Source organism: Tachysurus vachellii, chromosome 8 (genome assembly GCF_030014155.1).
Source record: "Tachysurus vachellii isolate PV-2020 chromosome 8, HZAU_Pvac_v1, whole genome shotgun sequence".
Classification (NCBI taxonomy): domain Eukaryota; kingdom Metazoa; phylum Chordata; class Actinopteri; order Siluriformes; family Bagridae; genus Tachysurus; species Tachysurus vachellii.
The window spans coordinates 7859246-7930199 of NC_083467.1; the positions used below are offsets into that span (position 1 = coordinate 7859246).

Sequence of the window (70954 nt, forward strand, 5' to 3'; positions counted from 1 at the left end):
ATTCACCCCGTCTGTGTTGCGAACCCAGACTGTGGTTGCGATTGTGAATCCCTAACGTTTTTGGACCATTGGGGCTTCCGTGGCCTGTGACCTGATCTGACGTCACCTACCAAGGAGGAAAATCAGTTGCTTGGCGGTCTTTTTTGGCGCAAATTTGAAATTAAATAACTAATGTAAAATAAGATATGAAACATAAGCAGACTCAAACTACACTCTTTGAGTGTTTTCGGAAGCCTGCACCTAAAGCTACAGCAGCTTCGGGTGACACTTCAGCTGCAGCAGATGACACGGACGTTACAGAAAACGTGGTTGAGAAGCCATCGCTCTGCCACACAAGCAAGGAGGCAATGCACTCCTCAGATGCCTGAGTACAAATGTATTTGGAAAGCTTTGTAAACTACCAGTTCTTCAGTTCATAATATTCTGCAATGAAAGAGTGTTGGTGATAGAACTGAACAAATGTTTATTGTTCACTCTTAAATGTACATTGAAAATTCACAGCTGATAAAACCTGTGCTCCAGGTCCCATATTCATATAACATTTAAGGCTAAATGGAGCTCTTTTCACCCAAAAATGAAAATTGTGTCATTTCCTCACCCTCAATTTGTTCCAAAAGATGATATTTTGAAAAATGTTGGTAATCAGACAGTTGGCAGCACCCATTGACTTTCACAGTAGGAAAAAATATAGACTATGAAAGTCAGTGGGTGATTACTAATGGGTGATGTCTGATTACCAACATTTTTCAAAATATCATCTTTTGTGTTAAACAGAAGAAAGAAACTCATACAGTTTTGGAACAAATTGAGGGTGAGGAAATAACACAATTTTCATTTTTGGGTGAACTATATCTTTAAGAGCTACATTTAGCCTTAAATGTTATATGAATATGGGACCTGGAGCACAGGTTTTATCAGCTGACTGTCTTTTGTTGCTTATAATAAATTGGAATGTTGATAACACATAAGCAGTCTTTAATAATGCTCTCAATTACATGTAGATGCATATTTTATGCATTAGTGAGTGTGGTGGTGCCTATGGGGTGTCGCTCTAAGACGGGGGAAAAAAATCACAGTATACTCACTACAAAAAACTAGACTACACCACTGGATCTAACCTACCATTAGGTAGACACGCGCTCACGCACAGATGCAGTGAAACAGTATGTAAACATTCTTCACAGAACTGATTTATACACATTTATTCCCATTCTATCAGAAGAAGCTGTATTTGCATAAATAAATGTAAATATACAAATGCATTCCAATACACAATACTTGTAAGAATATCAGCAATGAGACATTGTGATATAGGTGGTTTAAAAATGTTTTTAGCATCATCATTAGGTATGATAATTGATTAATCCACAGTGTGGGGTGTTTGTGGAGCTCTGGTGTCTCACTCACTTATTCACTGCTTACTAATACAACAGTAGATATAGTAGTAGTAGTAGCCTTTATTGTCACTGGTCACAGGTACCAGCGAAATTAGCCATCAACCTGCCTATACATGCAATACATACAATATGACAAGGGGGGGACAGGACAGGAAGACAGGGGATTGAAAAGAAATACAGCATAACATGAGGGAAGGGAGGAGAAAAAAAAAAACACAACCCCCAGATTATGCTCCGGTGGGGAGTACAGTGTGGGAAACGGAAAAAAAACCTCAGCAACATAAGCACATAAACAGTACGCCATAAACACACGACTTGCAACAGGGGAGGGGAGTGGGGGGGTGGAGGTAATCCAGCACAGGCAAACAGCCATCAGGTCCTGCAGCCTTTATCTTCGGTGCTGGTCACAGACCCGCTTGTCAGACTGGCGGTACAAAGCGGCGAAGGCGTGGTATGGGGGGTGGGGGGGTGAGTGCATATCTTTATATGTGTGTGTGTATGTATGTAAGTGTAGGCCTGGAGAGTCGTTGCTCCCGGCATCAAATCTTGGTGCCCCAGTCCGCAAGATTGTCATAGCGATACACAGCAAATTGCCATGGAGACAACCTTGATTAGGTCCCAAAGAGAGTCAACAATCAGCAGGTGTCTGTAGAAGTGGGGAAAGGAACGCAAGGGCGTCTTGCTGCAGTGCTCTTCCAGGGGAATTGTTGTTCCAACAGCGGCATTGGCCGAGGCCAGTGCTGGTTGAGGGGAGCCGAAAGCAGATAAGATTGGGATTGTTTGGTCTTGGGGCGAGTAGGCGCATTCCAATTTACACGACTACTCTCTTAGTCCATTCTGTTCTCCATATCGATCCAGTTTTCTTTCCAAAGCAGTGAGCTTCTCCGTGATGTTAACCAAAACAGTCTCCAAAGCAGTGAGCTTCATCGTGATGTTTTAAATTCTGTTAATTTCATGTAAATGGCTATTTTATCTATTTACCTACAAGCACCCCATAGTGCTTCCCCTAGGAGTGATTATGAATGACCGTCCCAAATAAAGATTGCAAAACAACTTAGGTATAAAATCATAAGGGCAAAATAAAATATTTATTTGAAAATCACATAACAGTTCACCCCGGTCAAACTCTCAATTCACATTTAAGCCTTTAAACACCATGCAATACGTGTTTATATTTCAGTCATTTCCACATACAGTACATGTCTGAAATGTGTCCCCATACTACAGAGATTTTGGATCAGAATTAGGTTGTTTTTATTTAAATCAATCACATTTTCTTTAATATTTATTCTAAGATTGCGTAATTCTAAAAATTTATGTATTGTCAGAACCTGATAATAAACATTATTTTATTCTCTTATGTTCATTTAACCTAAAATGTTCATCCAGTAAGAAAACAATTGCCTTCTATAAGAAAATAAGATAAGATAAGAAGAAAAAGAAACCTTCTTGCCTTCTTCCTAACCATAATAACAGCATGTGTGGCTCACATAAATGTCTGTTCTTCCGCTTAGAATAAAAGCCTGAGATAATGTTAGTTATCAAACGGTAGAAGACTTACAGAACAGAACAAATGGACATGGTATGGTATTGCTGCAATCCTGTATGCTAGGAGCTCACTACAGTCTACTGATTTTTCTGCTCTAACACTCTTATTCAATATCAAGTATACAGGGGAGGGAAAGGTCCAAACTGTGACAAGCTATTCAACTTTCTGATTCACAATCATTGGAACCGAAATGGACAAAGCACAAAAGCTAAGTGTAACTCAAGGGAATGGTCCTTCATCAGTTGTTCCAAAGAGATAAATAAATAATGAAAATATTCTTCAATAAAAGGAAGAAGGTGCTCTGAAATGCACCATATACTCTATAATAAGATAATATGTATTTCATACTAGATTCCTGATTCTTGATTAAGGACATAGCAGCATCCAGAATATTCCATTTGTGCCATTAATACTTGTAAAACCACCTACATATTAAACACTATAAAATGTTTTTCCACTACATTACATGTGTAGCTCAATTTAAATACATTGTTATGGAATGTTAGGGGAAAAACTCAGTCACATGAAATAAACATCATCTAAGATTTAATTTCATTATAGTGATATCCACGTGCTACAATGTTGTTGTTCTTTCAACTGCTCTTTGTTCAGGGGACATCAGAGCAGATAATCTGGTCCACATATTTGATTTGGCATAGGTTTTACTCTGGATGTCATTCCAGAAAAAAAAAAACTCTTTTTATCCAGTTTTGGGATCAGCACTGATAATTAACCCCCTAAAATAAACCCTTTAGTGGCTGGGTCGGTTTCCTACCCGGGGATCTAACTCAGGCCTAGGAAGTGAGCATGCAGGATCCTGCCGCTGGACCAACAGGGGGCCTTATGTACCTGCTGCAATGCAAAACTTGTTTCAGGCGTGCTAACTGATCAATTATTAATATCTGAGACCTCAAATTTGAGCAGTATTTTTGACTGAAAAAAGAAAAAAGAACTTATTTTTGTAGCCTTTTCATCTTTATTAAATTATAAATAAATTCCCATAAAATCAATTAACTGATGTAATGAGCCTGAACCCTTCTGTGACAACTGTGCTCAAGCTACAATATTACAAAAATAAACCGATTTGTTCAATTACGACAGACACCACAATAACATTATGCACATAAGCACATTACAATGTCTTTCCCTTTCATGCTCAAGCAATTAACATAGACTAACAGGTAAGATAAGACAGAGCACCTATTCTAAAATTGAATGATTAGCTGAAAGCCTGAGATTTTAAATTACTATGAATCCATACCATCCAGAAACTCTTGCTCTGTGATTAGCTCTAAGCGCTGTAGCACTCTGTCTGCACTGGATGGTGGGTATTCAGCAGGAGGATGAGGAGAGGGTGTCGAGATGCAGAAAGAGCAGCACAGGGTTTGGAAGAATGGCACAAGCTGCATGATGGATGAGAGTGAGTGGAAAGTAAGAAGTGGGAACTCCATACGCTCGGATTCGGACTCTCCAACCGTTCCATTTAGCTCCTGAAAAATGCAGGTCAAGCTTAAGGGATCAGTGAAAACTTTAAATAAGTTACAGTTCCAAAATTCAGTTCAAAAGCATGCTGAAATGTGAAAGTGTTTGAACATGTGCTTATAAAGAATTTTTTGCCATGTTTACCCCATAGCGATGGTGAAGGCCATCCAGTATCCTCACCACGTGGGGTTTACACTCCTGTTCACCCTCCAGCAGAGTGGTGCTTGGACCATCATAACTGTCTACATCTACTTCAGGCACAAATGCCCAGCGATACCTATATCAAATAAACATAGTTGTAATAACACTATCTCACTCACACACACAATATACAGGAGTAGCTATGTAATTCCTTACATTTGGAACAAAGGCATGTGCTCAGGGGGAAAAGACACAGCAGTGTCTAAAAACTTGCAGGCTGACAAATACATGTCCAGTTCTGCCCGCGGAAAAGACTTCAGGCTGTTCTTCTCCTGACCACCTCGCTTATTCCTGACAGATACACACATGGATTGTGAGATATAGAGAGCCACTGGAAACGATTTAAACATTTCACTAATCTAGTTATAGCTAAAAGAATGATCTTTGTTGAGTGTTATAATTCAATACAATATTTAAACATCTAAATCATCTAAATAATTAAAATATAATTAAACTATAATCAGTTATCTACACTGGCACAATAGCTATAATAAATAAATAAACATTAATATATCAACATAATTTAAAGAATGTTTTGTGTTTAGGTTTTTAACCCCCCTTTTCCACCAAAACATGAGCTCGGGTTGTTTGCACAATTGTGTTATACATGATGAAATTCCATTGTACAGCACTCACTTTGAAACATCTTTGTCCTCTAGCAGAGCCTTTTCAAGCCTTGCAAAAATACGAATCTGCAGAAAGCAAAAAAACTCAATTATGGCCAATAGCTTCAGTTTAGTTGGTTACAACTTACTGAAGTAATCAATAAACACAAACACAATGAACATAAGAACAAACCTGCATGTTAAATATCAACAGTAGGGTGTTATGAACAATTACATTATTTACAGTACAACTGTGAGTCCCTCACCAGTTCAGTGACCATGATGGGCCAGAGGGAGATGAGGTGCTGTGGTGAGATTCTCAACAACAGAACACGAAACATAAGGAACATCTGAGCTGACACTGCTGGGCTCTGTCCCATTCGCAGGTTCTCCGTCAGACGCTCTGGTGAGTGCGTATAGAACACGGGATTGGATTAAACTTGTCAAAAATTGTCTGTATAGTCTGCCACACAAACTAACATCCATATTGTTGTACCTTGTATTAGAGGCAGGTAGAGGTGGTACTGGTCCAGCTCTCCACTGAACATGGCGAACGCCTGGCGCTTTAGTAACATGGGCTTCTGATCAACACTGTTAAACAGCTTCAGAGAGCTGCTCTGCATGCCTGTACAAACATGTAGATTGTCTGTAAAAATACTGTACATTTTGTACTGTCACTTTGTGCACAGAGGCTTAAACATGTTTGGGCCACTCAATTTCTAATGCCAAAGCATACAAAGACAATCTAACCAAACGTGTATGGCAACAGTTTGGGGAAGGCCCACGTATAGGTGTTATGGTCTAACCACATACAGGCTATGTGGGCTAATCACACACTAATACACGAATACACTAATCATGTATTCTGCATCTGTATCTCTCACTCTCACTCTATCTATCTATCCACTGTACATGCTGATACATACATGCACATATTCTGTAAATACAGAAGTACTTATGATTCCAACAATGACTTGAAACTTACTCATCAAGTCCTTGAACATGGTCTTCTCGTGTGTGAGCAAATGGTCTATGATGGATTTCCAACTAAAACAATAATACACAATTAAATGAATACACGCTGAAATACACTAAAATAACTAAAATAGACTAAAATATCATCGCTGTCGGGCGGAAACCTTGTATGTCCAAATTTGGTCAATTTCATATTTTTTCACATATCGATGCTATTGGTCAGTCCCCACATGGGTCTGTTATTTTTACAAGTTATTAACCAATCTAAAGTCTTAAATAGCTTGAGCGCAAATCTCATAACTCCATTGGACACTTCAACTGTCCACCTCTTCCTCACTCCGCGGGAGAGCTTCGCGGCATATTTCTCCTTAATAAGAGTCGCAACGAATCAACACGTCTTCTGAGGTAAATGTCTTCAAAACACTGGGCTCAAAGAAAAATAAATCTTGACCCCCACTAGTTCCGGTGCTCATCTGAGGACAGGAATTTAGCGCAAGACAATCCACTGCAACGCAGACTAAACCCTGTGCACTGCAGATAAGGTACGTGTTTTTTTTCATTTCCTGAAAAATAACGGTTTTGGAGATATGAGGATTCCGCCTGACAGCGACGATATGCTTAATAGTCATAAAATCCACTCCTATGGTTTTAAACCTCAACAAAGTTTGCATGTATATTTGTGGTCAAAGGTTTGCATAACCTGAAAGAAACTGTTAAACATTGCCATTTATTCGGAAAATATGACTGATAATGCCAAATCATTTTTACTTATTTAAGGATAGTAGTCACATGAAGTCATCAAACAAAGTTGTTTGACTCCTTTTTAAAACCTAGTAATAACTGAAATCACCTAAACAACCCTGATCAAAAGTTTACATATCCTTAAAAAAGTTTGGCCACATTATAAACACACAGGTTGACACACAGATGTTTAAATGGCTATAAAAGAGAAGTTTTTGTAATTAGTGTCTGTGTATAAATAGTCAGTAAGTTACTCAGCTCATGAGGTGATGCACTGAGTAGGCTGGTTATTAAAAGATATCTCAACCCTTGAAAATGCCAGTCAGTACTGTTCAAACTTAAATAAAGAGGTGGAAACTAAGAGGTTCTGTTGATACTAAGTCACAGTCAGATTTCACCCACTACTACCAGAAGAATTGTTCGGAATGCAAAGAAAAATACAGGCTGTTCTGGAAAAAATGTTGTTGTTTCAAGGAGCAAAATACAGTAAGGAGGTACTTGAACACAAATGACCTGCATGGTCGAGTTTCCAGAAGAATGTGGTGCCAGGGGATGTGGTGGCCTAGTGGTTAAGGTGTTGGAGTACTGATTAGAAGATCATGAGTCCAAATCACCAAGTTGCCACTGCTGGTGCCCTGAGCAAGGCCCTTATCCCTCAATTGCTCAGTTGTATAAATTGCTAGTCACTCTGGATAAGGGTGTCTGCTAAATGCCAGAAATGTAAATGTAAAGCTGTCACTGTGCCCATGCCACAAAAAATGGCCGCCTTCAGTACGCCAGGCAGAACCTAGACAAGCCTCACAACATATGAAGCAGAGTCATTTGGAGAGATGAGACCAAAATTGAACTTAATAGTCACAACCATAAAAGCTGTTTGGAGAGGAGTCAACGAGGCCTATGGTGAAATGTACACCATCCCTACTGTAAAGCATGGTGGTAGATCTCCAGTGTGTGAGCTCCAGTGTCAAAGGAAAGTTAGTAAATATTGATGGCAAGATGAATGCAGCATGTTATCAGAAAATACTGGCAGATATTCTACAGAATGAAAGCTGCGCATGGGACACCCTTGGATGTTCCAACATGACAATGATCCAAAGCACAAGGCAAGATAGACCCTCCAATGGCTACAGAAGATAAAGGTAAAGCTTCTGTAGTGGCCATCACAGTCTCCTGACCTCAATATCTTTGAGCCACTTTGGATAGATCTCAAACATGCTGTTTGTGCAAGACAACTAAAACATTTGAACAGGGATTATTTCCTCATTTTCTTTTTTATGTTCTTTTTGATTATTGTGCCATTCTGTTATGCCTTACATATTAACTTGTGTCCTATAAGAAATAAAATAAATTTGTTTTGCCTTCTCACTCATGGTTTCTTTAAAAAAAAAAAAAAAAAAAAAAAAAAGGTACACAGCTTGCAAATTCTCCCAAGGCATGCAAATTTTTGAGTACTTATACTGCCTCTATGGTCACCGAAACAAAAGTGTGAAGGAAATTAAGGCTTACTGGCTGACACAGGACATCTCCATAGTGAAGAACAGAGGATCCATAAAGAGCTCCAGCACTTCCTTTTTCCAGGCACGCTTAGTGTAGGCATAACCACTCAGGCTGCTCAACAACTGAGCTCCAGCACTGAAACTGGGCATATTATAGGCACTGAGGGAGATAAAACAGGGAGGGAAGTAGAAAACATAATGAATTTAAATAGAATATATACACAGAAGAAATAGAACACTGAGTATCAGTTGCTACTTACCTGTGATTTTTCAGGTAGGGGAAGACATAATACATGAGGCGGGAGATGAGTGGCACAGCTTTTTCCTTCTCATCACTGCGATACACCATATCCAAAAGAGGGGCTAGAATCTGAAGGAGAGCAAACATGATGATTGTGATTTTCTTGTATATTTTCCTGTGCTATACATGTGGGATGATGTCCTACCTCAGCCAGCAGAGCCAGAGCTTGAACACTGAACACAGATGGAGCTGAGGATGACACCATAGCACTACCTTGGCCAACAGACTCTAAGTGGATGTAAGAGAGAAGTAGAAGAGCTTAACTATATAAATTGCACCCTATTTAAATACCAATAATACTTTATCGAATACAAAAACAATTCTACCAACAGAAAACATTTGGAATGTGGTTTAAGAACTGTGTACTGTGTTCATAGACATAGTATTTATGTATAGTGCTCTAACCATGAGGTTCAGTGCCTTCAGGCTCATCTTCATCCTCCTGCAGGCAGATCTGAGGCTGTGCCTTCACCTCCAGGTTACGGCTCAGCCAGCTGGTCTGTTCCAGAGAAGATCCAGCAACAGCACCTACCGCCTCCAGTATTCGCTGGGTCACTTCCTGTTTATGCGAACAAGCAAAAAGTGATAAAGAATAACCGACTGCAATATTTGTAAGGCCTGTATAATACATAAACACAACTCCAAAAGGAGAGACACAATCAGGGGCAAACCAGTAAAAATGTTTAAGACATTAACAACCAACACTGTGCCAACAAAAAGTGGGTATTCTTGTAAACATGCTATCAGTCTCATACCTGAAGTTCTCTTGAATCTCTTTTGTTGTCCATTGTGGGGAGTCTATTCACAACGTCATTCAAGATGCTGTAAAGGGAAAACAACTCAAAATTTAAACACCTTGAGTGTACGTTGATGTTCGATTATCAGCCTGTGAACTGCTGTCCCCAAAACCTGTTACACATCAACGAGTAAGTGCCTTCTCCAGGCTTCACATCATCTGATATATCAGTCTGTTTTTTTTTTTTTAAGATGTTCAAAAACTTGTGAGATAAAAATAGCTTCAGGAAAAGCTACAGTACTATGTCCCTTTCCACCATATACAAATTGATCTCATGGCTGAATGTTACTACATTTTAACCTAAAATTTAAGGCTGTGTCCCATACAACATAATGCACACTAACCATTTCTTAAAAATAAACATTCATTACATTAATGGTGCTGGCAAAGTACTTATTGATCATCAGTCCGTGATGCCTGAATCCGTTTTCCATTTATAGAATAATGTTAACTCTCTTACTTCCCCCCTTTCCTGACTGAACACCAGCTCCTGTCAGTCATTGTGTATTCAGACTTTTTTCATGACTAAAATTTAACCCTGACATACTGTTCATATTTCACGCCTTCACAGAATTCTCCTTATAAAAAGTGTGTATACCAAATTTTGAGTTACAGATCTATTTAGAATCTATACACATTGTAAATTTGACAAAAAAATGTTACAAAAAATTAATTTTTTTTTTTAAATGAAGCTTTTTTGGAAAAAAGCATCTACTATAACAAAATATCATGTCCTGTTTTATTAAAGGTGTTGATTTACATATCTGAGCTGTTGTAAGTTATATGTGTCCTAGTGATGCGCAAGTCGGGTTTTTTCCAACCCGCGGGTCCCACTTTTATGAAATTATTGGCCCGCTCCAGCCCGCCCCGCAGCAAAGTGACAATTTCTTAACCTGCCCCAACCTGACCCGCGGGACCCGTGGGTTATGAAACGACCCGCGCATCACTAATGTGTACATTCACAATCACCGTCACTGATGGTAAGCTCACCAAAGAAGTAGGAAATGGCCAGGTGGGGCAAGATTAAGCTGCACAGAATCTTTAAGTAGAGAGAGGATAGCCATTACATTTTCTTGAAGATCCTGAGGAGGAAGACTACAGACAAAAAGACAATATGAGCACCCTGAACAGAACATTTAACATTGTAAAATAAAATTCAGCTAACTGTAACATCAGTCTATCAGAAAAATAGATGTGCTTGAATAGACCACATTTTATAAATGAAATTAAAGGGCTAAAATGGACAAGATAAATGACCTGTGTATGTAGGAATAGCAGAACTGCAGCATAGGTACATCAACCAGGGTCGGCTTTTCCTGAAGAAAGACAAAATACAAATGTTAATATTTGATATGCTTGTGTATTGATGTGCCTATTTGTCATTTTGTACCTGGTCTCCTTTGATTTGGTGGGGTTTCTTCACCACCTCTCTAATGAGCTGCAAAATGGTTTCAGAGCGGAGTGTGTTCACTGACTTTACTAAATCTACAATCGTCATTTGGGAATCACTGGCTACTGGCAGAATCTGCACACACACAGATACAAAAATTTTCATGCAATACACTAACATATAGCCATTAGGACTGCAAATCTAGTCAGTAGATCTCATCATAACTAACAAAACAAAACAAACAAACCTTGTTTTTGGAGCGTTTCTTTCGGCTGCGACTACTGTTCCATACAGCAGCTACAGAGGCCATAACTTGTGCCCCATACTGCTGAGTCAATGGCGTCAGGAGCCCCAGAACCTTCTGTTTTAGGATCTACAGTACGCAACACAAGACATGCTTTAAGGGTTAAATTATAAACAGAGTATGGTACAATTTACAGAGTGTATGTACAATATATAATGTACATATAGAAGATTATGCACATGCCTTTGTGCTTTTGAAATATACAGAGGTGGATGAAGATCTGCTGATGTAGGCTGAGTCAGCACCCTTGACTACACCCCAAAGTAAGGCCATAGTGCTGACCATATGAGGAAACTCCTCTAGAATAGCATTACAGGCATTTCGCATGTCTGTTGCATCACAACCTGCAGACTAGAGAGAGAGAGAGAGAGAGAGAGAGAGAGAGAGAGAGAGTGAGAGAGAGAGAATCTTTAATAATGCCATTCCCTACTCAATTTAAAATAAATTTTCTCAATGAAATGGTCAGTTATATCTGTCTTAATCTCTAAGTGTGCACCTTTATGTTCATGCTTTACCTTTTTGTGTTCTAGGAGGCAGTAGTGTGTAATAGCAGTAAATCCCTCCAGCAGAGTGAGAGGATAATCAGGTGCAATGTTCTCCTTCTTCAGGTTGCTGCTACACCCACAAATAACACATTCATTGAAGAGGATGTTTTCCTTTAAAAATGTTTTCCTTTAACAAACGTTAGTCTTTTCTACAGTAAACAGACATATACAAGACTTTTCTTACCCATGAGTAACCTTTAATCCGTCATGCTCATGCTGTTTAACAAGCTCGTTTAGATTTCTGCAGATCTGTGTGATGATTGGAGCCACAATAATAGCAAGTGAGCGGCCAAGGAAAGGTAGAATCTGACACAGCAACGTCACCCAAGCTGGGTGCATGGCAAAGCCATATTGTGGGCACAAAGCTCGGGCTGCTGCTGACACAAACATGCCCTGTGCTGTAATTGGTTGGCTGGCCACATAGCGAACAGCCTTGATGGACTGCTGGAACATTATTGTAGTGTGCCACTCTCGTGCTAAAGCAGAAGAAGGCATGTCCTCCAGGGGCTGCTGCAACAGGTTATCTTGGGAAGATTTCTTAGTGTTTGTTGGTGATACACAATGTTCTAGTACAATTAAAACCTTAACCAGTTTCAGGAGGGCAATCTGAATTGGATGTTCAGCCCAGCTCCCATCTCGCCCACAATGAACCAGCCTCTCCTCAGAGACTTGTCCTAAATCATCATCTAGCTCATCCTTGGTCAGTGGGTGATGGACAGGTACATCTGCACGCTGGCAGACATACATGGAGTTGGAGAGCATAAGGAGGACATAGTGCTGCAACTTGCTGCCCCATAATAGGTTACGTATGGCTTCTAACCGTCCACTGGCACTAGTCTCGTCTGTCTGGGCCTGCTGGGCCACAGTACCTAGTTGTTCCACCAACGCTGTCAGTACCTCCACGCTCTTGACCTGCACTTCTCGGTTTGCCTGGACATGACGTGCATTCACATTAGCATAAGAAGGGAAGTGGGAGCGCAGGAACCGCAAGCAGAGACATATCAGTATCTCCAGAAGGAAAGTAGGAGGAGATAAAGAGTTTGAAGGGGAGGAAAGAGGAGAAGAGGGTGGCTGCTCTGGGGTGCCAGCTTTAGGAGGGGTAAAATTCTGGAAAGGGCCATAGAAACTGCCACCTTCCTGAGCTTGCCGATGTCGCTGTAGTAGGTTCTGGATGAGGTTCAGGTGGGCAGTGGAGCTGCAGTCCAAAGCTGTGCTACTTAGTGCCTCCACAAATGGACCTGCACTGCTCCTCAACAACGTTTCCACCACAGCAAAGGCGTACAGAATCCGTCCACTCTCATAGGCCTGCTGGTAAAGCAGAATATGTCGGAATAGCGAATCCACTGCTTCCTGTCTCTCACGTTGCTGCTTCAACTGACGGGATTTGGCTAGGGCCTCCAGCTGACCATCGTCCTCATCACTTGATAGCGAATCAGAAGCTTGCGTACGCTCTGAGTCCCCCCGCTGCAGGCCATTGACCACAATGCCATCAGCAGGCTGCTGCAGGTAAGAGATGGAGCCTGAACTCAAAGTCTCTGTGGAGTTCTGTGCTCCACTTGTGTCAGCTGACTCAGTGTGCTCGCTTTCCTCTTCATCTTCTCCGGCCTCATCTTCGCCATCTGTCTCCTCACTTTCACTGCGTGACATCACAGGGGAATCTGATGGCATTCCTGGAAGCTCGGGATCACGCTGCAAGTCAAGCCATATAGCTTCACGGTCTACCATAGCAATATGAGTCAACATGCTGTCCTCTGGTTGGTTCATCATAGCACCTCCAGTGCTCTTAATTTTGGTCTTGTCTCTGTAACTTAATGTACTCCAATTACCTGAGGAGAAAACATAAATAAATATGCTAGCAACACTATGCTAGTCATCACTAAAAAATCTGCTACAATCCATATTCTAAGCAAAAGTGAATAGGGTTAATTTGTAATATCCTTGTTAAACAGCATAAACAAAGTTCAGTTCTTAGTAATGCCAGATCCTTCTCATAATACATTTATTCCACAAGAATGTCAATAACAAAATATAGATACAGGTAGTGAAGAATATTTTAGTTCTAAACATTGTTCCAGGTGAAATCAACGAAACATTACTTGCAGTCATCACAAATGATTTCACCAAAATTTCCAGAAAGAATATCTACAAACTTTAAACAAGTACAGACCAACTGAAAGATTGTGCTTGACGTTCTGAATGGCTGTTCGCTTTGTCTTTGGGTCCAGCAGTAAGAGTAATACAGGTTCCAAGATGCGGACAACATCCCCAAGAGACAGAGCTCTCACCAGCCAGCTCTGCGCGACTGCACTGACGCTACCATCTTGACTATTTAGACTGTCCAACACCACAAACAGAGACCTGACACAAAAAGAGAAAAATGTGGGGAAAGTTTTCAAATCGTTTGATGTAATGAACTTGAATTTATTCTGAAGGAACATGTCTGACCTGTCAAAAGAGCGATTCAGAGAAGTGCTGCGATTCATCTGAACCTCTCGCATCAGGTGCCACAAAATAGAGAATCTGTGAAGGGCCTCCAAACGCACAACCTGTGCAAATAAAACATATGGATACATGCCGATATTGTAGTCTGATAATATACACAGAATGTGTAATAAGCATGATCCTCTATGTAAGAAGCACTAGTACTGTTTCTATTTTGAGCCTACCACATTAAATTACGTCTACCGTATAGTCTTTTTTGTAGATGTGCTGAAAAGATGAAGAGCTAAGGATCTTACTCAAGAACAGTTCCAAGTGAAGTCTGTAATTTTGCTATGTCTCTTCCAAAAAGGAAAATGGTAAACAAAAAACTGCCACCTGCCTTTACCCAGCCCAGGAATAAGAATGCAAAAATTCACATAATTCCATTACATGCCATCAGCAGTAGGCTGTTGGTTGTAAGTTAATATGTTTCACAACGGTAAAAAAATACATTATTAGCAAATAAGTCATTTATATAAGCCAGCCCTTCCTATTCAAGTAGTACTGTACCTTATCTCTGCTCAGCAATGCCATGCAGATTATATCCTCACAGATGGCTGTGGATGGAGCCAGACAGTGCAGACGATAGAAAAGCTCCACACAGGAAATATGTTGCTCTTTGCGTTCTGTGTCCAGCTGAGCCCATAGCACCTGAGCTGCTCTCTGAGTGGCAGAGAAAGAGAAAGACAATCCTGAATATAAATGTTATATATAAATATATATACAATTTTAAATATAAATTAAATCTATTTTTATAAATTAAACATTTTATTTATTAAAAAAGGTTATGCAAATATTGAAATGGCAAAGAAATTTGATTTTGCTATATAATAAAGTATTTTTGGCTTGAGATTTTATTTCCTAATATTTACATTTATATGTGTTAAAAACAACTTAAAACATTATACTTTTTTTAATCCAACCAATTCTCAATTGATCAAAGATATTGGAACATGTGACTAACTGGTGATTTTGGTGTGCCCAATTAGATTGATTTTTTTTAACAATTGATTGCACTGTATGTTTATTCTTGGTTTCAGAGCCCTGGGTTTAATCTGCGAAGACTGCATTCGTGATTAAAACATTGCACAAATGTGTAAGTCATAACCAGTGTGACAATTAGTAATGTACTGAAAAAGACTGAAACCACTCCTGTGCAAACATCTAGTCACTGAAAATGTCGGCTAAGGAAAACAATAAGAGTTGACCATAGAAATGTTGTGAGATCTGTGGATCTCTTCCACAGGGCAGAGGTGAAGGGATAACAATACATGTTTAAAAAACACTTTAAATCAGAAGGCAAGGCTGGAAATAAAAAAAAATGATCCACAGATCTTTGGTAATCAAATTTAACTTCTTCCAAGTAATAGAAAAGTCTAAAGTATAGAGAAAGAATGGATTATAATACAAAACATATGAGCACATCTGTGATATTTATAGAACAGACTTACTAATCTTTATTGATGATGTTATGTATTAAACATATTTACATTTAATTGATATTAATTACTCCATTGTTTATTTTGGCACTTACCTGGTAAAAGTCTGTTTGTAGCTCCATTGTTTTAAGCACTGCTGGGTAAATCGGAGGCAGGGTGACCATCTGTAGCTGTCCACTGAGAGGGCTGGCCTCCGATCTTTTATAGCGTTGGTTCTTGTCCTGGATGACTAGTGCTAAAGACTGAGAGTGGTTTATCAACTCCAGAATAGAAGAAATAGCCACATGCTGAACCTACATGAACACAAGGGTAAAAAAAAAATGTCAAAATGCTATCCAGGACTAGCAGTATTATTGCAGTAGTGTACACACTGATGATATACATCATGATTACAAAAACATAAATAAATGTTGAAAAAAATAACTACAACACCCTCACCTGGTAGTCTTTTGAAATACAACATAGAGTCATCAAGGATCTCAGCCACACAGGAAGGCTGCCCCCTTTAGTGTCTTTAATTTAAAAAGGAAAGAGACAAGCATCAGTCGCAGTAGAATCCAGACTCATAATTCTAGTGTGTTGTAAGCGTTTCTAAAAGTACCTGTAGTGTTCTCAAACATCTGGATGTAGAGCTCTTGGCTCTCCTTTTCTGTGTAGTAGACAGGAAAAGTTGTGCTCTCCAGCAGGAGATGGCAGGTAGCAGTAAATGCATGTCGACAGGACTCAGTGATCTCTCCTTTCCCCCTTGGCTGGAATCCTTCTGTCCATTCAATGAGTGCATGTCCAGAGATTTTCCCTTTATCATCATTAAACATCTCCTGAGATTGCTCTCGCAGCTTACCAGGAATAAAAAACTCAGCCAGTCTGTCCCTGATCAGGCCCAGGTCTCGGCTGCCTTCACGCACAGATGAAGAGTGTGTCCTGCCCCGCTGTGAAACACGCTGGGAGGCCTGATTCACCTCCTCCTGTCCCTTCTGCTTTTCTGGATCTACAACCACCAACAAGTGCCTGAGAAAACATAGGGAAATAACTTTATTTATGTTATATAACATTGCCCTCCACCACCCAAAACTGTAGACATTTTACTTACAGATGCAACATCTGTGCAATTCTATAGAAAAGCTTGAGTTTAATATTTAATATATGGTGTTTTACTCTAAGGCTGATCAGCAAGACTGATCAGCAGGTGTTATTTCTAACAGCACAATACTTTAGTCCCAATAATGATGTTAATGTGCCTATTTCAATAAATTTTTACATATCGTCGCTGTCGGGCGGAAATCTCGTATGTCCAAATTTTGTCAATTTCATATTTTTTCACATATCGAAGCTATTGGTCAGTCCCCACGTGGGTCTGTTATTTTTACAAGTTATTAACCAATCTAAAGTCTTGAAAATAGCTTGAGCGCAAATCTCATAACTCCATTGGACACTTCAACTGTCCACCTCTTCTTCACTCCGCGGGAGAGCTTCGCGGCATATTTCTCCTCAAGAAGAGTCGCAACGAATCAACACGTCTTCTGAGGTAAATGTCTTCAAAACACTGGGCTCAAAGAACAAAAAATCTTGACCCCCGCTAGTCCTGATGCTCATCTGAGGACAGGAATTTAGCACAAGACAATCCACTGCAACGTGGACTAAACCCTGTGCATTGCAGATAAGCTACGGCGTTTTTTTAATTTCCTGAAAAATAACGGTTTTGGAGATACGAGGATTCCGCCCGACAGCGACGATATGCAGATGCTTGTACAGAAAATCAGCTTCATATCCAAATTTACAAATGTAATTTTTAAAATATAATTGTAAGTGTTGCAATGTTGAAGCTTTCTGCAAGAAGGTATCTTATCATTATCGAATGGCATCTCCAGTGTCCTTTGTAATATTTACAACATTGTCAAGTTTTCCATCACAACAAAATGTTTGTAGTGCCTCAGTTAAAAAAAAAAAAAAAAAAAGCTGATGTAGGAGGGATAACTTAAAGGTGTCACAAAAGTGTAATTTTTCTACATAATCTCCATTTTGTTCAAAGCACGTATTTAATTACAATTTCACAGAAATATTAAAAAAAGCAATCTTTTTTTTATTATTATTTTTTTTTTTATAAAATGTACATGATAGGGTGTATTTGTGCACCTTGTAATAATTGATGCCAGTATATCCTGTATGCACTTGTACATGTTTTCCATGCCCCCTCCTTTCCTCCACACATCCACTGCCTTGGTGCACACCCCTGGAGCAGAGCTAGATAAGTTGCGACCAGGAGGAAACTGCTGCTCAGAAGGTGAGGCGCTGAGGCCCAGTCCGCTGTCTTCAGAACTCCGAGACGGGATTGTGGTCACTTCGGCTCCCACCTCTTGTGCATCATGTCCATTGATGGTTACTTCATCTTCTTGAATTTTATAGTCACTGGTTTGGTTTTCAGTTTCATTATTCTTGATGTCTGTCACTGCAGCCTGCAATGGCAAAAAAAGAATGTGCACATGGTAAGAAGCAGTGAAAAAACAGATAAGATCAAGCATCAAGTCTACAGATATGAAAGAACACTGACATTTATAAGAAAAAAAAAATCACACCTTTGTTTTCTTTACATCCTTTGTCTGTGATTCCACATCCATGTCCATATAGCTCACGGGCATCTGAATCTTACTCAGAACTTTGAAGCATGCTCTAAGGGCATGTGTAAGCTCCACTAGGCTGAGAGATTTCATGTGAGAACACAAAGACTGTAGCATGCTACCCAGCATCTGGGGCAGCAATTGTGTTTGGATTTCAGCATATAGCTCCTTTGGGAAAATAGATAAGAAAAAAGATTAAATATATAGGAAGAGCAAAACAAACTTTGTCTAATTATCACGCAGCTACATTATGAGGGTAACAGAGTGGGAGAGAATGTGTAGAGCAAAGTAAATAATAATAAAAAAAAAACAAGAACTAATCAAACACAAAAGTGACAAATACCAAAGGGATAACATCAAGTAGGAAGATGATGAGGGTTGAAAGCTCAGTCACTGATGGAGGAGGACTCCAGTCTTTAGCTGAAGACATCCCTGCATGGTCACTTAACCCACTGAAATACAGGTTTACATAATAAAAATCAGCAAATCTAATATATAATGCCAAACTTGTAGTGTGTGAGTATGTGTGTATGTATACCTGAGAGAGGTGTGGAAGCGCTTGGTCATGTAGTCCAAAAGGTATTCACTGCTCATGGCACCCACCAACATATTGACCGTCTTTATGATCTCAGAAACATTTTTGTTCTCTTTGATTTTGCTGCATAATCAAAAAGACAGACAATAATATTCCATTCTTGCACTCTAAGGAAAAAAGGTACAAAGACTGTGCGTTTCCTTGTTGATCATGTGCTACCACTAAGGGTGTGAGTATGGTTCACCTGGAAACATGAACACTGAATCCCTTTAAAAATAATTTAAGATAATTAAATTGGACCTTATGTGGACCTTTAAAAATGTAACATAAGAAACACCACATGTAAGTCTTACTGGTAGCACACCAACAGGAAAAGTATAGGTCAGGTAGCTTTATTTCTTATCAAGTGTGAAGTTGTTTCAAAATAAACACGCATCATTGTTCTCTGTTATTTGGAGATAAGTTACAATTGTAGGAACTTGCATGTGCATACTTTTACTACAATTTAGCTAATCTCTGTCTCAGTCATTCGTACAATCACTCCTATTATCATCATCATCATCATCATCATCCAGACCTTGTGAGCTGGTTGCCAGAGTAACTGGAGTTAAGCGATTCCTCTCCAAGCAACTCCCTACAGTAACTATAGAAGGCCCTGATCACCTCCAGCAACACATCAGACACAACCAGTGGCCCTGAGAAAGAGAGCAAAAGAGAAAGAAAGAGAGAGAGAGGGAGAGAGAGAGAGAGGGAGAGAGAGAATGTGTGAAAGAGAGAGAACAAAGAAAAGTTAGCATAATAAAAGTATGTCAGCCTAAGAAATAGTATTGTGCAAAGGTTTTAGCACCCCATTTTTTTCAAACATTAATTATCCAACAAAACAGTCGGAATCTCCAAAAACACTGTGACAGACACCCCAGGAAAAAAAAATTCAATCAAATATGATAATCAAATACTTACTTTGTTTATCTTATTACTGTTTACTGATTTTCAGTTGTATGTAAAATGTTTACTTTACTTTAAAAGATTTTTCACAGCATTAAAGCAAGATTTATTTTTGTCAGCTCTAATAAATAATAAAATATATATATATATATATATATATTTTAATATTCACAGTATTTATTCACAGTATCCACACTGCTTTCACTGAAAGTCACAATCAACTTGACTGCTGACAGTATAGTCGTGTTATATGACAACTGTCCTAAACATGAATCACAGTCTGACCTTGCTGTAAAAGAAAAAAAGCAAATGATGTACTAAAAGATATCAAACATAATGCAAGTATGAATTTCCGAGAAGCTTATGATCTTTTTCAATTTAATTTTTTCAATATTTCACTTTTAATTGGGATTCTAAACAACACATTATTATCACAAAGCAGCTTTACAGAAATCTAGAAATAAATTGAAATCCCTTGTGAGCAAAAAATGAAAAATATCCCTGAGACAACATAAAGAAGAACCTTTGACAGGAACTAGAATAATAAATGAGCTCATCCTCTTCTGTTGGACTGTTTATAGTGACATCTAACATTCTATTAGTCTAACAATATTAATAGTGTTAAAAAGATGATCAATAAGAATAACACAGTCTTTATGATCACAGAAAAAGTAGCCAGATCTGAAATTTACAGTATTTACAAATAAAGTTTTGGAAGTAATGGCATGTGGCGACTCAAATAAATAAATTGTACAAAGCAACAAAATTTAGTCAGTAATTGTATGTTTTCAAACTACACCTGGTAGGTTTACCTCAAAAGTGGCAGAATGTGTTGTGTGTGTGTGTTTATGTGCATGTCCTTACCAATTTCTGATTTGTCCAGTAAGCTGATCATGATTCGGAATGGTCTGAGATAGTTAAGTACATTATCTGGGTCTTTCTCTATATCTTTCTGCTGCAGGATATTAACGAAGGCCTGTTCAGAGAAAAGATTACACAATGCATACACATTACACATCAAGAAAAATGTGCATGATGGTTATACAAAACATAGGGTAAACTCTAAGTGAATAGAACACTTAACAAAATCCGGAGGATTCTAGCATTTTGTTGTCCAGATATTAAACACATTCTTTTTTATGAGTGTGTGTTGGTGTGTGTGTGTAAGAGAGAGAGACAGTTCAAGGGTACCTTCACCAGTAGCTCTCTGGAATGTGTGTTAAAGTAGTATGCAGTATGTTCTTCAACTGTAGTGTATAGGGTTGTATCTGGAGCCACCATTCCCCCTTTAATATCTAAGCCTAAGAACAAACACAAGCATAAAGATTAATGCAGTATTAAGTTATATGTACATTTCTTAAATATGTGATATGTAGACGGCATAAATACAAAGCATTTGTGTTACCAAGAATCCATGCATAGAGGCGCCGGTTGAGTGACATGTCTCTCCTGAGCAGAGTGAGAGATGCAGCAGAAACCAAGGTGATCATCTCTTCATGGTTAAGAGGGACAGAACACATCTCTGGATCCTACAGAAACATCAAGCACAAGAAAGACTCAATAACATGGGCATTCGCTAATACAATGCAACAAGGAGCGATGAAAGAAGGAGGGATGAGTAGAGATGGAGGAAAAGAAAGACAAACTGACCAGACATGCTGCGAAGGGAAAGAAGTAGAGAAGAATCTCCAGCATGTTCCGCTGGACCAGTACATTAGAGTCCTGTAGAGAGAAACAGATTGCCTTCACCTGAAAAATTGAGAGAGAGAGCACAAAAGAGACACAAAAGAGAAAAAAAAAAATAAAGATTTACTGTCATGATGGTTTTGGATTTAACAATTTATATCTCATGTCATTAAAGAAAAAAATGTTTATTTCTGAACATAAACACTCACAGCTAGTCTGTGGTCATTGCCCAGCATGTATTTCTGCTCACGGCTGGTGGCCATGCGGTCAAAATGCGTAACGATGAAAAGTGAAGCAGGAAGCCGCACCAATGGACACACAAGGGCTGAGCCCCACAGTGCCCCATAAAACACTGACTGGCCCACCAACAGGGACAACTTCAACAGCAGTGTGTCTGTCCTGAGACAGAAAGAGAGCATGAGAGAGAAAGATTGAGTGAGTGAGTGAGTGAGTGAGTGAGTGAGTGAGTGAGTGGGTGAGTGAGTGGGTGAGTGAGTGGGTGAGTGAGTGGGTGAGTGAGTGGGAGTGGGTGAGTGAGTGTGAGTGGGTGAGTGAGTGTGAGTGGGTGAGTGAGTGTGAGTGAGCGACATACAACATCCAGGATTGAAGGTAATAGTTAGTTGTCAGCTGCATTAATTAGCTGTTTTGTATAGAAAATGTATTTCCTTAAGCTTTTTGAATCTCATCATATTACTTAAAATTCAAAATATCAAAAAAGTCAAAATGCAAATAGCACAAAAATAGTACTCTGTCCTACAAGTATGATGAAAGGGACTTAAAAAAACTTTTTAAAATAGCTCTGAAAAACTAGTAACAGCAACTTTTCGGGTTTTTTTGTCATTATGACTGGCTTTTCATTTAAAAAACTATGCTGCTAATTTAGAGAAATCTGTATTGTCTTAAAAAGCATCCCACCAAAAAAAAGTGTACATGTTATTACACTTTAGCCTCTCAAGTGATTCACAATCACTGTAGATGATCATCTGACCCATGACACGTACCTGTCATAAACTTCCAAGCCCTCTTCCAGGCCAGGCAGCAGGCCTATGATGAAGGCCTGTAGGCTTGGCAGTAAAGCTTTCTGCAGGGGAAGGAAGTAGCGCTCGTATAGAGTCAAGACAGCCATTTTCACGGACATCGCTGCATGGCCAAGCAGGGGGAACAGTCCTGAGCTGTATAAACACAGATTATTTTTCATAAGATGGTACAGTACACCCACAAAGAGCTGATAAATACATTTGTTATAATTGTTATAATTACATTTGGCATACAAGACTACGATATATATACAATCTTCTAAACATTTTCACTATTGGATAAAAGGTCTATGCCAAGACTATACTTCTTTTTCTGACAAAGTTTACCATTTAAGAATCTCACATTGTAAGAAGAGTAAAATGTCTTTTACTCTGTCTGTAGCTTTTTGCACCTACCTGTAGATAAACAGATCCCTTGCTAGCCATTTTGTCCCAATGATTTTAAAGATGACCTCATAGGTCTCCAGTGCTTTGAGATGGACGCCACTGGGCAGAGCCGGGTGCAGGCATTGAGCCAATCTCTTTCCGATAATCAGCCTCCTCGGCAACAAAGAGTACTTCAGATTACTCTGGAGGGCCTAAGATAAAAGAAGGGATGGACAGTTTAAGTGAAACAAAAAAACAAATGCAAAATAACAGATTGAAATTTTTTACTTTTCAAGATTAAAACTTTTTTTAGCAACCAACAATAACTGCTACAATGACAAGACAACTATATAAATAACTGTTTAAATACATACAGTTTTGAATGGCATTTTTGTGTTTCTTTACTGGGTAAACCCAATCAATTCAAAGTATATAAGTTATAAGAAACAATGAGAGGCAGAAGCGAAGAAAACAAAATTCAGGAAGAGGAGGCCCAGCTGTAGGTTTCTGCTTATGTTCACTGCATTTTTGTGAAGCCATTTAAGTAAGAAATTGTATGTTATTTCATTACAAGGGCATTATTAAAGAAGTGTGGAGGTGGAATATAGTTTGTAAAATTCACTTCTTTGAATTAGATGACTGTAAGCTAAGTAAACTTCCTTCTGCAAAAAGGACTGTAAACTAACACCACAGAAGTTCAGAAAGTAAAACAAACTCCCATTGTTCATGTAGGGAACTGAAAAGGCACTCAAATGAACAGTCTCATGTTTTCTCTTACTATTTCACGAAGCTTGGTCATTATTTAACTTGAAATAAATATTTATTTATAAATATTTCACAAGGAAGTCAGGGAATGTACTAAATAAGTGAAAAACAAGTGGGTTGGTCTCAATCAGTTCCTTCACTCTTAAGGTCATGAAGTCTGCACTGGTATGTACCCTGGCTCACTGCATAATGGGACACTAAAGACTCTTACTCACTTTGTAAAACATCACCACTGGCATCTTTTCAGATATTTTCCAGACATTTTGTTTTATGCTGGATGCTTTAATTATACTATACAAAATGTTGATTTACTGATTCTGTTACATTTTTATAGATAATGTATTTATTCAAATCATTAAACACTTAAAGGTTGTTATACTCAAACAATCAGAATACAAAACATAATGTAAATAAAAGCCAACATAATCATTCAAACTACAACAAGGATTTGTCTGACATTTCTTTTCCAAGCTGAGAGGATTTTGTAAACATGGCATCATATCTACTAAGGGAACATCATTTCTCAGTGGTATCAGTGGTGCATTGTGGGATTTATTTATTTTTTAACGTGTTCAGTTCTCTGGAATAATTTCGCTTTCTATCCATTCTTCTTCTTCTACTTCTTTCGACTTTTCCCTTCAGGGGTCGCCACCATTACATACAGGAAATTATGTATACAAATATTTTGTACAGAATCAATTACATTTTCTAAGTGATGGGATAGTCCTTTATCCTGAAAATGCTGCCCAGGCCTGCACAGTTGCATATTTCGCATTAGTTATTTAAGCATTGGTGCATTCCAGAGAAGTAATGAATTGGTAACCTGATTCATTATATTCACAGACGTGGACTAAAAGAAACCTGAGGAACCTCACTCCTACATTTAACCTTCAACCAACCTTATTGAGTTTTCCAAGACAAGAAATGAGGTCAGCCCACTCGCTGGAAGACTCAAAATTGCGCAACGCCTTCTCAATGACAGCTGCATAACTTCGGTAACGGTAGTCATTCTGGAGTTCTGCCTCCTCAGGGTCCATCATGCCTCAGTGCCGACCCAGCATGCTCTGTATCCGTCTGGGAAACAAGTCAGAGTTGCATTTGTTAAACAAGAATTTATTAAAAGGAATGACATTAGATAAATAAATTCAAGTCTGCAAGTAAAGGCACTTTAAAAAAGATGCAAATGCACTGAATGAGCAAGTGACAGAAAGAGATAGACAGAGAGGGAAATGTATACTATTTGTATGTTGTACAAAGTGCAACAGAACCAGAATCATTGTATTTACAACATACACTGATTTGTATTAATTAATAATAATAATAATAATAATAATAATAATAATAATAATAATAACAATTTGTAATAGTAGTAGTATTTATTACAATTTAATTTTTTATCTTTAGGGTTGAAGCATATTAAAAATTTGTGTATATGAAAAAAAGATATGTATTATTTAGCAAGTGTGTAAGCACTTAAATTGGAGATGAATCAAAAAAATTGTTTCTGAATCCGAGATGTCACTTCACTGATTTCAAGAGAAATTATAAAGAGGTTATAATCAAAAATAGCAAATTCTCATATCTCATGACCAGTAAGTTTCACTGCTCACGCACCCTCAGTTCATTGTTGTTATAAGACACAGTTTATCAATTAAGATTGCTGTATCACCATCGGTACAGAAACGTACATAATGTTTCGTTACCAAAGTAGAAACTTTCCCCAAAAAGTGGTAAGTCACAAGCCATTCAGTTCTTCTAAAACAGGGAACAGAATTACAGAATTACAGACTGACTGACACGCTGCAAAAAGACAACTTTTAGCTCAGGCCTCGTCATTGAATTGATTTGAAGGCCAGGAAGTAGCGAGAGGTTTAAAGAGTGCTAGCACATTTGTTAAATTTTTAAATCCATTTTTTAAACATAGTAAAACACTAAGAAGGCAACTGATGCAGCTTTTTAATGTGTAAAGTTAAACTGCCTCAAACGTGCCTGTGGTTTCTGACCACTGTAAGCCTGGGTGTTTTTAGGTTTCAGGAAGTTTACATGCAATACAACAGTGTGTGCTCAAATGAAGTTCATTAGCTTGCATCAAAACTTATTATAGTGGTACAAGAATACAAAAATGACATAAGCTATATGAGATAATCTGAAAATAAGAAAAATTCACAACTTTCTATTCCACAGATTGTCCTTTTGTAGTGGAAGAGGCACTGAGTGTTTCTGGGTGTCTAGCAGCCAGTAAGACAAAAGAAGCAATTCTAAGGGGTTCAAAGCTTGATAATTTGATGGTTACTTCTAATATAATAATGCCTCATATAATAACTAAAGTAATCACCCTAGCTGTCGAGCTATCATCTTCTCCCATTCTTACACACATCTGAACTAGCAATAACAAAAGATTAGTGTTTGTTAAGAAATGGGAACTTAGCCATGGGTAAATACCATGAATGATTCCATTTCTCTTTCTTTTTTTCTCTCTCTTTCTTTCTCACACACTCCCACAGTCACACACACACACACACACAGAGTTGTATCATGTGATGTATACATGTCTAAGATTTATAAATGTAGATTAGAATTCATTTGAAGAAGAAACTACTCCTAAAACTGACACGGTCACACAAGATCCAATTAAAACCACACAGACTTTAGACTTTTAGGTAGACTTTAAGAAGACCTTTGACAAAAGATAAAGATACAGAAATCATTCTCATGGATGGATAGAGAAGCTGTCACAAGGTTGTAATGGACTATAAAAAAGAAACATGGCAAGCACATCACACATGATGCTGCGGCAAATTCTGTGTTCATTTTTTTCTTTTTTAAGAAAAAACTTACATTCTGTTTGTAATTTCTGCTGTATGTATGGAGAGTTTACTACACCCTGTAGTTACCTGCTGACCATCTGTGTGTCACCACAAGCAGGGCTATGGGTTTTACACTGTGACAACATAAACACAAACTGAATGACTGACTCACACACAGAAACACAAACAAAAGAGCTGGGCAGCTGAACAGTGGGTCCATTAACTGGATCCAGGAGGCATAGGCTAATGTTGGACACTGTAATATTCTGTTTTATAAACCAAAATCGTTGCATCATTTTCATATTCAGCACTTCAGCACCTTTTCAAGTCACACTAAAAAGACACACACACACCACTTTAGATCAGAAAGATTGTGTTTACAGCGAGGTCATGTGAATGAAAAATAAGTAAAGCACTAACAGTGAACTGAGTTTGTGTTGTCTTCTACTTCTATACAGAATACTATTCCTCAATTGAGCATTTTTGCGACATTAAACAGCTGACAGGTAACAGCTGTCAGGTAACTTTACTGCTGTATCACAGTGTGCAAAGCAACCTGGGATGTCTTACAAAAAATGGCCAGGCTTAGAATAGAGGGCTCTACTTAATGGATTTCTGTAACAGATCTCTCCAGCAGGACTGAGTATTCCATCGCCTTCAATACAAACTAGTCAATGAAAGCAAATCTATAAATGAGGAGTCTAAAATATGGATGACGAACAATTGACAAAGAGAGACAGGAAAATGGGAAGGTATACGAATGAGAAGAAGGCTTTTATTATCTTGGATTGGGTTTATGTGTGCTATCTGCTTGGCTGTGTTGACTTTAGTTTTGTTGACTTTAGTATTTCTAATATGTGTCTTTTGTTATAATGCTTTACCAACTCGCCTTTAACTCGATAGGTACCTGTTTTTATTTCAAGTATTTTCAAGCATTTTTTTATTTTTCAAGCATATTCTATGAGAGTATTTGAATTTGTAATGTAATTGATGTTACTCGTCTTGTAAATCATGTTGTCTAGCAAAAGAATAGATATTTGATAGAAACCATTAAGCATTTCTCTAATGCTCCTCTTGATAAGGACGTAAAGATATAAAGCAAAAAGATAAGCCAGAAACAAATGAATTAGACAAGGTCAGTCTGCAGGCTTTAGTCATGTATCAAATGACATATGCGCATGGACACACACACATACAGTGTAAAAAGTGAAAGTTTGTGAACCCTTTAGAAATTCCTATATTTCAGCATAAATATGACACAAAACATCATCAGATTTTCACTTCATCTTTCAGATTTTCATGTACCAATCGTCTTAAAGTTCCTCCATTTGTACCTAATCTATATGAGTATGAGTCCATACTCTTAAAAGAGGATTTTGTAATCTTTTCCAGCCTGATGAGCAACATAGAGGAACCTAGAGGTTAACATACTTTTGCCTTTCACAGACATATAATATTGGAATATTTTCCTGAATAAAAAATGACCAAGTATAAAATGTTTGTCTGATCAGATTATTGGGTTCACCTTGTCTGCATTTGGGACTGATGATGTTTTGGGTCATATTTATGCAGAAATATAGAAATTTCTGAAGGATTCACAAACTTTCAAGCAACACTGTATTTTATAAGGTATATCAGCTGACAGGTCCACAATTTTTCTTTTTACTAGTTAAAGTACATGTAATAAGTTCATATTGACTAAAAGTATTTCTTTACGTGTCAATATTTAGATTTCATAGCATTGCTGTTTTACAGAATACACAGCAAAGCAATTTCACTATCTAGGCGATTTCTGGATAGTAAAAATGGCTCGCTATTTTTTTAAGCATTGGTTGAGAATCAAATCAGAATACACTCTAGCAAAAAGGCAGCAAAATACAGACAAATGTGTGCCTTTAATACAACCGCACATCCTAGTATTTTTTATTCCTTACTTAGTAATTGAATGATATTTACTGAGCTTGTCCACATAGGGCCAATATACTTCTGATACACATCAGATACTATTTGTACACTTCAGAAACTATTTGTCTAGTAATTTGTGATTTTTTATTTATGAGTTATGAGTTGTATCAGGTGCACTCCTGTTTGGTTAGAATGGAAATTTGCAGTCACACTGACCTTTTGAAGATAATACTGGACATCATGACTGGAATAAGGAGTACATACTGCGATAACAAATAACAAACAATACATTATATCACCCAGTAGTCACCAGCATTATGAAACTACCTTTTAATTGGAAAATGATACAAGCTCTTACAGCTACACATCCTACACTCCTTGTTCTATCCTTTCACAAAACCTTACAAGAAGGACAACACAATTAACAATAAACACACACAATCTGGACAGCAAGAAATCCCCAAAATAATTAAAAGTACAGTCATGACATCTTTTTCATCTCAAGGCAATCATTTATTATGGTGTATGAACACAGAAAAGAAACTTACAATTAGACCACAAGCAAAGTGAATTGTTGTGTTGTATTGGCTTCTGTTACTATTAATCTGGAGCCAGCTGAAACGAGCTAGGACACGTTATCTCCATCACTATTTGAATGAATCCATCAGTATTTTAATTAATACTAATACTGATGATCTGATATTAACTGGGACTGCGACAAGTAGTCTGTGCTTATACCTCAGATGGATTTAATAATGTATATAGGGTATTTAGAGGATCTATACGCATATGATCATGATGATGAAGATGATGATGATGATGAAGATGATGATGACTAGCCGCTATTGACATTCAGTTAATAAATGGATCAGATTTTTGACACTAACCGGATCATTTATTGTTTTAATCCCTGCCTATAAAGTGTGCCAACATGCAGATAATAACACAAATATTATTCGCTCATGTGTGATCTCAAAGCAGAATGACTCACCTACTGCAGGAAAACAGGACCTGAGCCCGAACACCGTTTATAAGACGTTTCTAGATACAAAATATACGCGGTTAAACGAGGGTATAAATATATTAAGACAGGACGCATCGAAACGCGGACAGAAGATGATTTCCACGCAGAAACACTTCACAATACATTGAAATCCGCACTCAGCTGATTTTACACTTCCTCGTGGGCGGGGGAGGGAAGACCAAAGTGAAAAGAACAGGGGTGTTTTAACGGACTCGTTTTATATACAGCGTTATTTTATATTCTACAAACTTTCGATGTTAATTATAAATCTACATAGTACACTTTCAAATAAAAATTATACGTATTTATGACAGTGAACAGAATAAACACACAGACTCCTTTTATCTGTGATGCCCTCTGCCTGCTCTTTGGTACGTTCCAGGATGTTATGTTTACAAAGCTCACACCTAGCTGTCATATAACAGTAGCTGTAACTAAAGCCTGTGCCTAAAGCAAATAATAATAAATAATAAATTACCGTGTGTCCACCTGCAAATCCGTCTGCCTCGTGAAGGTCGTTTTAAAGGAAGATTTCTGCTTCCAATAAATAATAATAACAAATAACCATAATAAATAAATAAAAAGAAAAAAGAAGAAAAGATGTAGTTTATATACATGTTGGATATATAAGTTTTGGATATATATATATATATATATATATATATATATATATATATATATATATATATATATATATATATATATATATATATATATATCAAAGTAGCCCCATACAAGTTCATTATAAATATTATAATATTATAGTAGCACATCGTGCAACCGTGTTTAATGAAGCTAATTGTTTGCTAAAGCAATCACTAGTTACTGTGAGTTCTATTCATTATACTGGTGTATAACCACCAAAATATACACTATTTCCCACATTTATAGGCTTCTATGCCAATTTCATAACACATAACACACTATGGGCTAAGTCAAGTTATGTGTAAATGTTTGGTAAAAGTCAGAACTAAAAATAAATTCTGCCAGATATACAAATGTTTAATAGCACACGTGTGAATGTATTACCCATGTAATTGTACCCATGTTTACATTTACAAATGTAAAGCACATTCTTAACATGGTTTGTTTGTATATAGTGATGCTCTCAAAGCTTCATAAGGTAGATTGCAGAAAACACTTATTGAGAGCTGAAAACACAAAATGACTACTTGACAATGTAGGAAAGGACACAAGGACAGACGTAGAAGACCTCTCTCTCTCTCCCTCGCCCCATCACTCTCTCTCTCTCTCTCTCTCTCTCTCTCTATTCCGGTTGCTCAAAAGACAGAACTTGTGAAAGATTTGTGACAGAGTAACATGATATATCGCTAATAAAAAGGAACAGTTACCCTTAGGGTCCTCAGCTGTGTCTGACTTGAATTAGAACTACAGGCATGAGTCCCATGCATTCCCTTAAAACCACATGTGTCTAAAGTCAAAACGAAAGAGTAGCTTCTTTAGCTTGGAGGAACTCATTTCTGCATCTGAAATGAGTTTGCCAATTTTGTATGGTATAAAGTATCGCTTTAATATGTACAATATATACATTTTAAAAACATTTTTGTTTGTTTTATGTAGTACACAATATGACCAACGGGAGGCGATGAATCGCGGCATCCTGGTTGCTAAGCTACAGAGACTCACATGCCAACAAAAAGCCTACAGGCTTTATTAAGTAGGTGATCTTATATTTTCGGTTTAAAAATAATCTATTTCTTAATTTATTGTACAACTAAAAGAAAATGCTACAAACTGAAGTTTTGAGTGAGGGAAAAGATGAGACTGGACCGTCTGTTGAGGCCGAAAATCCTGATACCAGAATTGAGGCTCGTCGAAATCGTATTGCTGCTCGAGTCCAGGCCAAGAGACGGTAAGATTATTTCTCACTGTCTGTCAGGGAGATTTATACAACTGAGTGGGTTTAAAAGCAGGTTGTAAAGGGGAAAAAATAACAATAGACACACAATCCCACAGTTATGAACTTAATAAATTTAAGATTCATTATTTAAATGTATGACGTAATATTCTGATTATTAATTGGAGCTTTTCATTTTTGTACTATGATAATAAATAAGTTAACAATATTTTACAAAACTTTTTTATTTTTATTTTTTGTAAGGGGGGGGTGTTTATTTAATAGGATAATGAATATAAGAACTAGGGCCATAATCAGAATCAAACCTGAAATGTATTAAAATAAATGCATTTTATGGCCTTAGTGATTAGCAGTAGGCATTTCCTTCAGGTATTCTCGTTTCCTCTCCCTAGTCCAAAAACACGCATCCTTGGCATGACTAAATTACATAGTCTGTGATTTGTGCACTGTGATGAGTTGGCACCCCTTCCTCCTATGATGGACAGATGGCCTCTATGTGGCCACTAGTATGTGGACACCTGACCATGATCTCTATATATGTGGGCCTTCCCTTTGCACAAAGATTCAGTCACATGATAGTCTACAATGTTTTTGAATGCTGTAGCATAAAGATTTTCTTTCACTAGTTCAAATCTGTACCAGCATGACAATGCCTCTGTGGTTAGTTTGGAAGAACTTAAGTGGTATGCACTTCAACCCTACTGTGGGATGAACTAGAAAGTTGACTACACCCCAGGCCAACACATCAAAATCTAGTGGAGCATAATGTAACAGCAATGGAGAGGGCCAACTCCATATTAGTGCCCAGGGTTTTGGAATAAGATGTTCCAACCTGCACATATCAGTGTCATGGTCAGGTGTCCACATATTTCTGGTCATTAAATGTAAAAAACAATGCGAATCATTTAGTACATCACTAGCTAATTAATGCATTTCACTTTATTTGTTGATGTACGTCAATTGCAAATTTCTAATCTCTGTTACTTTTATTTGTAACCATCAGTACATTAGTGATTACACACTTTATCATGCTTAGAGTAGACTACATTACACTGCTGAACCTTGGTGTCCTCATAGCTATTTTTATTTTATAGTCATGATAATATCCCAATAATAAATGCAACTTAATAATGTTGCATTTGTGTTTACAGCACTGTAACAAAATAAAAACAGAAAACCATTGCTCTAACTAATATTATCTTACTGTTCTTATTTTGATTATTGCCATCTGTATATTTTTCTTTAATGAATAACTGAAGACAAGAGGTTGGAGATGACATCCAGAAGAAGGCAGAAATTAAAGAGGAAGCTCGACCAAGTCAAAGACAGATGGAAGAAAGTGAAAGAGTAAGGAGTTTGATATAGCTATGTTTACTGCATCCAATGTACTGATTTATATTTGTAAACTGTCCTTGTTGCAGCACATGGCTAAATTAAAAGCAGATGGCACAGAGCGAGTGACCAACATTCTGGTGGTGGCTGATTCCAAGGAATTAAAGAGGAGAGAAGAACTAAGGGAGGCAAACAGACTAAGGTGCAAATACACACACAGAGTGATCCATGTTTCTACATATTTCAGTTCAAAGGGTTTTTCATTCCCACCACTCAGGGCACTTAATTAAAGCTAGATTATATTTATGTGACTTAAATTGCAACTTAGAAATTAAGTGTCTGAGTATATACAACTTCATGAATATATGAACCTTCTGTAGCATTAAACAAACAAGAAAAAAAGATAATTTAGATAATCAAGAACAGAAGTGTCATTTTGATGTCAATGTTTTATTCAATATATTAAGTAAAGAATAATTTATGATTGGGCATGCTGTCATTGCTGGAAAAAGAAGCAGTGGTGTGATGTGACCTGACACAAAGGAAGTTATTGTGAGGTTGTTCCTCTAGCATACAGACCCAATAAATACCCTCACGAAGTTCACACACCAATACAGTTCCAAACCAGTGTGAGCCAACAAATAGTCTAAGCAGAATTCTAGGTCAAACAGAACAATAAATCCAGAGACACAAAGAGAACTAAAAGAGACCTCTGACAAAGAAATGGCTGACAAAAAGCCGGCTCTATGATCCCATTCTTTGTAGCGAAAAAGGAAGAGCCGACTCCCATCGAGGAAGAGCCGAATATTCAGCCTCTCCCACTCAGCTCTGATGAGACTTCGTGCAGAAAGGGGCGGAACTTTATTTTGATGGGCACACCATGCAGCCAGTCACATGCGCGGACAGACTCGGATCCTAATATTATAAGAATAAGTATGTATGAGTGTAGTGGTAAAGGCCAGAGTCGGGGAGCCGGATTTAAATGCAAGCGCGCTGGAAAAAAGTGAAGAAAAACCGAAAAAGAAGCTTCTCCTGCATTTCAGTGATATTCAGAATTTGTTTGCTGTGGTTCTCTGTTCAGTTATTCATTGAAAGGTTTGATTAAAATGTTAAATAATAGTAAATGTGTATTTTTTGTAACGAATAAAAACATGGCTTTTAGAAAGTAAAAACATTTAGAAAGTACTAAATAAAATGTACTTACCACCACACAAACCATTCATAACTGTTCAATTAGGCTAAAATAGAAGGCGCCGAGTGATAATAAATGAAGAACCATTTGGGAGCCTTGAGAGCCGGTATTTCTTTGTGAGGAGACGGAGACGGACCTCCCATCACCACTGCAGTGGGTGGGTTTAAATATCAGAGAATGTTATCCCTTTTCTCTGATAACATTAAGTGAGGTGTCTCACTATGGAATGGAACAGAAAGCTTCGTTATCGACTGTGTGGGAATTAAAACACTTTTTTCGGTGGTTAATTTTAACCATGATGCAAACCTCAGGTATTTTCTGTAGGGTGGATATAATTTTATGTAAATAGACATGAACCAATCAGCTGGACGCAACAATTTCAGGAGTGTGAAATGAGTGAGCATTCTGAACTTAGGTATTTGTTCAATGCCCTTAGGTGTGATATTGGCCGGAGTGTTAGTGTCCAGTCTTCAGGACCAGTAAATCATTTTTTCGGAACCAGTCTTATTGCCCTCCCAAAAGGGAGGAATGTTCCTCCTGGAGGACATGTTTTAAATGTAACCGCACCCAAGACTAAATTATTCCATTGAATTGCTGGGGCAGGAGGCAAACTGCAGTCTGTACCTGAACTGTATTGTTCTCAATATTCAACGGGACTGTGTGCGTTCTCGCCAGTGGCTTATTTGCAGCATGCTGGCACCACCTTGTGACTGAGTTGGGCAGGAGCTCATGGTCTGCACGGTGCATGCGTGAACACAGCGCTTGGACAGAGTTTAAATCTCTCACCACATTTAAGGTGGTGTAATCAGAGCCGATCGGCCCTATACGCTCACTACGCAAGTTGCGTAGGGCCCCGCAAATTACGCAAGGCCCCGCCTCCCCTGCCTCATTTTACAGTGCGTGTTAATGTTTACTCTGTAGATGACAATATGAAGCGGAGCTATCTGGCCATGAAAAGAAAAAAAATACAAAATGAGAGTGAAATGCGAGAACAGCAATCAGGTAAACTTGTGTTCTCTTCAAGTTTGATGTCAGCAAGAGCAAATAACTGTAAAGTTAAGTGATGTGATTCTGTCTCTAGTCTCTATCTGACTAGTTAAATTAGCTGTGCAGTGCTGCCAGTGCACGAAATGACACGCGCGCTTTCCAGCAGCAACATCTGTGTGGGGACCAGTACAAAAAGTAGCGTCATAGCACTCCTAAATGACAATGTTTATAGTCACTCAATCAAGGTTACAACAACGTTAATGCAATATGGAAACCAATGGATTTACATTGGAATGGGCATAATGCCAGGTCAATATGAATGCACATCCCTCAGTAAATAATAACCATCAGGGATCAAGTATTGCTCTCATGCATACTATAATACGCAATGATACGGTATGGCAAGCCATTTTAGCTTTTATACATTCATATGATATGTATTTTTGATATCAAGAATTCAGTTTTCAATACTTAAAATGTAAATATTAAGAGTGTGATTTCTAGTAGTTACCATATTTTTGACATCAGGAATTACATTTAAATTCAATTGCTAATATTCAACTCAAAATTCTATTTAAAATATTCCATTCAATAAAGATTTGTTTATACGTCATTTAATTGTGTATTGTTTTACTCTTTGACCGAGAGATGGAGTAAACTTTTTTTAAAAGGAGGGAGGTTTGTAGTGGGAGCAGTGGGGTGTCAAGTGTGAATGTGTGGCATATGGTTTACATGGCTCACGGGTCAGGTAGGAGGGCCCCTTAGCAGAATTTTGCTTAGGGCCCCAGGGAGGTCAGGATCGGCTCTGGATGTAATTATATGTTCTGTCAGACATGCAACATTTCATGGGTAATTTGTTTTGCAACATGTTTTTGGGTTACAGTGAAAACCTTATTGAATTTTGAGATTGTAAAGTGCTTGTGACTTGTGATTGCATATGCATCGCTGCAGCATCTCTCGTTACCTTATTTTTGAATTTATTGGTTAACAACCTATCATGCTTTTAACCTGTTTTAGTTATGTTTAATATTTTGGAATGATATTAACTTACGATATTTTAATATTTTGAATGAAATAAACTCATTTTGTCATGTTATCAAATAACCAGAAAGTCTTCTGTCCTGTTGTACAAACCTTGCTGGCTGTTATAAATATTGCAGAAAATTAAAATTAATGTTTCCTTACAGACCACTTCATCATATTAATTTTTTTAAAATAAACATCAACCCATTTTTTTCTATTTATTATTCATTTTAGGCTATGCATGCAGCATTTCTGAACGAGCTATTTAGTATAGAAATATGTGCATTAATAAAAACTTTCAATCTTTTGAAGAGTTTTTATTAATCAGATCTGACTACTCAGTAATGTTATGTTGTGGTGAGGTTTTTGTATTCTGATATTGAAAGCATTTGTATACTGTTCAATTCCAGTTTCTTTTGAACACAGCTGCTAAAGTCCAAAGCCTTCACAATATTAATTGTCCAAAACATTTCAAATACATACACAGGTAAAAATACACATGGTGTTGAATTAAAAACACCACAAAAAAGAAACTTACAGCACCTATTTCTGTAAACCCTTTGCTAATTCACCTCTGCATACTGCTTCTTGACTTTCATAGATTTTGGCATCAGCTAATTTTTTATTGGGAAGACATCTGTTGTTGTTTAAATAGGTGCTTTTGGATGCTTTTTGGTGCTTTTGGTAGCTATAGTATATGTAGGCTAGGTTGTAGTATATTGGGCACACATTTGTTCAGCCTTTGCCTCATCTCTTTCCTATTTCCTCATTCTTCTCAAATATGCAATATTCTTGGACAGATTGGAAAAGCTGGAAAATGAGGCCAAGTCCAGCACAGAGAAGTTCAGTAAGATCATGAACAAATGGACTGAGGCCAAGACAAAGGTGATCCACCAGGAGCTGAGAGACGATCTAAGAAAGCAGCAACAGCTCTGTTGTCAAATCGTTGAAGACAAGAACAAACTCATCAAGGAATTACAGCAGGTCTGCATACACAGACACACACATACAAATACACACATTAATACATACACACACTCAACAGAACTTTTGTTTGCAGGAGCTGAAAGGAAGAGATGATCGTTTTGTGAAAGACCGTAAAAGGGATGCAGAAGAAGTAGATCTCCTGATTGAAAGGATGCAGGAACAGATATCAAGTCTGAAGAAAGACTATAGGAAAGAGCTGGATTTAATAGAGGTGTAGTACCTATGCTTTGTTTTTATATTGTTTAGGTATATTTATTATATTCATTCTTGTATGCTGCTATTTAGAATGGATTATAATCCGTTGCAAAATTGCATTGTCAGGATTATAGATGCTTGTTATACACTCCAGAAGGTACAAAAATTATTCAGACCCCTTTAGTTTTTTTATTATTTATTTATTTATTTTTTTTATTGTAAATGAAAAACTGAAATACATATGTATTACAAACCTGGATTTTGACTACGTCTACCATCCAGAAATTATTTACTATTAATATTATTAATAGTAATTATTAGAAATAATGAATTATTAGTAGTATATTAATACTATTAGTATTAATAATTTTCTAGAAGATTCTATGACAACATCCATGCAACATCAAGCAATTGCATTTTTGTGCTCGTTATGTTTCCTGTTTGGGTTACAGAGCTCCTTCGGTGATGAGTGGAAGGGTTTACTTACAGACAGCAAGAACAAATGGGAGCATCAGAGAAATGAACGAAGCAACAAAGAGGTAGAATGCACTTATTTTACGTGCTCAATTTTTTTTTACATTCACCAAATTTGTACATCATTGCTCTGTTATGTTTGTATGTTGTACTACTACTCTGTTCTGGTGTGTATGTTGTACATCTCTATCTTATGTTTGCATGTGTGTGTTGTACATCACTGCAAATCATTGCCCTGTGTTTGTTTGTGAGCAGCTGGAGTTCTTGCTGCAGAGAATGAAGATGTTGGAGGAGCACGAGTCCGTGCTGCATCGTCTGAGAATGGAGAGCGCAGAGGAGTACAACAAGCTCAGAATTAAACTAGAGACTGATGTTCAGGTACACTGCATTACACTGATCACAAATCATCCTCATTCTCACAGTATTTTGTAGTCATTTTATTCTTTCTATATTGTATGTAGCTGTATTGTTAACTGTTTCTTAGGCAGAAATGTTTTACATGTTTTAGCACATCACCTGACTTCAACAGATGATGCAATCATATTTATAATACGATGCAAACTGTGTAAAATCTAATTTAACAATAATTTATTATGTGTTATACTTTTTTTAAGTAAATGGGACTCCAAAGATTAGACTGGCCACATTCATAGTTGTTATAAAATCCTGTTATGAAATCCTTGATATAGTGCCACTGAAATTTGTGAACCCTTTAGAAATTTCTATATTTCTGTATAAAAGCAGAAAAAGTGAACCAATCAAACAGATCAGACAAACTTATTATACTTGGTAATTTTTTATTCAGGAAAATTCTCCAATATTATGTATCTGTAAGATTCAAAAGTATGTGAACCTCTAGGTTTAGTACTTAATTTAAAGGACAAATCAGAGTCCATCTGATTTCAGTCAATGAGATGACAATCAGTTCTTCATGAGTGTCCTATTTTATTTAAAGAACAGAGATATATCAAAGTCTGATGTTCAAGGCGTGTGTTTGTGGAAGGGGAACATTGCAAAAACAATGAAGATTTTTGAGGACTTCAGAAAAAGAATTATTGTTGCTCATCAGTCCTCTCTTAAGAGTTTTGACTCAAAGTCATATAAATTCTGTACAAATGGAGGAAAATTAAGACTATTGGTACATTCCCAGAAGTGGTCAACCAACAAAGATCACTACAAAAGCAAGACGTATAATAGTCTGTTGGTTCAGAAAGGAACCCAGGGTAATTTCTAAGCAACTAAAGGCCTCTTTTACTTTGGCTTATGTTAATGTTCATGAGTCTCCCATCAAGTAAACACTGAACAACCTTGTTGTGCAAGGCAGAGTTGCTACTAGGAAAAAAGCCACTACTCTCCAAAAAGAACATTGCTGCCCATGAAGTTTGCTAAAGATCATGTGGTCAAGCCAGGACTGATCAAAAGTTATCTGAAACTTTACTTATTTATTGCTGCACAAGGGCTCACTGAAATCAAAGGTTCACATACTGCACAGATATGTAATGTCGGAACATTTTTCTCATTAATTAAATCAAATAAGTATATTGTTGGCTCATTTGTTTGATTGTGTTCACTTTGTTTATTTTTAGGATTTGTTTGAAAATCTGATAAAGTTTTGGGTTATATTTATGCAGAAATATAGGACTTCCTTTTTTTTTAAAGGGTTCACAAGCGACACCGTTTATAGATTTGTGACCACAACCCAATATAATTTTGTATTAATTGTATTAATGTGGCAGGTTTTAAACCAGTGAAACTACAGCAATTGTTCTGTCCAAAAAATACTATCATCGTTATGTGTTGTTTATTAAACATTGGGTTTTAGAATATTATTTTAGTTGCCATTTTACAAAAGCTCTGCTTCCAAATAGAAATAAAACACAAAAACAGGAAATGTATAACTCTTTACAGTGATACAAAACGTTATAACATCGAGCAGGATCATGACATGGGTATATTTCTTTGTGTGTGTTTTATAAATAGCGCCTAGAGCGTGACCTGCAGGAAAGGAAGGCTACCTACCAGCTTAATCAGGAGAAGCTCGAGTACAACGTACAAATGCTGAAGAAATATGAGGAAGAGTATGCTGTTAGTAAGGCTCAGCAGATAAGGAAGATCACCAGGTACAATAGAAATCTCTTATCCTGAACCATTTCCTAAAGTCTAACTGAAATAAACTCCTACATATACAGTATGCAGCAAGCTGGAAAGTACTGCTATATATTTACATTTGGGTCACTTTGTTACAGATTGCAGGATATGCGCAACAATCTGAAGAAAAAATGCGCTGTTCAGGAAAAACAATCCCGTGAGGAGATACAGTCAGTGACTAATAAGTATAACCGCCTCATGCAGCAATACAAAGATCTTCACAAGAGGAAAAGGTGGACATTAACACCCATTCACACCCAATACAGAACACACAGAATAACCACTAACTACTATTTTATCTCTAGTTCTCCAAAGGCTTATTATTGATAATATTCATCACTTTGTTCTTGTTCACGTGAAGGCATTTTGCGGCAGTTTACGGCAAGCGTTACGAGGAGGTTTGGCTGATGAAAGAAGACGAGGCCAAAGGATTTGTGAGCAGAGCTGTGGACTTGGATAGAGTTATTCATGAACAGATACTGGGCCTGTCCTGGAGTCCTCCAACACTGCCCTTCATGGACCATTCCATCCCCAAGCAGCCTCAGCGTTCAGCTCAACAAGTTGTCGCACAAGTTTTGGGAGAGGAGGACGAGACACAAGAGAAGACAGAGCGAGAAACAGAGCAAGAGAAAAGTAGATTGGAGGAGTCTTGCAGTCTGATGACTTGGGTGGATCGTAAAACAGTAAAGATTGTGCTGGAGCTTCTGTGTGATGAGATGGTTGGTACTGTCTATGTTTGTCTGTGGATCAGTAGTGTTTTCTGTAGTTAGTCAGTAATTGCCTAATGAATGTGACATTTACAAATTTACCCTTGACATCTACATACAGGTTTCATACCAGTTTAATTTTTTAAGACTACAAATCTTTTTTGTAGTGTTCAGTTTGACACATATGAAGGAACACTCCACTGCCTTAAAGTTTCAACTTAACCACAACTTCAAGAAGATGTGCTCAGTGTAAAAAATGAAAGAAATGAAAAAATCAACTGCAGTAATATTGCGCAACATATCCCATTTGATTCAAATGAAATGGAAAAATAAAATCCACTGAGATGATTTATTATTTATTGTAAGCAGACAGCAAACCCTGTCTGTGTGTAGTTTAACATCTTCTACACATGATTGCATAGGTTACCTTTCCTTACAAGTAGGCGAATTCACTACTCTAAATTTCCCCCAAGGTGTAAATGAGTATGTGTTTATGGTGCCCTGACTGGCATCCCTGACTGGAATCCCACACAGGATATATTCCCACTTCACGCAAAGTGTTTCCTGGGTAGACGTCTGATACACTGTGACCTGGTTACAGAAGATAAATGAACTGTGGACTAATTATTTGTCCTTTAGAATTAAGTCAACCATATAAAAATAATTTGTAGCATATTTTTAGGGAACTGGACCAGGATTTAATTTCTTAAATAAAATTTCTTAATTATATTTAGAATTCTACCATTAGGGTGAATCATTAGATAATAGCATAAGAAGTAGCTGAGGTTGAGGAAATTATAGTCCATGCTGAAAGAACTAGCATTTCTACCTTTGTTTATTTTCCAGTGGTTCATTATCCAAAGTTGAGTTAAAATACGAATATAGAAACTGGAAATTGTATTGTTTCCGGGGTGTGTGGTAGCTAAGTGTTTAAGGTGTTGGGCTACCAATCAGAAGGTTGGGGCGGTTCTAGAGGCGGGGCCACAGGGGCCCTGGCCCCTGCTGAAATCTGATTGGCCCTTGATTGGCCCCCGTTCCATCAATCGTTGACGAGAAGAGCAACCAGAGAATTTTTAACAACGATCACAGATGCAATTCAGCCCCCAAACAATTGGCGGCACTCGAGCGTTTGAAATGTATTTGCATCGTGCCGAAATGTATTTGCATCGTACTGTATAAATTATTTTGTGTGCTTGAATGTACCCTGTACTTGGCCCCTCAATGTAACATGTGGCCCCTTAATGGCCCCGTTAAAGAAAAATCCTAGAACTGCCACAGCAGAAGGTTGTGAATTCGATCCCAAGTCCACCAAGCTGCCATTGTTGGGCCCCTGTGCAAGGCCCTTAACCCTCAGTTACTTAGTTGTATAAAAAAAGAGATAATGTAAGTCGATCTGGAAAAATGTGTCTGCCAAATGCTGGAAGGTAAATGTATTGTTATTATATTATTGCCCCAAAAATGTGTATACGGTGATTATACTGTGGTGAAACCACGACCTGCATGTGAGGTGAACGTTTATAACAGCCAAATGTGCTACTATGTGTAAAATGTGAACATTTGTTTAATAATGTTTTTAAAATTCTGATGTTTTAGGGCTTTTTAATAGAGAGTAATTTACACGAGCTAGTCTCAACCATGGAGAAGAGTGAACAGACTGCTTTGAAGCTGGATTCCATCTTTTCTGTGAGTAGATTTTGTTCTGTAACTTCCAAATCTATCAAATGCTTCTATTATAATCAGAAACTGCATGCCTGATGGTCCCCTTAAAACTGTTTGAAAACCTATTATTGTATATTAATATCTTGTGTGACTGCTTGCAGGCCATGGGGATTAAGAACGAAGAGGATATAAACAAAATGACCAAGTTCATCTTGAGATATAAACTTCCCCACACAGAGAAGGTAGAGTTAGGATGAACTTTGTGGTTCATTTAGTTTTAACATGGAGTTTATTGTTTATTTCTCATGTCACCCAATACATTTTCAGCTAATTATATCTAATGCTGATTGTTGGGCTTTTTCCTAGGAGAACATGTCAGTGAATGACCAGGCAGAGAATGAGTGCAGACTTATCCATCCAAATGACCTATTGAGAGCTCTCCGAGCCTTCACTGCCCAGTACTGTAAAGCCAGGTGTGTGTGGGTGTGTGTGGGTGTGTGTGTGTGTGGGTGTGTGTGTGTGTGAGAGCGAGAGGGAGAGGATGACATGGTGACAGCTGATAGTGTTCCCACTGCTTGGTTTCCTACTTGATCCTGAGGCTAGGTTACACTCTGTACAGAGTTTCAAATGGTCACTATGTGTGGATTTCCACTGGGTTCTCCAGTTTACTCCCACCTCCCAAAACCGTGTTTATGTCTAATATGTGTGTGGATGGTGTGTATTCCAGACACAAGATGACATTCAACTATATAATGCAGATTCAAAACTACAAGTGTTATAGTCTTAAGGTCATAGAATGAGACAGATATAATGTAATGATGTGTTAGGATGGAGTCGTAGCTGAGAGTCTGAACTCTATGTTGCCACTATAACTGGTAAAGGAATAAAGTCAACAGAACTCTTTTCTATACCTTTATGTGGGTCATGAATGTATGGGAAAGAACAGTAGAGGCTAAGCTGAGACAAGAGGTGATGATCTGTGATGTTTTTTGGTTTTATGCCATGGAAGAGCACTGCAGGTGCTTTGTTTGCTTTGGGAGTGTTACTGGAGAAGTATAGAGGAGTTGCGGGTGTGGTAGAGAAGTGAAGAAGAGCACAGGCAGGGTGGAGTGGGTACAGAAGAGATTTGTGATAGAGGTGTCTGCAAGAGTGAAAGGGAAAATCTACAAGACAGGAGACAGCTGGAGGTTGCAGAGATGAAGATGCTGCAATTTGCATTGGGAGTGACAGGATTGGAAATGAGTATATTAGAGGGACAGTGCAGTTATGACGGATTGGTGAGAGAGTTGAGATTGAGATGGTTTGGCCACATACAGAGAAGGGACATGGGGTATGTTGGAAGAAGAATGCTGAGGATGGATTGTCCGGGCACGAGAAGAGGAAGGCCAAGGAGGAAGTTTATGGATGTGGTGAGGGAAGACATGCAGGTGTGGTAGGTGTGACAGAGGAAGATGCAGAAGACACGTCGTGATAGAGAAATATGATTATATATATATATCATGAGAACACATACTAACAATGGAATTCTTGTCTGTGCTAATCACACATTAGCTACAGTGGACAATGAGAAGTTGAAAAAAACTTGATTGTTTCTTTAATTACTTTTATAATAGAGAAATACCCCGAGACAAGGGAAGTGCTCTAATGTTGGAGAGGATGAATGACGGTGATGCCAATGCATACTGGGAGCACATAGCTAACATCATCCCTGAGTCCAAACTCAAAGTCTGGAGGGCGTTGGAAGCAGGTCTCAAGAAGTACCAGTGAGTATGAGCATGTGTGTTAACAAGGAGGCTTTCTTTATATAACCACACATAATAAATAATATTTTATACATATGTGCATTCTTACTCCTTCTCATCAGTTCCACAGTGAAATTCCACCTTTTTTTAATAACTAAGCATACAATGTTATTTCTTTCTCAGTACTGAGCTGACTAAAAGATCCAAGCTTCTGACTGAAACCCAGCAACTCAAACAACAAAACTCAGAGCTCCGGATGCTCCTGCAAAAATACCAAAACTCAAAGGTGTGTGTGTATGCATGTGTAAGCCTTTTCATGGTTTGTTCTCCTCCAGTATCAAATTATCTTGCATTGTGTCTTCTGATAGGTCAATGCTGAGCTGATGATTCCACCCATACAGATGAGGCAATGATGTCAGAGCAGATGTAATCAAATGATATTTTACATTACAAAATCAATTTAATATGTACTGTATTCTATTTCCAGATAAATATTTAGTTTAGCCTTATTTGTTTTTATTGTTTTGTCATCAAAACCGAGAATGGGTTGAAATCTGTGCAATTAGTGGATTTGTGAAATTTCCTCACTACTAAATATTCCACGGTCAACTGTTAGTGGTATTATAACAAAGTGGAAGCAATGTGAAACAACAGGAACTCGGCCATGAAGTGGTAGGCCATGTAAAATCAGTGGGGTCAGTGCATGCTAAGGTGCACAGTGTTCAGAAATTGCCAACTTTCTGAGAGTCAATAGCTACAGACCTCCAAACTTCACAAGGCCTTTAGATAAGCTCAAGAACAGTGTGTAGAGAGCTTCATGGAATGGGTTTCCATGGCCAAGAGGCTGCATCTAAGCCTTACATCACCAGGTGCAATGCAAAACTTCGGATGTAAAGCACTGGATGCCACAGGACTCTAGATCATTGGAGACGTGTTTTCTGGAGTGACAAATCACATCTCTATCTGGCAATCGGATGAGTGAGTCTGGGTTTGGCGGTTGCCAGGAGAACAGAACTTTCCTGACTGCAATGGGCCACGTGTAAAGTTTGGTGGAGGAGGGATTATAGTGTGGGGTTATTTTTCAAGAGTTGGGCTTGGCCCCTTAGTTCCAATAAAAAGGTACTATTGAGTTGATGATATGTCCTGTCCTGTGTTTAGTTAATATACTTTCAGAGAAAATTCTGTGTTGATCCACATTTGGTTGAACTGTACGTTTGTCAAAAAGGCCTGATGTCATTTTCTGTGTTCTCAGTGACAACAGTTGCATTGTTGGTGTACAGATTATTTGTTCTGGCTTTTAGGGCCAAATGTGCCTTACACTCCTTTTCTTTGCCAGAAACGGCCCTTTTTGACATTTGGGTGAAGGTGTTGAGGTTCAGTGAGACTCAAAAAAGTGTTTAAATTATTTCACATTATGACACCATTATTTTGCATTATGGAAACAATGGACACTGTGCTATCCCTTAAGGCAACAGAGCTTGAGCTATAGTTAATTAAACAGTGTTTCTTGTGGTTGAACTTATTGTTTAACACCAACTAAGTAGGTTGTTAATTCAAGGTGTCAAATATTAAAAACAGTTGTGATATTTAGAAGAAAAAAGGGTTTTATGCTTAAAGTGACAGTGTAGGTAACATGACAATGCCAACATTGTGGATGTAGCAAGTCTGAATTTGTATTCGTACGGCACACATATACTGGTCATGATAAACAAGTGAGCAGTAGGAACTGAATTGAATTTACTAGGTACTCTCACAGTATGTGATTTCAGATGGATGCCAAGTGAAATGACAATTACATAAAAATTACTGAAAGAGTTTTCGGTGTGACATGTATAATGAAAACATAAATAAACATCAGCTCGTGTACGTTAGATTTTTCCACACATAAAAGCTAACGGTCAACAAATGAGCTTCAATTTATCTCGAGATGTTTTGTTGCTGCCTCTTGCAGAAACAAAACATCTTCAATTTATCTCGAGATGTTTTGTTGCTGCCTCTTGCAGAAACACTCAAACACAGAAGTAGCTGGATGATTTCATCTTCACAATCAGTTCTTCCCATTGTACCCCAATTATGTACCTCAGTGTTATTTTTTTCTCCTTTAATTGTTCCTACTTTAATAAACTATTTGCTCACTTATTCCTTTCATTGTTCCTGCTCATACTGTATAAGACTGTTCATCTTGTTATCTATTCCATTTGTTAGTGTTATACTAAAACTCTCTGCCCAGTTGTATAATTGAATTGTGTTGTTTTCAGTTTCCCAAAAGATTATAGCATAGCAATTTTGTTAACCATTGCATATTTTAATAAGGTCTTATCTGACTTCATATCACATTATTTTATTATGCAAATTAATACATATTATACAAGTGGATATCATATAGTGTTTGGTCACTGTTCCTTTCAAAGACATGTTAGCATTTGGTACTAAACACTCATTACAATTATCAGATGACAAAAGTTATGATTGTGCACTGTAAATCTGTTAAGTATAAAGATACACTGAATAAGCACAGCATAATATAACATGAGTGACAAACATTTGTCAGGTGTTGCGTGTAAAACTGATACTGAGTACAGTAATATCTTGTGCATTCGCGTTTCACAAATTGTCAGAATTTTCATTGAATCTAACTAATTTGCATTTGCGATTTTTTTTCACAGATCTGTTTACAGTCCCATTTGTTACTTGGTTTTGTTACTTGGTTTACTTGGCCAATGAATTAGTATTCTGGGTAACATTAGTATACAAATAGCCATTAGTGGCAAATAGCCATTAGGTGATACTGTACTCTTATTTTTACGGCAACCATTTTTAAGGGTAATCTATTAAGCTAACTTTTAAATGAAATTAAAGTGCTTTGGGAGCCTGATTTGGTTCATATTTAGGGGGTTAAACTCTAGAAATAAGCATTTTTATTGACTCGTACCCTTCACGATTCCTCCTGAACCGCGACGGGTTCTGGAACCTAACCTTGCGAATGTTCGAGGTATTACTGTACTTCAAACACTTTAAATCTAACAGATCTGTTTCTGGTCATCAGCTGACTAGCAAATTGCTTCCAGACCTAAAATGGGTGATTCTGTTGGGACCTTCTACATAGTGAAAAATTGATTTTTTTGAATTTTTTTTTAATTGAAAAGTTGATTTTACTAAAAAAAAAAAATAGTGCAACATTTTTGCATCCTTATTTTTATGTATTACCACGTTTAACATTTTTGGTCATTTTTAATAAAGAACATAAACTGACATTACTGAAAAAAAAAAAAACAGAATACTTTGTGATTTAACCCCCATCTGTAGTTATACATATATGTTCCCTATATGGTCCAAAATGTTCTTCGCCCAAGCAATGCATTATTAAACTACCTTCTATGTGGAAAACCATCTCAGACACAATCTTACAGGAAGGTAAACACAATTAGCAATAAACACAGTACAGTATTTATTCGACAAATGTTTGTTAGTTGAAATACTAATCTGCTACTAACTGATGTGCGGTGAGGTATATATATTACTTTTTTTTTTTTTTTTTTACATTTTTATATATTTATTACATTTTTTTACGTATTTCTCACGCAGAAAAACTTTTTGACTATTTATCATATATTTAATATGCCGCAGCGCGCAAAATGTATCAGTCCGCACTGCTGTCTCTATGGAACCGGGCAGGAATCGAGTGTCTCCCCTGGACTTCTTAGTCGAGCTTGACACTTATCAGCCAATTAAAAAAGAGGCTACACAATAGCCAATAAGAAAATAGCACTATCTGGGTAAGATTTAACGCAACAACCAATGAAAAAAATTCATTCATTAGGGTATTTTCGATGGTCGGTTTGAACAAAACCTCAACACGAAGCAGCTTGTCTTTGGACATTGTCCTTACCAAACACAACAACGAGCCATTTTAAAAAAAAATTATTTATTTATTTGTTTGTTTATTTATTTATTTATTTATTTATGGGGGGGGCTTCAAAACTTGAGAGCCCTACACACACAAATAAAAGTCCGTGTATTTTGTTGCACATTCTGATTCTGATTCTAGAATCCTGCTGCATCTTGCGTAGCTAACTGAAATTTACCTAGAAAATTTAGCTAGAAAATACAACGTTGTGGCTGGACAATTTACCTAGCAAATCTTTAAGCATGGATAAAGTTGAGGATGAACAATCAGTTGAGGCTGGAGAAACTGCTGAGGCCAGAATAGAGGCTCGTCGAAAGCGTATTGCTGCAAGAGTCCAGACCAAGAGGTAAGTTCACATCTCTCACATCCCTGTTTGTCAAGGAGAAAGCTGCTTGTGATTTTCAAATGTTTTCCAACAGCGACCCCCTTCGGCTGTAAAGGGAAAAAAAATCCCAGAGTCCCACAGTTTTTTTTTATAAACTATCCCAGTATTAGATAAATTATTTCAAAATTTGCAGTAATATTCTGCTTATTAATTAGAGCTTTTCATTTCAACTTTCCAAATGAATTATTTCCAAGTTAATATTTTACAAGGCAAGTTTTTTCTTAGTTATTTCTTTTTGGATTTAATTAATTTGTTTTATAACATAATAATTATAAGAACCAGGGCCATAATAAAGATCAAACCTGAGCTGTATTATAAGTACATTTACTTTATGGTCGTCGTGATTAGCAGTGGGTTTGACTGGGGGTTAGTAGGCTTGTTATGTTACACTCCCGAAACCTGGGGTCCTCATAGCTATGTTTTGGTCATGATAAGGTCTCAGTAACTTGATAAAGTTGTGTTGGTATTCACAGCACTGTAAAAAAAAAACAAAATCTGTAATGTAACTGCTTCGGGGACCCCATTTGCTCAGTTTGCTTTTAGATTTTAGCTAGCATTCATATTTTGACTAATATCTGTTGTATATTTTTCTTTAATGAATGAATGAAGACATGTGGTTGGAGACGACATCCACGAGGAAGCTCGGCCAAGTCAGAGACAGGTGGAAGAAAGTGAAAGAGTAAGAGGAGTTTTATATGGCTATGTTAATTACAGACCTGTTTTCCTAGCTGTATTCTTTGTACTGGATTCATACTGGTCACCTGTCCTTGTTGCAGAACATGACTAAATTAAAAGCAGATGGCACAGAGCTAGTTACCAACATTTTGATGGCAGCCGATGAAAGGGAAATAACGAGGAGAGAAAAACTAAGGAAGGCAAACAGACTAAGGTGAAAATACACACACACACACACACACACACACACACACACACACACAGGTAAACAGCATAGAGTGATATTAGCAACACAACATGGAAAACACAATGACTCGATTTCTATATAGATAGCTAATAGTCAGAAAACCTGCACAGTGATGCAGATTGTTTCCTCATACTTTTATTATCTCAGATTTGATTCTGAGCTTGAGTTATGTTGTTTCTTGTCTTTTAACATATTTTTTTACTTTGGACACAAATTGGGAAAGCTTTTGCATTTTTTTCTTAATTCCCGATTTTTCCCAAATATGCAATGTTCTTGGACAGATTGGAAAAGCTGGAAAATGATGCCAAGTCCAGCACAGAGAAGTTCAGTAAGATCATGAACAAGTGGACTAAGGCCAAGACAAATGTGATACCTGAGAAGCTGAGAGATGAAATAAGAAAGCAGCAACAGCTCTGTTGGCAAATCGTTGAAGACAAGAACAAACTCATCAAGGAATTACAGCAGGTGTGCATACACAGACACACACATACAAATACACACACTAATACATACACACACTCAACAGAAGTTTACTTTTTTTTGCAGGAGCTGAAAGGAAGAGATGATCGTTTTGTGAAAGACCGTAAAAGGGATGCAGAAGAAGTAGATCTCCTAATTGAAAGGATGCAGGAACAGATATCAAGTCTGAAGAAAGACTATAGGAAAGAGCTGGACATAATTGAGGTACAGTGCAGATGCTTTGCTTTTACATTGTTTAGATATATTTATTATATACAGTCTTATATGTGCTGCTATTTACGATGGTTTATATTCGAATTTATGGTGTCCTAGAATGAAATTCTATTTACTCATTGGACATCGGGGTACAAACAATAGCCCATAGCGACAAAGCATAAACAGGATTTTAAAAAAAAAACCATACATTTATTGTAAAAAGTGAAAAACGGAAGTCTCTCATTATATATGTATTCCCATTCTTGTTGTACACGTAGTTCTTATGTGAAAGCACCATTGTCAGTAATTACAGCTTTGAGTTTTTGAAATGTGCACAAGATTCTACCATTCAGAAGTTATTTGCTATTAATATTAATAATTTTCTAGGAGATTTTGTCGCAATATCCATGCAACATCAAGCAAATGCGTTTTTGTGCTCATTTTGTTTTCTGTTTTGGGTTACAGAGCTCCTTTAGTGATGAGTGGAAGGGTTTACTTACAGACAGCATGAAGACATTGGAGCTGCAGAGAAAGGAACGAAGCAACAAAGAGGTAGAATTTTACATATTTTACATTTTTAGTTCTTTTACATTCACTAAATTTGTACATCATTGCCCTGTGTTTGTTATGCAATAAATCATTGCATTGTGTTTATATTTTGTACTACTACACTGTTCTGGGGTTGTGTGTGTCTGTGTGTGTGTGTGTCTGTGTGTCTGTGTGTCTGTGTGTGCGTGTTGTACATCACTGCAAATCATTGCCCTGTGTTTGTTTGTGAGCAGCTGGAGTTCTTGAAGCAGAGAATGAAGATGTTGGAGGAACACGAGACCCTGCTGGATCGTCTGAGAATGGAAAGTGCAGAGGAGTACAACAAGCTCAGAATCAAACTAGAGACTGATGTACAGGTACATTATATTTCACTGCCATTAGTGATCAAAAATAATCTCATGAATGTGAATTATTTGCCTCCTGCCACTAACAGATTAAACTGTACTGTTTAGTCATTTTATTCATACTATATTGTATTGTATGTAGCTGTAAGTGGAATTTATGAATTGTTCTTCTGCTTCAAAGGGAGATTTTCTTATATTGAACATCCTATACAGAGTAGTTTTAAATATTGTCAGCTGCAACTATGAGTTGATATCAAGCATTTTACAACAGTTTCAAACGATGCATCTTTGCTCCATGCATATGAGTACCTTTCCATGCAATTTGAAAAAGTTTTCACATAAAAACAAGAATATGTGAGCCTCTTTACAGTAAGATAAACAGTATAATATCAAGCAGGATTCTCAGTCATCAGTGTCCTTCTGTGTGTGTTTGTTTTCAAAAATAGTGTCTAGAGCAAGACCTGCAGGAAACGAAGGCTTCCTACCAGGTTAATCAGGAAAAGCAGAAGTACAACGCAGAAATGCTCAAGAGACATGAGGAAGAGTATGCCATTAGTAACGCTGAGCAGATGAGGAAGATCACCAGGTACAATTAAAATCTCTTATTTCCTAAAGTCTAACCAACAAAAATACAAAAAAGCTCCTACAAATACGTATGCAGCCAATTGGAAGGCACCGCTGTATATTTACAATTGGGTCACTTTGTTACAGACTGCAGGACATACGCAACAACCTGAAGAAAGCATGTGCTGTTCAGGAAAAGCAGTCCCGTGAAGTGATCCAGTCAGTTACTAATAAGTGTAACCGCCTCGTGCAGCAGTACAAAGATACTGACAAGAAGAAAAGGTGGACACTAACACCAAAACACATAACACACAGAATAACCAGTAACTCCAGATGTATTTCTAGCCTTATTTTTAATTATACTGATCATTTTGTTCTTGTAAATGTAAAGGCATTTTGAGGCAGTTAATGCCAAGCGTTACAAGGACATTTGGCTAATGAATGAGGATGAGGCCAAAGAGTTAGTCTGCAAGGCTGTGGACTTGGATAAAGTTATTCAGGAACAGGTGCTGGGCCTGACCTGGAGTCCCCCAACACTGCCCTTCTTGGACCATTCCAGCCACAAACAGTCCCAGCGTTCAGCTCAGCACGTTCTGGGAGAGAAGGATGAGTATCGGTATGAGACAGAGCGAGAAACTGAGTCTGACAGTAGGGAGATCAACATGACCTGGATGGATCATAAAACAGTAAAGAGGGTGCTGGATTTTCTGTGTGATGAGATGGTTGGTACTGCTTTTTTGGCCTGTGAAAACTTCACTGCATTAAAAATGGGCATTTCTGCATAGCCACAACTTTAGAGAGCTACACTCAATCTCCAGTATGAAAAAATTGCTACGGAGATCATTTGTCATGTATTGTAAACAGACAGTAAACCCTGTCTGTGTGTAGTTTTACATGTTCTGTTGTGTTTTATTGTTTAGTTTCCTTAACAATAGGTAAATTGACTACTCTAAATTGTCTTGTAGACACAGATAGTGTTATAGTATTATGTATTATATATAATCTGATTATTATTATTATTATTGTTATTGTTATTATTATTGTTATTATTATTATTGTTATTATTATTGTTATTGTTAGTTATTATTATTATTATTATTATTATTATTATTGTATTACACCACACACATACATATGGTTATTAAACTGTGGTTATATCACAACCTTTGTGTAAGGCATCTACGTTTCTAATAGCCACTATATGTAAAAATGTGTAATTTTTTAAATGATGTTTCAACATTCTGATGTTTATGTTGTAGGGCTTTATAATACAGAGTAATTTTGATGAGCTACTCTCAAAAATGGAGAAGAGCGAACTGAATGTTTTGAAGCTAGAGACCATCTTGTCTGTAAGTAAATTTGTTATCTATTATAACAAATGCATTATAATCAGAAACTGCATGCCTAATGGTCTTTTGTATGTTTATCTTGTGTGATTGCTTACAGGCCTTGGGGATTGAGAACGAAGAGGATATAAACAAAATGACCAAGTTCATTTTGAGATATAAACTGCACCAAACTGAGAAGGTAGAGTTAGGATGATCTTTGTGGTTCATTTGGTTTTAACATGTAGTTCTCTTTATTTATCATGCCACCCATTAGATTTCCATCTAATTATATCTAATGTTGACTGTTTGGCTTTGTCCTAGGAGGACAACCAGGCAGAGGATGAGTCCAGTCTTATCCACCCAAATGACCTACTGAGAGCTCTCCAAGCCTTTACTTCCCAGTACTCTAAGGCCAGGTGTGTATGTGTGTGTGTAGAATGGAAGTCTAAACACAGTTACACTCTGCATGGAGTGTTTAACAAAACTGTTAATATGGATTCCCCATCCCCTTGCCCTTGCCCCCACCCCCACAGTGTGTCTGTGGGTTTCTTTTTTATTTTGTATTTTATTCACTTTATTTCTTTTTATTATGTTAATCAAAGGGGAAAATGTTGAAATACTTAGCTTGGAATGATAAGTTGAAAAAAACTTGATTATTCCTTTAATTACTTTTATAATAGAGAAATACCTCGAGTCAAGGGAAGTGCTCTAATGCTGGAGAGGATGACTGACTCTGAGGTCAAAGCATATTGGGAGAACATAGCTAACATCATCCCTGAGTCCAAACTCAAAGTCTGGAGGGCGTTGAAGGCAGGCCTCAAGAAGTACCAGTGAGTATGAGAAATAAGTGTTAGCAGTAAGGCTTTCTTTGCATAGCCACAAAAATAATTTATGACTGCATATGTTGTCTTACTCCTGCAAATCAGTTCCACAGTGAAATTCCACCAAATAAAGAATCACTGCTCAATCATCACTTTTCAATCATCACAGTTTTTTTGCTTACTTAATAAACATGTGTATAATGTTATTTTTTTCTCAGTACTGAGCTGACTAAAAGATCTGAGCTTCTGACCGAAACCCAGCAGATCAAACAACAAAACTCAGAGCTCAGCATGCTCCTGCATGAATACCAGAACTCCAGTGAGTATGTGTGTGTGTGTGTTTGTGTGTGTGTGTGTGTGTGTGTGTGTGCATGCATGTGTAAGATAGATTTCATGATTTGTTCTCTTCAAATATTAAATCATCTCACATTGTGTCTTTTTATAGGTGAATGCAAATCTGATGGTTCCACCCATGCAAATAAATAAATAAATAAATTAATTAATTTTATGAGCTCATCTGAATCTTTCCTTGCTGTAGTTCTTAAATATAGTGTTCCTGGTGTGCAGGTCTTTTAGTGTCATGGCTCTCAAAACATTATTTCCCCCAGAATCTGTATAATGTCCTCCTCTGTATCCTACAAATCTAAACTAAAAACGCATCCTCTTCCATTGTTATTGCTGCATGTCTGACTTCTTTCTCTTCTAATTTTTTTATTTCTATCATCCAGCCACTTGGTTGTTACCACCTCTTGAAATCCTGTGTGAGTTTGTATGTTCTCCCTCTGCTCTGTGGGGAGTGTTGTATAAAGTACTAGAAAGCAATACCTGAGTAAAAGTACAAGTATCGTGCTAGAAAAAGACTTTGGTAAAAGTCTTAAAGTATCTGATATATACTGTATTTAAGTATCTAAAGTAATTTTCTGATATTTAATGTACTTAAGTATTTGAAGTAAAAGTAAAAAGTAAAATTTCAGTGATTTTCGGTAGGCATACAGTAAGAGCAGGGGCGGTTCTAGGATTTCTTCTTTATGGGGTTTAGCCCTCAGTGAGAATTTAAAACAAGATAAGTTTTATATTATATATTATATGACTACATAGTAAGCCAAAAGTTATGGTATTATTAAATGGCAAAAGTGGACACCAAAATTTTATGCATGATGTAATCAGAGCCGATCGGCCCTATACGCTCACTGTGCAAGCTGCGTAGGGCCCCGCAAATCACGCAAGGCCCCGCCTCCCCCTGCCTCATTTTATAGTGCGTGTTAATTTTACTGTGTAGATGACAATATGAAGCATGAACATTCACGTGAATAAACGCAAAAGGGCAACGGTGTTTATAAACGGCAGCTCGATAACCGCGCCGCGCGTTTCCAGCAGCAACATCTGTGTTGGGACCAGTACAAAAAGTAGCGTCATAGCACTCCTAAATGACAGTGTTTATAGTCTCTCAATCAAGGTTACAACAATGTTAATGCAATATGGAAACCAATGGATTTACATTGGAGTGGGCATAATGCCAGGTCAATATGAATGCACATCCCTCAGTAAATAATAACCATCAGGGATCAAGTATTGCTGTCATGCATAATATAAAACACAGTGATACGGTATGGCAAGCCATTTTAGCTTTTATACATTCACATGATATGGATTTTTGATATCAAGAATTCAGTTTTCAATACTTAAAATGTAAATATTAAGAGTGTGATTTCTAGTAGTAACCAAATTTTTGATATCAGGAATTACATTTAAATTCAATTGCTAATATTCAACTTAAAATTATTTAAAATATTCCTTAAAATTCCTTAAAATTATTTTAAAAAACTATTTAAAATATTCCATTCAATAAAGATTTGTTTATACGTCATTTAATTCTGTATTGTTTTACTCTTTGACAGAGAGATGACAGAGAAACTTTTTTAAAAGGAGGGAGGTTTGTAGTGGGAGCAGTGGGGTGTCAAGTGTGAATGTGTGGCAAATGGTTTAGCACATAGCACATGGCTCACAGGTCAGGTAGGAGGGCCCCTTAGCAGAATTTTGCTTAGGGCCCCAGGGAGGTCAGGATCGGCTCTGGATGTAATGATGCCAGTCTTGAATCAAATCAGTTCATGTATGTGTGCATTCTCTACAAACTCTGTGTCCAATGAATGCAGTCATTAATAAAAATATTCACAAGACAAAGACCAAATCAATAAATGTTATTTTTATTTAGCATTGAATGGATTGTTTGCATTAATATTTTGTTTGTGCTATCAACTCTGGTAATAAGAATAGTGAAATTTCACTGCTTTTGGCTGCCGTCTTTACGGCTTTCCGCCGATTAACGTTATAGATCATAGGTCACTAACAGGCGGACCGCGGTCCGGGTCCGGACCCAGAAGCTATTTTCCTCGGCGCAGCTTTTGCAATATTTACGGTAGTGGTAGTGGAAACGCACAGACCAATTGTATGCGAGTTAAGCTATCCCACGTGATACCACTCAGCCAATCAAGTCTGTGCATTCCTGAAGTAAACACTGCGACTCAACAGTGCAAGATAGAGGAGAGAGAATTAGAGTAAAGTTACACATGAAAGAAAGATAGCGATACATGTAGAAAACAAAGGGAGAGAAACAGACGAGTGAGACGGAGAAAGGGAGAGAAACAGACGAGTGAGACGGAGAAAGGGAGAGAAACAGACGAGTGAGACGGAGAAAGGGAGAGAAACAGACGCGTGAGACGGAGAAAGGGAGAGAAACAGACGCGTGAGACGGAGAAAGGGAGAGAAACAGACGAGTGAGACGGTGAAAGGGAGAGAAACAGACGAGTGAGACGGAGAAAGGGAGAGAAACAGACGAGTGAGACGGAGAAAGGGAGAGAAACAGACGAGTGAGACGGAGAAAGGGAGAGAAACAGACGAGTGAGACGGTGAAAGGGAGAGAAACAGACGAGTGAGACGGAGAAAGGGAGAGAAACAGACGAGTGAGACGGAGAAAGGGAGAGAAACAGACGAGTGAGACGGAGAAAGGGAGAGAAACAGACGAGTGAGACGGAGACTGAACTCTGTTCACACTTCCCACTTCACACTAAACCAGTGTGTCTCATATGTTCAGAAACCGGGGCACTTATTAAAAGTGGCAATGTGAAACACCACTATGAGACAAAACATAAAGGTTTTAAACAAACATATCCACTCAAATCTGAAGACAGCGTCCCTGAGACAGCTTTCCCAGGTCTGAGGGAAGTAGCCCTATACATCCTGACCATGTTTGGCTCTACATACAACTGTGAGGCAGCTTTCTCTACAATGTACATAATCAAATCTAAATACTGTTCCAGACTCACTAATGAGCACCTCCACATGTGTATGAGAACGGCCCAAAATACATTCAAGCCCAGGTTTAACATCCTGCCAAGCTAGAGCTCAGTTCTCTCACTGAGATATAAAAGGGAAAGTTAAGCACTTTATTTAAACATGCACAATTTTCACATTTTATTTATTTTCTCTTGTATTGAAATGTAGCCTTACTTTTATTTATTTAATGAGAGAACGTTATACATATCTACAATCATACATATGTTCAGTTCTATGTTACGTGACAATAAATATTGTCAAAAAGTATTTAAATTGTACTGAATTTATTTGATTTGACAGTCAGGTATTGATTGCTTGCAGATGTTGATACAATTACTAGGCTACTTAATATATATCACACTAACTAGTTAGACATTATGATCTTCCGGACCTTCGCTTCAAGAAATGTTCTCTTACTGGACCTCTTTAAATTTTAGTTGAATACCTCTGTTATAGATAAATGTCTCCGGGTCTGACTGCGCGTGCACGCTGCGCGTGCCTGTGCTTCTCCGTAGAGCGTGCGGAGCGTAATGCAATCTAGGAGCAGTGATTCACCAAACCTCCCTTATTGCAGTCACACACATTTCTTCTGATTTTATTTTGTAGTAACGAGTAACGAAGACGCTTAGTGGAAATATAGCGGAGAAAAAAAGTATACATTTTATCTAGGAAATGTAGTGGAGTAAAAGTGAAAGTTGACATAAATTTAAACAGCGAAGTAAAGTACAGATACCTGAAATTTCTACTTAAGTACAGTAACAAAGTATTTGTACTGTTACATTACAACACTGTCTGTGGGTCTCCTCTGGGTAGTTTCCTCACTCAGTCCAAACGGGTGTCTCAGGCTGATGGGCATCTCTGAACTGAGTATGCTCAGTGTTTCCCCTACTTCATTCTGCAAGTCCCCTGGGATAGACTACAGGTTCCCTTTGTAGGGTCAGTGGTACAGAAAATGGATGGATGGGTATCTTTTTCCATGTCATGTGTGTTCAGACCTCCCCACTATTAAAATTCATTTAAAGCTATTAATCCATCACATCATGTTTATGACTATAATAAATTTGTTGGAAACTGACACGATATATATTATACTTTCTAATAATAAAAAAAAGTACTGATTTCCACATGCATAAGCAGCAGCCAGAGACTTTTTCTTCCATGTTACTTAATTTGTTAATCTTTAATAAGCACTTTACTCCCTCCCCCTTTTCTGATAACCACAATCAGTCCTTCAAGTTACCCAGCCATCCTGTCCTGAAATGCAGCTTTAACAGAACAGAAGAAAAACCCTTGACACCAGACTAAATGTTACAGATTATTTAATACCAATACAAGAGGACACAATAGTTCAATCACATGTAAAATGGGGCAGAAGCTCCACCCCCTCAATCTACATCTGACTGGTTCTGGTCAGTCCACAGGACTTAAGTCTCCCTGATCAGCTTGGTGAGCTTCTGGATCTTTGACTTGGTGGACATGTCCACGTATTTATCACCGATACTGACGACCATACCGCCGAGAATGGAAGGATCACACTGAAAACAGAAAAATTCTTATTAAACATGCAAAACGGAGACAGTGAAAATTCCACAGATATAACATCAAGAAGCACTGTGCACTATTCAACTAAACCTGACTGAAACCTGACTCAAATTCACCTGCCAATATCACTTCCATCAAATGCTTTTTTCCCTTTTGTCACTTGTCACAGATTTGTAGTATACGTACATATTCCTAAAAATGACATTCCAAATAGTTGTAGTTTGACATCCCAAAGCCAAATAGCATAGAAATATACTTAAGTAGTTATTTTGTACATTACTAACAAACTGATAGCCAAGGGCTCCTAAAAAGCATCAAGACAGCAGTAATTTATTTCTCCAAAAAAATTCTCTGCCTTTTCATATTTATTACTATAAAAACAGTGACTGATGTGAGAAATCTAAGAGCCTGACTGCTTATTTACCTTCACATTCATTCACCTGACTGAGTTCTTCAAACTGTTTTTGTAGTAAAACAATTTCTCTTTTCACAACATTTTTTATGGAAAAGTACACAACACCCACCTTGGTCTCAAGCTTGATAGTCTCTCCCTTTGCCAAGAATCCATTGAGCGCTACTTTCAACTCAGCAAGGTTAGCCTCACCCAGGGGCTGAATTCACAAAACAGGGGGATTAAGATAACAATCACACACAGATCCTTGCTCTTTGAGCATATTGTCAAACCAAATGCTTGCTGGAACAAAAGAAAATCAGGAAATCTAACCTGAGCAGTGGTGACTGTGCAGGTGACCTCTCCCCTGTGAGCGCTCATCATTTTGCCAAAAGCAGTAATGACATCAGAGGTCAGGGATAGACGGCCATTATCAGCCAGCACATCTATGGTGGGGAAAAAAAAAAATAAAAAATCACATGAATTATTCTACATGAAGCGAGGATGCTCACAGTTGCCAAGAAAACATTCACTGTAATGTTTACTGTTGCAAAGCTTTCCATTTCTGACAGCAAATTCAGACACATGCCCAAATGAATTTCTGTTTCATGGTCTTTTCAAGGTCATAGTTAATAATAGTCCTGACACAAGGAACATACTGGAGATGTTACACAGAGAAAACACACAGCATCGACTTTCCAATGGTCACAGAGTGTAGGAGTGAAAATCTCAGTTGATTAACAAAACTTTGTTGTTGATCAATAACATGGCAATGCATGCTTATAATTAAATCTGACAGTCAGTATAAATGTTTGCGTAGTATATTTACTAAACCATTGAATAAATAGACAGAAATCAACACTCCATATGACACCAGCATCTATTTTAAATAGTCAAGCAGCTGGACTTGTAAAAACTTGTACTTTTAAAACTTGGAAAGATACTATCTACGGCAAAATATATTTAAGAGACTATATCTGCTACTTTTCTCATAGTGTCATGTAGACTTGAAGTTTTACCACCATCCAGCATAAGTCTGGGTGTGCAGATAGACAGATACTCACTGATGAAGTTGATTGTGATTGGAGAGAGCTTAGCCTTGTTCAAGGCATCATTGACAGTCTTCTGTTTAAGGCTGCGTTTGACATGTGGATTCAACACAACACTAGATAGTTTAGGATCTTTAATCAGAGTCTGGAAAGAGAAATAAAAAAAACGTATGAGAACATGGTACATGGAAAGACAGAGGTCCTTCTGCAGAAGAAGAAAGTGACACTCACAGACACACGGCCCAACTCCTGCTCCACCTTGTCCAGATTCTTCTGCTTGCTGGCTGCAGAATACAGAGCAGTGGCATAACGTCCCTCCACTCCATACACCTGAATGGGGGGCTGGGGACACAGAGTTCCAGTTAGATTCTTCACAAAATACTACATTCCCTGTAGAGGATGTAGCATACTAAATATATCCAACACGAAGTAAATGACAGCTTGCATGTTTTTGACACACTAAGCATTTAAATGCCAGGTTGATAAAACATGAGGCTTGACAGAATTAATGATCTTACTGCTTATAACTAGACACACAAAATAAAAACTTTCATCAATTAGTAAAATAAATCCACAGAGAACTTGAACTTTGGCTCTGATATATTTATAGGTGGACAGTTGATTCTACCACAATTGCGGTTATTGAATCTGACTGGTATCATGAAGCTTTCTTGTTAGGTTATATCTCATTTATGCACTTTTTACAAGTCAGTAGGTTTTCAGCCACAATAAATGCCAGGGTTTGTTTTCTGATAAATATCAAGAAAGAGCAAAAGACAGTGTGGGGAGGGAAACAACTATTTATAGCTACTATAACATAAGGGATAAGTGTACATAACTTGTTTTGGAGATGTACTTCAACATTAGTGGAACTATAAATAGTTAAAGAGTAATATGTGGTGTAATATGAAAAAACTTAAGGATTGTAAATGAATCACACCACAACTTGTGGGTTATTTTCCTGTATTATTCCTTATTTCAGCAAGCGGTCATTTACTTTATGTCGTGTTTTACTCATCAACGGAATCACTATTAGTTAATGCATGTTTATTATGTGGATAACATCTAAACAGACATTAATGAAAGGTTTGTGGCATGTACGTTTAAGTCAACACGGTTAATTAAGAGAGACTTTAGTAACGTGCACCACTGAAAACTCTTCTGTTCGTGTGATTTTACTGCTCTCCTTTAACAGACAGGTGTTTTCATTTTCATATAAACTGTACAGTAGAAACACAAACCGAACAGAAACAGCTTTGTGCTGTATTTTACCTTAATCAGCTTTGCTGCAGGTCGGACAACCGACGTGCTCAACTGACGCACCTGGAGAGAGAGAGAACAGTTTTTTTATTATCAGAGTAACACTAATGCCTTTATTATTAACCCTTCTAACAATAAACATAATATTATAATAAAAAAAACACAATGTACGAGTTAATGAACTACCTCGATTCATAACCTTCAACGTTCACCACAGCGCCTTATGGCTAACTGTCTCAACATAGCTAATAGCTAATAGCTAATAATGTGTGTAAATAATAAAGAAAACTAATGCTTCGAGACAATCATTCAGTTCAGTTCAGTTCAGTTCAGTTCAGTTCAGTTCAGTTCAGTTCAGTTCAGTTCAGTTCTTTAATAATAAAAAAAATACTAGTATGTCGGTATATAATTCTATAATTTACAGGAAATATCTGGCTAGCAAAAGTGCTAACGCTAAGCTATACATTGACTAGCCGGCCTGTGTGTGGTCTTAAGTTAAATTTACATTCGATTAATAAGTGACTATTTAGATGTTTTTTTTATACTGAAACAAAATGTCACATTAGTGTCGTAGTATTGCCAATATATACAAAGATTTCAGAATGTCATACCTGCAGCCCCAGTCCAAGCGCTGCCATTTTCTCCTGCGACTGTGTAGGTCAAAGCAGCTGCGCATGCGCGAAAGTAGCTCACAAAATACGAAAGCCTTGAGGCTGCAGCAATGCATTATGGGTAGAGTAGTTAATTATGAATTGTTTATCTACTACTTCAGAGTCATTGCATAAATTCGCTTTATAAAACAGGGCCCGAAGTAACACTGAGAACACTGAGACAGAATGCAGTGTTTATACTTCAGATTTCCGCTTTCAAAAAGGTCCTGCAAGAATTTAAGACGTTGTGAATTGTGCAGGTGTTTAGAAAATCCCACTGGTGTGCCTGCAAAATTTTGACAATAGTGTAACTTATTCTTTCATGTGTAAAACTGAAGGATGACACGTGAACACATAGTGCTACACAACAGGAAACCCTAGATTTGCTGGGGCTACATCAAGGATCGGCTTTGAGTCCTTCTTGTTTGCTATGATGATGGACAGGTTAACAGATGAAGTCAGACAGGAATCTCCATGGACAATGAAGTTTTCGGATGACATTGTGATCTGTAGTGAGAGCAGAGAGCAGGTGGAGGAACTCCTGGAAAGGTGGAGGTCTGCTCTGGAAAGTAAGACAAAATACATGTGTTTGAACTAGAGCGAGGGAAGTAGAACAGTGAGGTTACAGGTGCGATGAGGAATGTGGAAAAGAGGTGAAGAGGAGAGTTCAGGCGGGTTGGAGTGGGTGGATAAAACAGGAGTCAGGAGTGTTGTGTGTAACAGAAGATTGTCAGCAAGAATCAAAGGAAAGGTGTAGAAGACAGTAGTGAGAACAGCTCTGCTGTATGGGTTAGAGACTGTAGCAGTGAGGAAAACACATGAGGCAGAGATGGAGGCAGCGGAGATGAGGATGTTATGGTTCTCTGTAGGAGTGACGAGGATGGACAGGATTAGGGATTAGCACATCGGAGGGACAGTTCAGTTTGGCTGTTTTGGGGACAAGGTCAGAGAGGTTAGATTGGGATGGTTTGGACATGTACAGAGGAGGGAGATGGTTATATTGGTAGAAGGATGTTGGAGATGGAGCTGCCAGGTAAGAGGTCAAGAGGAAGGACAAAGAGGAGATATATGGATGTCTTGAAAGTAAATTTTGGTGAGAGTAGAGAATGCTGATGATAGAGTGGAAAAGAAGCACACTAGTGAAATCTTGTGGTCAAATGATTGCTGTTTACATGCTGTTGTGCACACTGTTTTTGCTCTTTGCACATGCTGTCTCACATTTCAGTTGGTTATTGTTTTGTACTTTACAATACAAGTACTTTACAATATCTCAAGCAACTGATGCTATAATACTAATGTGTTCATTCCAGTATTTCTGCACAGGTAATATTGTTTGAACATACAGTATTTACACAGGTTGGTGATGTTTTTGTGTATTGTCTTTTCTGTAATGTCTTGTATTTTTTGTCTTTCTGTCTTGTCCTGCACTGTTTGTACCAGGTCACACAGATGCACTTTGTGTGTCTAGGACTACTTACTTAAGTCTTTAGCTCTGTCTTTGTTTTATGTAAACAAATGGTCCTGGAAAAACGTTGTCTCATTTCACTATGTACTGCAACAGCTATATATAGTTGAAATGACAATAAAAGCTTCTTGACTTGACTTGATCAGCTGTCTTTGTGTCCCAGCCATATTTTGCTTGTTTCACGTAATAAATCAACCAGGTTGTATTCTGAAAACCATAAGGGCAATAAAGGTTATCTCATGTGTCATTGCTGATGAGCTGAACATGTACAGCTTTATTAACACAAGGTTTTAATCCTAAACAACATCCTTTAATCCTTGGGAGCTAAAAATGAATATATTTTTAATGAACATGGCTTGTTTATCAAAGCAGGGGATTTCTGTCTCTTTTTTTATTTGCTATTTCCCTTCCTTATATATATTGAGAATATTCTCTCATACGGGACCGAGGTGGCAGATTTCATGGCTGGTTCCATGCTAATAATTCAGAAGCACGGTTCTCAGTTCACTAGTGATGTAAATGACAAGTGAAACCTTCGCAAATTCATTCATTCATTCATCTTCTACCGCTTATCCGAACTACCTCGGGTCACGGGGAGCCTGTGCCTATCTCAGGAGTCATTGGGCATCAAGGCAGGATACACCCTGGACGGAGTGCCAACCCGTCGCAGGGCACACACACACTCTCATTCAATCACGCAATCACACACTAGGGACAATTTTCCAGAGATGCCAATCAACCTACCATGCATGCCTTTGGACCGGGGGAGGAAACCGGAGTACCCGGAGGAAACCCCCGAGGCACGGGGAGAACATGCAAACTCCACACCGAGTGCTATGGCGTATGCTGATCTGGTGAGAGCACTGAGCACGCATTACAAGCCGGCACCGATTGTAATCGCGGAACGGTTTCGGTTTCAGAGGCGTAACCAGAAAGAGAGTGAAACTGTCTCTGATTATGTGGTGGCTTTGAGGCAGTTAGCTGCTACCTGTGTTTTCGGACAGTACCTGGATGATGCGCTGAGAGATCGTTTTGTGAGTGGATTACGCTCGGATGCCGTGCAACGCAGGTTGTTGTCTGAGAAGGATCTGACCTTCTCGAAGGCTTGTGAGATTGCAGTGTCAATGGAACTGGCGTCAAAGAAATCGATGGAATTTTCTGGACACAGCGAGCCTCAGCAGGTAAATGCCCTGTCAAGTGCAAGCTTTTCTGAGAAGGGGAGGAAAGGTCAGTTTAGACGACAAAATGATGATAAAATGCAAAGCAAGGGACAGAAAGGAGTAAAAAATTACTTGGGACCACAACAGACATGCTACCGATGTGGGGGAAAACACTCAGCACGTGACTGCAGATTTAAAAATGAAAAGTGTCATACCTGCTCCAAAATTGGACACATAGCCCGTGCATGTAGAAAGGGAAAGGCCATTTCGCAAACTCAGTATGTGGAAGCTGAAGTAAATACATCCAGAGTGGATGAAGAGGCTGAACTTTTTGGATTGTATGCAGTATACGCCACCTCAAGGTATAAAAAGGGGTACACAGTGGATGTTGCACTGGATGATAAGAGAACAACAATGCTACTGGATACAGGGTCAGCTGTGTCAGTGGTATCTGAGGATTTCTACCAGACGAATCTCAACCATTTCAGTTTAAAACCAGCCCCCGAGTTAAGGCTAAAATCATATTCAGGCCAAAGTATTGCTGTTCGAGGATACATTACGATTCCAGTGCGGTATGAAACACAGCAAGTTACCCTTCCTCTGGTCATTGTAAAAGGAAGTAGACCAGCTCTGATTGGTAGGAACTGGCTAAAGGAACTACACCTGAACTGGGAACAGATTTTCACTGTACACAGGGTGTTTACACAGGCAGATGGGACTCTAGGCGTGAACGAGGTGTTACAGCGCCACCAGGCAGTGTTCTCTGAGAACCAGGGTTGCATAGAGGGCTTTAAAGCCAAAATCCGTATAAAACCAGGCACCACACCAATCTTTTGCAAAGCTCGCCCGGTTCCTTACGCATTAAAGGAAGCAGTAGAAAGGGAGCTGGACAGGTTGGAGAAAATGAAAGTGATTTCAAAGACTGAGAAAAGTGAGTGGGCCTCTCCGATTGTCACTGTACCAAAGGCAGATAAAACAATTAGGGTTTGTGGCGACTACAAGGTCAGTATTAATCGGTGTATGGAAGAGCAGACATACCCACTACCTAACGCCGAAGATTTGTTTGCTACTTTAGCAGGAGGAACATTGTTCAGCAAGCTTGACCTCTCTCATGCCTACCAGCAGTTGATGTTAGACGAAGAGTCAGAGAAATATCTGACCGTTAACACCCATAAGGGCTTGTACAGATTTCATCGCCTCAGCTATGGGGTTTCCAGCGCACCTGCGATTTTTCAGTCTGTTATGGACCAGATTTTACTAGGACTGGATCATGTGACATGTTTTTTGGATGATATTCTCATCACTGCGTCATCTGAGGAAATGCATTTAAAAAGACTGGATGAAGTGCTCACACGTCTGGAAAAACACGGTGTCCGGGTGAAACTGTCTAAATGTAAGTTTTTTCAGAGCAGTGTGGAGTATCTGGGACATCGCATCGACCAGGATGGTCTGCACCCCACTAATGAAAAGGTAGCAGCCATAAACAAAGCGCCGGAGCCAAAAAATGTCACTGAGCTGAAGTCTTTCTTAGGTCTTCTTAACTATTACAGCCGTTTCCTGCCAAACTCCTCCACCATCCTCCGCCCTCTACACAGCCTGCTGAGAAAAGAGGCAAAGTGGGTTTGGACCTTTGAGTGTGCTAAGGCATTTGAAGATGCAAAGCAGCTATTACAGAAAAATAATGTGTTGGTGCATTACGACACACGTTTGCCACTCCGGATTGCGTGTGATGCGTCACCCTATGGAGTAGGGGCGGTGATTTCTCATGTCATGAAGAATGGAGAGGAACGGCCTGTGGCTTTTGCATCAAGGACATTAACGGAGGCTGAAGGGAAATATGCCCAAATTGAAAAGGAGGCCCTTGCCATCATTTTTGGAGTAAAGAAATTCCACAAATATCTATATGGGAGGAAATTCACACTCATTACAGATCACAAACCACTGTTAACTATACTGGGACCAAAGTCAGCGGTTCCAACTTTAGCGGCATTAAGGATGCAACGCTGGGCTCTCATCCTTATGGCATACAGTTATGATATTGAGTACAGAAGATCAGCTGATCATGCTAACGCTGATGCTTTGTCTCGCCTACCCAGTGCCTCATTAGACAACACAGGAGAAGAGGGAGGTATTTTCTACTTCTCACACGTGGAGGAACTACCAGTGAGTGCAAAAGACATTGAGAGTGCTACTTTAAAAGATCCTACACTGAACAAAGTGTGGAGCTACACAATGAATGGATGGCCAAGTTATGTTCAGGAGGAAGCACTACGGCCTTATTTCATACGTAGGCAGGAGTTGTCAGTGGAACAAGGTTGCGTTCTTTGGGGCCAGCGAGTCATCATACCCCCAGGCTATCGGCAGCGCTTACTGGACGACCTTCATCAGGTGCACCCAGGTATCTGCCGCATGAAAGCTCTCGCTCGCAGTTCCATGTGGTGGCCTGGCTGTGATGGGGATATTGAGGAGCTCGTGAAAGGTTGCTCTATATGTCAAGCTGTTCAGAAAATGCCAGCAGTCGCACCACTGCACCACTGGAGATGGCCGGAAAGAGTGTGGCAGAGAATTCATATTGATTTTGCTGAAAAGGACAAGCAGTATTTTTTGGTGGTCATTGATAGTCATTCAAAGTGGTTAGAAGTGTTTCCTGTGTCCTCTACCACCTCTCACAAAACCATTGAAGTGCTGCGAAGCCTATTCTCTGCGTATGGACTGCCCAGAGGAGCTGGTATCTGATAATGGTCCCAGCTGGTGTCGAAGGACGTTTACACAGTTCCTGGAGAGAAAACGGTATCAAACACACTGCTGTTCCTGCATATCATCCTGCATCGAATGGAGCTGCAGAGAGGTCGGTGCAGATTTTGAAAACGTGCACTTACAAGGATGTGTTGGAGGCGGAGAAAAAGGCTCTTTTGCCACTCAGTCATAGACTGGCAAATTTCCTGCTCATGTACCGCAGTACACCCCACACCGTGACGGGACGTACACCGGCTGAGTTATTTCTGAAACGCCAGATACGAACCCGCTTCAGTTTGCTTAGGCCCACGCTTGCCAGACGGATGGAAGAGAAACAAGCCACTCAGAAACGTCATCATGACTGTGGTGGCTCATCTCTTCGTTTCTTTCAGGAAGGGGAAGCGGTCCGCGTCCGGGATTTCAGGGGAGGAGGGGACAAATGGAATCAGGCAAAAGTACTAAAAAGACTGGGAGCTGTCACATATTTGGTACAAGAGGGTCAGAGGCAATGCACAGTGCATGTCGACCACATGTTGCCCGGGCGAGGAAATGTGGGTACACTTCCACAAAGCTTGCCCTCACCAGTGGTGGAAAATGAGCCGCAGGTAACTATGGACTGTGCTTGTCCAGCTGTTTTGCCCAGTGCACCGGTGACGCTAATATCACCTACTGTTCTCTCTAAACCAACCGAACGGGTGGTCGAAGCGCCATCCCCCACAGCAAACAAAAAGTCACCTGAGAAACGGAGGTACCCAGAGCGGGTCCGCATACCACCTAAAAAACTGAATCTATGACCGGCAGGAATTTGTTGGTAAATGTGAATCTGCACAGTGGATGTAAGCTGCCAAGAGACATTTTTTTTGTTGAAAATAGGAAGTTTTGCCGTAAATTTAGATTTAATTAAGGCAGTGGATTTATTTTGACTGTGAGATTTATATGCAAAGTTATTGTTGCTTGTTCTTTCTGAACTTAAAATTGCTCTTGTTTAAAACTAAAAGGGGAGGAATGTAATAGATTTGTGTATTGACAGGTTAAGGCTGCCACCTTCTGGGTCACTATGGTAAAGGCAGTTGTTATGTTACGTTGTTGGCAAATGATAATTGAGCCTTTGCGGCACCTGTAATAACAGAGTCTGTCCCCGGAAGTAAGAAGTAAAGACGTGTTAAGTTGTTCTGCTCAGTCTGTTTATTGTCTTCCACCTGATATACTACACCACACACACAAGGTGGAGGCGGGAATCGAACCCCGACCCTTCGCAAATTGATCCGCGCAAATTTTGAACCAGATTATGAAGCAGTCACGTGATTCTCCACACGTGAGTGGAGGCGGTGCTTCGGGACGACACAGATCACGTTGAAAACGGATCAAGCTCCGTTACAGAGCTTCGTTTTTATATTTCAAGCATCGCAGGTGTTGGACGTTACATCACTAGGTGTGAGCGGTAAGTTCTGGGTGAAATGTGATGCTGTATGGGTGACAATGCAAGATGCTGCTCGTTGTTGTGACAGGACTGAGGTGTTGTGTCAGGACTGTTGTTGTGACAGGACTGAGATGTCGAGCTCTCTTTTTTATGTTTTTACAGTAAAAGACAAGTTTTCTTTCTGCATAGAAGCATTGTCAGGGTATTGTACTGTACTGTAATTCATGTGATTTTTTGAGGTTAATATATACGTTAATCGAGGATGAGAATTTTGAGTGAGTGAGTGAGAGAGAGAGAGAGAGAGAGAGAGAGAGAGAGAACGCAGGTCTCAGTTCTGGAAAATTCCACGCACTTGCTTCTTGGTGATGCTCGCGTTTGTCTGTGGACGCGGAATAGCAGTGTGATTAAAAACCCTTCTACCCACCCGATTTCCGATTGATATCACTGCCTTGGTGTTTACGTTTTTAAAGAAACAATATGTTACGAATGTAAATTTTACCAGCACAAAGCTGTAGCCTATATTTAAGATCTTTCTTGCTCGCTTTGAAAGTTCAGTAGCTGCCCAGCTGTAAATAATCAGAGTCATGAGGATTATAAACGTGCACAAGATATTATAACACAATATGTCTTGACCTTGATGCCATCTTCTGTCATGAGTCTAGGCAGCTGATCTGTTGTCAAGGGTTACTAGAGCACATCCAGTAAAGAGCATGAACATGACATTAATATCAAGATCATTTTCAAGTAAGAGGAAGAGAAGAGTTTTTATTTTTTTGGCCAGACAGTAACCTTGTAAGGGGATTAGATCAGCCTGGTCTGTTCAGCCTTACATATCTGATCTCAGCATCTGTTTTTGGCTTTGAGTGAACCCTGTGATAGTGAAATAGTTTGGAAAGAGAATCTGACAGGAAATAACACAGCAGCTTATCGGTATTGATGCAACATGTGTCTGCTTGGTAGATCTGACTAGAATTAGAAAATGGAGAGTATCTGATATTTGCAGAGACATGACTTGACTCGAGTCGGACTTAAGTCGCACATTTGAGACTTGAGACTTGCTTGGCAAATATTAAAAAAAGACTCGACTTGACTTTGACTTGACATTCATGACTTGAGACTTGACTCGGACTTGAGTTAAATGACTCGAAATAACTTGTTTTTTGTTTGTTTCTTTAAATCTGTTTTTAAACGCACGCAAGAGCGTAATCTAACAACGTGACGCAGCAGGCAAGCAGAGGGAGCGCGCGCACTAACTAATAAACCTTAACAGTCGTGACGAAACATGGAAGGCGCTACACCAAAAATAATTTCCGGTACCGAGATTTTTTGCAAGATGAGAAGAGAAGAACAGCAGTATGCGACCACATCGCTCACAATTGAATGACAAAGTTCTGTCTAATTCTATCTAATTTTTTTGCAAGCGCAATGTAGTGTAAATGGTTGGTCACTGTTTATGTGGAAATGTCAGCTTTTTTCCAATAGCACTTATAATTGGTCTTCAGTGTTAGGCTTTGAGTGAACAACGTATGGATTTTTTTTTATGGGGATGCACAATATATAAAAAACATAAATATAAAAATAAAAAAATTTCAGAGTTGCAAGCACAGCCATATTCCACAAAAAATGACTCGGACTTGCTTGAGACTTGAAGGTTAAGACTTGAGACTTACTTGAGACTTGCATACAGTATGTGTGACCTTCTCCCACCTCTGGATATTTGTGCACCAAGTAGAATGAAGTATAGCAAGGCATTGTATTTATATATTTGTATTAAGTCTTTACATAGAGAGAAATACAGTCTTTTATTCCCTGATGCTTTGTAGGTCTGAGACTAGAACCTGACTCCAAACTCTTCTGTAATAATGTATGCAATATGGCCTATTCACCAAGTGAGGGCAGCAGTAGAGATGGAGTCTGTTCTCAAGGAGCCACAGGGCATCATTTTCAGTAGTTACTCCTAATGTATTGTTTTTGTGTAATTTGTGCGTAAAGCCCTACGTGTGCATTAAAATGTGAAATGGTGGCGCAGAGGAAGGAAGTTGCAAATTTACATGAATAGGTTATGCAAATCTAAGGGCATGTAAATATTTTATATATTCTCTGCTTAGATCATGATGTACAAAAAAGTAATTACAGTTTGGTTGAGTGGCTTAGACTTATAGTGCTGGACTTGGTGTTTTACTTTTATCATCTCCTTGATACATCGGGGCCACACCCACACACACGTGTATATATAATAAATGATTAAAAATTATTTTATCACTACCAGTGTGAGTGTATGTACAGCATTTAATCTAATGTATTTTCTTTTATTTCTGTCTGTCTCTCTGTCTTGCAGAATGTAACGTATAGCCTTTAGTAGAGGAGAAACCACAGACGTCTTCCACAAAATATCCTCTTCAAGAGGAGCATCGGATGGATTATTTAAATCTTAATGGTAAATCAAAATAGAAATTCCCCTGAGAGTTGGTGGATGAATCTGTTCTAATATAAAAAGATGCCAAACCAAACTTTCTTTTTAAAGCAAACATATTAGTTGTAAAATTCTACCAGTAAATATTTAGACATGGCAGCATCAATGGAGGTAGCAGACATTACAGTAGTTGGACTTTATTTTATCCTTGTGCTGGGCATTGGATTCTTTGCTATGTGGAAGGCCAACCAGAGCAGTGTAAGTGGTTACTTTCTGGCTGGTCGAACTATGAACTGGGTGTTGATTGGAGCATCTCTGTTCGTCAGCA

At 38.3% G+C, this 70954-nt stretch overlaps 5 protein-coding genes across 10 annotated transcripts in view; 3 read left to right on the forward strand and 2 right to left on the reverse strand.

Moving 5' to 3' along the window:
* Positions 1–2451: 2451 nt before the first annotated feature.
* dop1b (DOP1 leucine zipper like protein B) lies at positions 2452–29529 on the reverse strand. 4 transcript variants are annotated; one of them, XM_060876038.1, is made up of 41 exons: positions 29355–29529; positions 28580–28626; positions 25340–25406; positions 24551–24725; positions 22917–23098; positions 22485–22655; positions 21693–21882; positions 21448–21546; positions 21203–21326; positions 20989–21098; positions 20662–20773; positions 19430–19547; positions 18856–18975; positions 18661–18769; positions 18276–18485; positions 17836–18155; positions 16304–16710; positions 16141–16214; positions 15798–15995; positions 14774–14926; positions 14228–14328; positions 13950–14140; positions 11967–13608; positions 11753–11852; positions 11421–11588; positions 11181–11306; positions 10934–11068; positions 10801–10859; positions 10534–10638; positions 9503–9569; positions 9153–9306; positions 8893–8975; positions 8707–8816; positions 8457–8606; positions 6220–6281; positions 5731–5859; positions 5501–5637; positions 5266–5321; positions 4786–4920; positions 4573–4705; positions 2452–4436 (listed from the first exon to the last, which is right to left on the reverse strand). In XM_060876038.1, exons 4-41 carry the CDS (start codon positions 24689–24691, stop codon positions 4194–4196), a joined length of 6924 nt encoding a protein of 2307 aa, XP_060732021.1. In that variant the 5' UTR covers positions 24692–24725; positions 25340–25406; positions 28580–28626; positions 29355–29529; the 3' UTR covers positions 2452–4193. The 4 variants fall into 4 exon arrangements, with proteins under 4 accessions (XP_060732021.1, XP_060732022.1, XP_060732019.1 ...); XM_060876039.1 differs by lacking the exon at positions 25340–25406 and having other exon boundaries at positions 11753–11849; XM_060876036.1 differs by lacking the exon at positions 25340–25406.
* A 1445-nt stretch (positions 29530–30974) lies between these two features.
* On the forward strand, positions 30975–45790 carry LOC132849984 (dynein regulatory complex protein 1-like). Of its 2 annotated transcripts, XM_060876040.1 has the most exons (17): positions 30985–31065; positions 31149–31260; positions 32526–32613; positions 32688–32800; positions 36601–36784; positions 36861–36998; positions 37435–37521; positions 37712–37834; positions 39437–39576; positions 39703–39837; positions 39966–40323; positions 41905–41994; positions 42132–42212; positions 42337–42443; positions 43584–43733; positions 43896–43998; positions 44081–45790. In XM_060876040.1, the coding sequence occupies exons 1-17, from the start codon at positions 31035–31037 to the stop codon at positions 44123–44125; spliced, it is 2085 nt and encodes a 694-aa protein (XP_060732023.1). In that variant the 5' UTR covers positions 30985–31034; the 3' UTR covers positions 44126–45790. The 2 variants fall into 2 exon arrangements, with proteins under 2 accessions (XP_060732024.1, XP_060732023.1); XM_060876041.1 differs by having other exon boundaries at positions 30975–31260.
* Positions 45791–47786: 1996 nt separating this feature from the next.
* On the forward strand, positions 47787–53788 carry LOC132849985 (dynein regulatory complex protein 1-like). Its single transcript, XM_060876042.1, has 16 exons — positions 47787–47965; positions 48614–48683; positions 48781–48893; positions 49208–49391; positions 49473–49610; positions 50067–50153; positions 50384–50506; positions 50941–51080; positions 51206–51340; positions 51450–51780; positions 52318–52407; positions 52505–52585; positions 52708–52802; positions 53067–53216; positions 53426–53526; positions 53653–53788. Exons 1-16 carry the CDS (start codon positions 47862–47864, stop codon positions 53691–53693), a joined length of 1983 nt encoding a protein of 660 aa, XP_060732025.1. The 5' UTR covers positions 47787–47861; the 3' UTR covers positions 53694–53788.
* A 4054-nt stretch (positions 53789–57842) lies between these two features.
* Positions 57843–61494, reverse strand: atp5po (ATP synthase peripheral stalk subunit OSCP). Of its 2 annotated transcripts, none has more exons than XM_060876044.1 (7): positions 61399–61494; positions 60795–60847; positions 59754–59864; positions 59538–59667; positions 58807–58919; positions 58607–58693; positions 57843–58075 (listed from the first exon to the last, which is right to left on the reverse strand). In XM_060876044.1, exons 1-7 carry the CDS (start codon positions 61418–61420, stop codon positions 57965–57967), a joined length of 627 nt encoding a protein of 208 aa, XP_060732027.1. In that variant the 5' UTR covers positions 61421–61494; the 3' UTR covers positions 57843–57964. The 2 variants fall into 2 exon arrangements, with proteins under 2 accessions (XP_060732027.1, XP_060732026.1); XM_060876043.1 differs by having other exon boundaries at positions 60795–60845; positions 61394–61489.
* Positions 61495–68118: 6624 nt separating this feature from the next.
* LOC132849989 (sodium/myo-inositol cotransporter-like) overlaps positions 68119–70954 on the forward strand; it is a 6212-nt gene continuing 3376 nt past the window's right edge. Inside the window, exons 1-2 of the mRNA XM_060876046.1 lie at positions 68119–68234; positions 70552–70954. The exon at positions 70552–70954 is cut by the window's right edge and continues 3376 nt beyond it. Coding sequence (XP_060732029.1) covers positions 70780–70954 — 175 coding nt within the window. The 5' untranslated portion in view covers positions 68119–68234; positions 70552–70779. The remainder of the gene's footprint in view (positions 68235–70551) is intronic.

Bases quoted from the DNA above. Each gene is read 5' to 3' on its own strand.
- dop1b (XM_060876037.1), bottom strand. From the start codon at position 24,691: ATGATGGACCCTGAGGAGGCAGAACTCCAGAATGACTACCGTTACCGA. The intron at 14,329-14,773 runs GTACAGTACTAC...TTATTTGCACAG, and splicing joins CATTGCTGAGCAGAGATAAG to GTTGTGCGTTTGGAGGCCCT. The intron at 9,307-9,502 runs GTATGAGACTGA...TCGCATAAACAG, and splicing joins GAGATTCAAGAGAACTTCAG to GAAGTGACCCAGCGAATACT.
- LOC132849984 (XM_060876040.1), top strand. From the start codon at position 31,035: ATGCCAACAAAAAGCCTACAGGCTTTATTAA. The intron at 36,999-37,434 runs GTGTAGTACCTA...TTTGGGTTACAG, and splicing joins AAGAGCTGGATTTAATAGAG to AGCTCCTTCGGTGATGAGTG. The intron at 39,838-39,965 runs GTGGACATTAAC...GTTCACGTGAAG, and splicing joins GATCTTCACAAGAGGAAAAG to GCATTTTGCGGCAGTTTACG.
- LOC132849985 (XM_060876042.1), top strand. From the start codon at position 47,862: ATGGATAAAGTTGAGGATGAACAATCAGTTGAGGCTGGAGAAACTGCT. The intron at 52,408-52,504 runs GTAAGTAAATTT...GATTGCTTACAG, and splicing joins AGCTAGAGACCATCTTGTCT to GCCTTGGGGATTGAGAACGA. The intron at 53,217-53,425 runs GTGAGTATGAGA...TTTTTTTCTCAG, and splicing joins GCAGGCCTCAAGAAGTACCA to TACTGAGCTGACTAAAAGAT.
- atp5po (XM_060876043.1), bottom strand. From the start codon at position 61,420: ATGGCAGCGCTTGGACTGGGGCTGCAG. The intron at 58,694-58,806 runs GTTAGATTTCCT...TTGTGAATTCAG, and splicing joins GCACAGTCACCACTGCTCAG to CCCCTGGGTGAGGCTAACCT. The intron at 58,076-58,606 runs GTGGGTGTTGTG...TTCTGTTTTCAG, and splicing joins CTATCAAGCTTGAGACCAAG to TGTGATCCTTCCATTCTCGG.